Source organism: Pituophis catenifer, unplaced genomic scaffold, assembly GCF_029215685.1.
Source record: "Pituophis catenifer annectens isolate HBS135680 unplaced genomic scaffold, rPitCat1.0.hap2 SCAF_2, whole genome shotgun sequence".
Taxonomy (NCBI): Eukaryota; Metazoa; Chordata; class Lepidosauria; order Squamata; family Colubridae; genus Pituophis; species Pituophis catenifer.
In genome coordinates, this window is record NW_027256882.1 from 154,246,958 (window position 1) to 154,319,046 (window position 72,089).

The 72,089-nt window shown below is 42.2% G+C and overlaps 2 pseudogenes; both read left to right on the plus strand.

Annotated features, from left to right (window-relative positions):
* Positions 1–13,596: 13,596 nt before the first annotated feature.
* Positions 13,597–15,263, plus strand: LOC139310639 (thiol S-methyltransferase TMT1A-like; annotated as a pseudogene).
* An 8,310-nt stretch (positions 15,264–23,573) lies between these two features.
* Positions 23,574–25,283, plus strand: LOC139310640 (thiol S-methyltransferase TMT1A-like; annotated as a pseudogene).
* Positions 25,284–72,089: the final 46,806 nt, after the last annotated feature.

Here is a 72,089-nt window from a genome sequence, read left to right on the forward strand (position 1 = left end):
CTGATATTGAAGTGATTGTCCACTAGGACTCCAAGATCCCTTTCACTACTATTGAGCAAGGTACCTGTTGAGGAATTCGCAGAGCAACCCTTGAGTAGCAAGGGTGTGCACATGAAAAGCGATTGAGAGTAGTTAGGAAATAACACAGCCAACACACAGATACACTGAGTTGTGTTTACTTTCATGAAATAGTAATAAGGCACAGTCCAATAAACAGTCCAGGTCATTGACATATAAAGCAGTAGATAGTAATACAATAGTTCAGGGATAGTCCAATAACAAAGTCTTCTTACCAGTCATTGTTGTCATACACAATAAACAGTTCTTCTATATTTGCAAACAGTAGCAAACACAGCAAAGAGCACACAGCAAAAACAGCAAAGATTTTATTTTATTTTATTTTATTTCAAATTTATATACCGCACCTTCTCCCAAGGGACTCAGGGCGGTGTATAGCCAGATAAAAACATACAATACAAACATTAAGAACAGTTAAAAGAATATATATTAATTTGGCCCCAGTTTAAAATGACAAACCAATTAAAAATTTAAAATTTAAAAATATGTTAAGCCAGCCCGGCTTGATGAAAAAAGAAAGTTTTAAGGGCACGGCGGAAGATATCAGCAAAAGAAGCAAAAAGAAACAAACCATGTTTCTAGCTCCCTTTTAAGGACATTGGCTACAGAGCTAACCAATCAGGACACAGTATGATGCAATTCAGCAATACAGCAGTCTTAAAGCTATATTCATGGTTTATATATTGCCAACCCAACAAGTTAGGTAAAATCATTTCCTAACATTCTCTCCTTTGGGTAGGACGATATATAATACCTTACATTCTTAAACCATAGTTCTTACAACATGCTTTGTGCTTAATTGCACCCTGAGCCTTTGTGAAATGATCTGCAATATTATGTTCAGTCATGCAGTACTCTAACTGAATCAATTTACTTTTTACACACTGTCTAACATTTAAATATCGCAAATCAGTATGCTTAGACCGTGTTCTTATAGCTAAATTAGTAGCCATATTGATTGCAGTGTGATTATCTTCGTACACTATAAATGGATCATTCACATTTAATCCTATATCAATTAACAATTACTTATAATATATCAATTCAGTACACATCAAGGATAAACATGAAAATTCAGCTTCCATAGTTGACAAACTAATATGCTTTTGCCTAATAGATTTCCAACCTATCAAAACATTACCCAACATTATCACTATACCTGATGTTGATTTATGAGTAAGTAGATCAGTTGCAAAACTTGCATCAGCATATGCCATTAAAACTAAGTCACTACTAGGCTCCAAAAATAACGAATAATGAATCGTTTGCTTCAGATACCTAAGTATTCACTTAGCAGCTTGCCAGTGCTGTTCAGTAGGTTCAGCATTACATCTAGCCATTTGGTTCACACTATCAGATATATCTGGCCTAGACCAATTACTTAAATATGATAGACTGCCTATTAAGGATTGATATATTTCCTTATGGAATACAGGACTTTGACTATTACAATGTTTAAAATCCTGACTCATTAGTGTTTTTGCAGACTTACAGAGTTCCATATTGTAACATTTAAGCAATTGACTAATTTTCTTGGCTTGCAAAAGTTTGTAACCTTTACTAGTGTTAAGTTGGGTGAATGAGGACACAGCAAGCCAGGCAGTGAGTGACAACAGCTCTTTAATGTAGAGTGAGAATCCAGCAACTAACCTGGGGAAACAGTTCTCCTTATATACCCTGCAGCTGTGGCAGTCAGCCAATCAGCTGAGGGCTACTAAGTTCAAACTTTCCCGCCAAAACTATATACATAACACTCCTCCCCTCCCAGAAGTCACTTGGGGTGGACATTAGCATACGTAGTCCCGCAGGTGACCAGGGCGTGTGCACACTCTAGTTGACCTGCGCAGTTCAGTCGAAGGTGTGGCATCGAGCGGGTCGGAGGAATTCCCTGTTTCTTCCTGCTCCGCCAATGGAACCTCCGGGAATTCATTGTGGGCGGCGACTTCTTCGGCTGGACGATTTTCCACGATGGGGCGGCACTGGATCTCGGGGCCGACAGCTAAGTCTTCCGCTTGAATCGGGCTTGAGTTAGCCCTGGAGTTCTGTTGTTAGTTAGGGAGCGGTTCGTCAAAGATGTCTTCTGTGTCGGTGGCTGGGATTCCGGGTGTGGGGTCTTCTATTCTGTCCGGTAATGGACAACGGCTGAGGGTGTCGGCGTTGCCCATTCTCACCCCTGGTCGATGTACCAGGCGATAGGAGTATGCTGCCAGGAAGATGGCCCAGCATGTCATCCTGGGAGACAGGGCTACTGGGGTGGGTCGGTCCCCTGCTATGAGACCCAGAAGGGGGCGATGGTCCATGATGAGGTCGAAGTCTCTGCCGAACAAGTACTCGTGGAACTTCTTGACTCCTGAGACGGCTGCAAGGACCTCCTTGTCAAGTTGACTGTAGTTCCGTTCAGCGCTTGAAAGAGTCCAGGAGTAGTAGGCGATGGGTGCCTCTAGACCATTTGGTAGTTTATGACTCAGGACGGCCCCCACGCTGAATGGGGACGTGTCACAGACTAGAACAAGGGGATACGTAGAGTTGTACTGGATTAGAAAACTCTTGGCCGACAGGAGTTTCTTTACGGCAGCAAACGCGATAGCCTCAGCCTTCCCCCAAACCCATGTGGACTTTTTGGCCAACAGTCTATGCAGGGGCTCCGCTGCTGTTGCCTTGTCCTTTAGGAAAATCACGTAGAAATTCAACAGTCCCAGGAACGCTTTTAGTTCTGCCTTGTCTTTGGGTGTGGGGGCTTCTTGGATCACCCTAATCTTGCTCTCGGTGGGGTGTATGCCAGTTCCGTCTACCCGATACCCCAAGAATTCCACAGAAGGGACTGTGATCCTGCACTTGTTGCATTTGACCCTGAGTCCTGCACTTCTGAACTTTTCTAATTTGTCTAAGTCTCCCCCCTAGCTATTGTTCATCCTCTGCGGTGACGAGCATGTCTGTCTAGCTTCCTGCTGCGTGTCTGGAGACGTCGGGAAAGAAAGACGCTGCAAAGTCTTAGTTGCTGTAAAGCGGTTTATTCCAAACAGTTGCCAGCACCGTCAGCGACGAAGAAAACAATCAATGCAAAGGCATACAAAGTCGGCGTTGGGAGCGGTCGCCTCCCAACGCTTTTTAAATATACGCGCCCAATAATTACTCACACGCCCTTCCAGATAACGCAGCCCAGCCCTGCGTGAGTCAGCGAATCCAGCAAAGCAGATGAAGGGCGGCCAAACGAGGATTCCTCGAACGGATACCCCTTCCACTTGATTAAATACTTCAGTGCTCCCCTACTAAGCTTTGAGTCTAATACGTCTTCAACCTCATAGTGGTCCCCTTCCACCGGGCCTGGTCTTATTATTTGTTCCCAAACGACATCTAGTGGTTTTAACAGACTACTATGAAATATGGGGTGGACCTTCCCCAGCAGTGGTGGTAGTTTTAATTCCACTGTAATGGGATTAATCATTTTTACAACAGGAAAGGGCCCTAGGTATTTGGGCCCCAGTTTAGGACTGGGTGTTCATAGTTTTAGATATTTAGTAGACAAATAAACTAAATCCCCAACTACAAATGGTTTGTGGTCTGCTCTTCTCTTGTTGGCTTGGTATTTATAGTTTTCGGTTGGTTTGTCCAACGCCTCTTTTATTTGGGGCCATAGACCTTTAATACGAGCAGCCCAACTATCCGGTAACACACTATCCTGGTCCTGGAGAACTAATTTGGGGATCGCAGGAAGGTCTTTACCCGAAACAACCTGGAATGGTGTGACCCCCGTACTTCCGTGAACAGTATTATTATATGCCATTTCCGCAAAAGGGAGTAACTCAGACCAATCTGATTGTTGATACGATACGTAACAGCGTAAATACCTTTCTACCATGGCATTTGTTCTCTCTGCTGCTCTATTGGTACTAGGATGGAACCCAGAACTTAGACCCTGTGACGAGCCTAACATTTTCACGAAATTGCGCCAGAACGTTGAGGTAAACTGTACACCCCTGTTGGAAATAATGCGTCGGGGTGTGCCATGCAGCCGGTATATGTGCCATATAAATAGTTTCGCCAATTTCCGAGCTGACGGTAAGCCATGGCATGGGATAAAATGAGCCTGCTTGGAAAAGAGATCAACTACAGTCCATATCACTGTATTGCCATTGCTCTCCAGGAGGTCTACAATAAAATCCATACCGATCTCCTCCCAGGGACTATTTGGTTCTGCTACAGACTGTAAAAGGCCGAGAGGCTTTCCTGGTCGAGGTTTAGTCATTGCACACACTTTATACCCTTTTACATAATGTTCGACTTCTTTCCTTATACGTGGCCACCAAAATTGGCGTCTTACTAGGTATAATGTTTTAAGAAACCCAAAATGTCCTGCCGTTTTCGCATCGTGACACCTATGTAGTACTGACTGCCTTAATGATTCAGGGATATACAACTTGGTTCCTACCCAAGCAAAACCGTTTCGATGGGTCACTTTAGCTCCATGTTCTTTCAACCAGGCATCTGTAGTCACTTCTCGATGTAGATCATCTTCCCACGAAGGTGAGGACCTGGTATGTGCCATTCGAGCCCACTGTTGATGGTCAGGGATCATTGCTTGTACAACCTCTTCCCTTTTACTGTCAAACTGTGGGAGCCGCAATAGAGCATCTGCTAGGAAGTTTTTCCCTCCTGGCACATATTTTAATTCAAAATTGAACCTTTGGAAATACTGCGCCCAACGTACTTGTTTAGGCGACAGGTGTCTGGGGCTTTGGAGTGCTTCTAGATTCTTATGATCCGTCCATACTTTGAATCTGGTACCACTGCCCTCCAACAAATGCCTCCAGATAAGCAGCGCCCATCGCACAGCAAATGCCTCCTTCTCCCAAATAGCCCACCGTCGTTCTGTGGTTGTCAGTTTGCGGGACGTATAGGCGCATGGGTGCAACACCCCGTCACTAGCTCTTTGTAACAACACAGCACCCACAGCAACGTCGCTAGTGTCTGCTTGTGCAATAAATGGTAAGGCCGAATCAGGATGTCGTAATATTGGTGACTGGGAAAACAGGGTTTTTAAACTGTCAAAAGCTTTTTGACAGGCCGGGGTCCACACTAATATCTGTCCTGGTCTTGCTTTCAGACCTAGTTCTTTTGTACGGAGTAAGTCGGTCAAAGGGAGAGCTATTTGAGCAAATGCAGGGATGAATTGTCTATAAAAATTTGCAAAGCCAAGGAAGCTTTGCAATTGTTTTCGTGTTGTAGGCGCTTGCCATTCTATTACTGTATTTACTTTCTTAGGATCCATTTCCAACCCGTTCTCTGAGATACGATAGCCCAAGTAGTCCAGCCTCGTGCGGTGGAACTCGCATTTGGATAGTTTGATGAAAAGTTTTGCCTGTAACAATTTCCTCAATACTTGTCTCACCAATTCCGTATGTTCTTCCATTGTCCTGGTATAAATTAGAATATCATCCAGATAGACCAGGACACCTCGATATAAGTGCTCATGCAATACTTCGTTTATGACTTGCATGAAAACAGCAGGAGCACCTTGCAGACCAAATGGCATCACCTTAAATTTATAGCTACCTAAAGGGCAGTTGAACATGGTCTTCCACTCATCGCCTGGCTTTGTACATACTCTGTAATACGCCTCCCATAGGTCTAACTTTGTAAACACTCGCCCGGTTGATAGGGTAGCCAGTAGATCTTTCATTAACAGAAGAGGGTACAGGTGTTCGACACATACAGCATTCAATCCCCGAAAGTCCACACACAAGCGTAAACCGCCGTTCTTTTTTTCGCGAAATAAAATAGGAGCGGCCATGTGTGACTGACTGGGTTGGATGAAGCCCCTGGCTAAGTTTTTATCAATATACCGTCTGAGTTCCTCCAACTCTGGCTTTGTCATAGCATACATTCGTGGCTTTGGCAACTTAACACCTGGCTTTAGTTCTATAGCGCAATCAGTCGCTCTGTGAGGGGGTAGTACCTCACACTCATCTTCGTTAAACACCTCTGCTAGGTCCTTATATACGGCAGGATATCCTAGTTGTGGTGAGTCGGCTGGAGTATCCCTCTGCAACCCCACGCGCCTGAACCTGGCCTCTGGTTCCAGCTCTGGGCCAACACTTAATCTCAGGTGTCGGTAACCGCCTTCCCACCATATGTTGGGCCTCCATTTATCTAACCACGCTAGACCTAAGATAATAGGTTCCATTATTGTGTCCACGATGACAAAACGAATATTTTCCCAATGTTCCCCAATTTCTAAGCGCACTAACTCGGTAACCCGTGTTGCAGCCTTGCCACCCAGTAGAGAGCCATCCATCTGCTCAAAGCTAATGGGGGCTTGTAGTTTCGCTGACTGCAAACCCAACTCTCTGGCTACACTCTTCCAGATGAGACACCGGGTACACCCTGAATCTATCAGGGCATCTCGTTGAATTGCCCTTGTAGTCTGAAGGTGTCTCAGAGTAACTGGAATGACAAACGGATGTACAGGGTCACTTACCATAGGATCAACCGGCGCATCCTCATCGCTGCTATCCAGAACCAGCGGGACACTGTCTTGGTGGAGGGGGCCTTCTGACTCTCCATTCGTTCCTCAGGTACCCCGTGACGCCGTGGCTGTAACCACTCTGGACCTCTCCGACGATGAACATGCCCGTTCACGGCCTCTCCCAGTTGACTGTGGACCTCGGGTAGTGGTGAGCGGAACAGGGGGTATGGGACAGTTGGCTACATGATGGCCCAACTGGTTACCCCTGAAACAGCGAATCGACCCCCTCCCCACAGGGACCAGAGAACGAGGCGGGGAGGTGTTCACCCTTTGGGGCTCACTGGTCGTTCCACGGCCCAATGAGGGGAAAAAGGAAGGCTACTCACTCCCCGGGTACGGAATTTTTGTAGGCTGACATCTAAGTCCACCGCTGCACTGAACCACTCCGACAGCTTAGGCGGCAGTCCTCGATAAACACATGCTTGCCGTAATTCTCTATCTAATCCTAGACGGAATTGGTGCACTAGGAGACGTTCAGGCCATGTACGGAGTCGACCAGCCACAGAGCGGAATTCTTTCACATACTGTCTTGCCGGTCGGCCCCCCCTGTTTTATGGCTACCAATTCACTTTCAAGCAATTGTGTTCTGGACTGGTCTTCAAACCGGCAGCGTAACGCCTCTAGAAAGAGTCCCACGTTTGCCAGCTCTTTAGTGTGGTCGCTATACAGATCAGCGACCCAATCTGCTGCCTCACCTGTTACGACAGTGGTGATAGCAACCACCATGGCCCACTGGGACGGATAGAGACGGCCGTAAAGATCCATGTAACTTAGTATTTGACTCAAAAATAAAGAGACCCTGTCTGCACTACCATCAAATGTGGCCTGTATGGGGGGAGGGCCCCAGAATTGTTGTTATTTATTATTTATTATTTATTATTTATTATTTATTAATTTAATTTGTATACCGCCCTTCTCCCAGAAGGGACTCAGGGCGGTGAACAGCCAAAATTAAAAAACATACAAATGCAAAAGTTAAGATAATTAAAAGAATTAAATCATTGGCTACCCAAATTTAAAACCCCAAATCCATAAAATTTAAAATCCCAATTAAAAAACCATTTAGGCTAGGCCGGCTTGATGAAATAAAAACGTCTTCAGGGCTTTACGAAAGGTCCGGAGGTCCGGGATCAATCGTATTCCAGGAGGCAGCTCATTCCACAGGGCGGGTGCCCCCACAGAGAAGGCTCGCCCCCTGGGGGCCGCCAGCCGACATTGCCTGACCGACGGCACCCCGAGGAGGCCCTGTCTGTGAGAGCGTATTGGCCGGTGGGAGGTTATCGGTAGCAGCAGGCGGTCTCGCAAATACCCTGGCCCTAAGCCATGGAGCGCTTTAAAGATGAGAACCAACACCTTAAAGCACACCCAGAAGACCACCGGGAGCCAATGCAGCTCGCGCAGGAGAGGTGTTACGTGGGAGTCGTTGTTGAGGGGCGCCTACCCCAGGCATCCACAGTGGGGCTGGGGCCCCCGGCTGGGCATCCTGGAAGACCCCTCTTTGCTGAGGGGTAGGGCCACAGGGGCCCCCTTGGCCCACCTGTTGAGAGCCAGATCGTCGCAAGGCATCGTGGTCCTGGTCCACCCCTCGCAAGGACCCCCCCACTGAGGGTGCAGGACCAGAGGCTGGGGGGGGTCTCTCCTGCCGGGTCTGTACACCCCCTTTTCAATGCGGAGCTTCGGGCTTGCCAACTGGAAACGAGTTCCGGAACTGCTCCGGGTCTCCCCATGACTCTGCCATGAATCTTGAGTTGGCACCCATGGTTGCCAGGAGGGAGCATCTCTGAAGCTCCCCTCTCCAAACTTTTCACGTAACACATCCAGGGTGGAGGCTCCCAGTCCCGTGGAATGACTCCAATCACACTCCTCGTCATCCAGCCATCTTCGCTCCCTCCACCCCTGAAAAAACGTTTCTCCCGATTGGGGCGAGAGTGGCTTCGGGGCGGTGAGAGCGGAGCTCTGCCACCATTCACCCATATCGGGTTTCGTTCCACTAGAGCCAAAAGCCTTGTCTTCTACAGAAGCGGCATCTCCCTGCACCAGTTTCTCCTTAGGGCGGACCACCAGCAGCTCCCCCTCCTCAGCTACCTGAACACCCAGAGCAGCCTCCACCACGGTGTCATCCACCATTTCTTCCTCTATTGCCGGTGACCCGGCCGTCGTGCCTTCCGCCATCCCAGGTGCATCACCAATGGGACAGACCAGCGAAAAAGGATGCAAACGCTGACTTTCTGTCTAGCTTCCTGCTGCGTGTCTGGAGACATCGGGAAAGAAAGATGCTGCAAAGTCTTAGTTGCTGTAAGCGGTTTATTCCAAACGGTCGCCAGCACCGTCAGCGACGAAGAAAACAATCAATGCAAAGGCATACAAAGTCGGCGTTGGGAGCGGTCGCCTCCCAACGCTTTTTAAATATACGCGCCCAATAATTACAGCAGCTCACATGCCCTTCCGGATAGCACAACCCAGCCCCTGTGTGAGTCAGCGAATCCAGCAAAGCAGATGAAGGGCGGCCAAACGAAACCCTGGCTCCGACCGCAGCGTGACCGGCTGCCTACCAATTACACTAAACACCTATCACCACCTGTGCAAATGACAACCCTGCCCAATGCCCCTTCCGCTGATCCAGGTTTGTATAGCGCCAGGAGCCAACTTCATTGTCAGGGCATTTATTAATCCCATGTTTGGCTCTGGGACTAATTACCCTGGTTTAATTAGAGGAGATGAATCATGGCTCCTCCTTGTTTGCAATATTCCGAAAAAGAAACGTGAAGAAAAGTTTCTAATAAAACTCATTTATTTGTTGTAAAGAAAATAAAACACCTCACTAACTAAGAAAAGTTAATTGTTACATTTTGGCAAGCGAGATCTCCTGCCGGTCCAGCCGGACCTCTGGCAAGAGAACAAAGGGAAGAAGAATGTGTGAAGCAAGTGAAAGGAATGTGGGTGGATGGACATGCGTAGTAGCTTTTGATAACAATTCTTGGCAAGGTACGGAAAGTCAGATAGTCCAGAAAAGATGAGCTCAACTGGTAAATGAAATAACGCAGTGACATTCATGTTCACAGCGCCAGGATCTGTGGTTGCCACCATCGCACTGAGTGTCAAGGGGATCTCGACAATGTCATCAAAATATGGAACCACCCCGGGGATCCCCTGTAACAGTCGCTCCATGGTGCTCTGGAACAGTCTGGGAGCTATGCTGACTCCGAATTGGAGTCTGGTACACTTGAAGGCACCTCTGTGTGTAACTATAGTCTGTGCCTCTGCGGTAGCGCTATCTACAGGCAACTGCTGATACGCCTGCGCAAGATCGAGTTTTGCGAAGATCTTGCCGGGCCCTAGGGAATGCAGCAGATGGTGTATGATCGGAACCGGGTAAGTGCTCTGTTGGAGAGCCTTATTGATCGTACATTTGTAAACTATTGGGGTCTCCCACCAGGCATGATCGACTGGCACTAGCACCCCTTACTTAATTAATTTGTCCAGTTCGACATCAATCTTCGGCTTTAGGGTGAATGGTACCCTTCTGGGCTTCAACCGGATGGGGGCAATATTGGGGTTGAGGTTGAATGAGATAGAGGTCCCCACATACTTGCCAAGCCGCTCGTCAAACACATCCTGGAACTCCTGCATCAAGTCGTCTTTCAGGGTGCTTTGCACGTTGCGGACTCCATGCCCAGGGCCCTGAACCAGTCCATGCCCAGGAGGCTTGGGAGCTTTCCGCTGACCACAGTGAGGGGAAGCTTCTCCCGGAATTCCCTGTACTCACCTGGAACTCGCCAATTTCTTCCACGGGGATGAGGTTCCCCTGGTAATCGTTCAGTCCGAGCCGCTGGTGCTATAGGTGCCGTTTCTGGACTCTGGGGATGGCCTTCTTTAGCTTGTCCCAGGACATGATGGTTATTGGGGATCCGGTGTCGATCTCCATTACACACACATGCCCCTCGATTTTGACCATCATGTAGGTCTTCTCTCCGGGGGATGTGCAGGTCCGGCTGATTCGAGGTCCTCAGATTTCATGCCCTTCCTGTGGCCACCCTTCTGATTGATCTTCTGCTGCTGCGCCATTTCTGATTGGCTAGCGTTGCTCCGTGGCTTGTAATTGGGATTCTGCTTGGATCTGCAGACTCTAGCGATGTGACCCTTCCGATCACATTGCCGGCAAATGGTGTCTCGGAACTTGCAGGTCTGGCGCGGATGGGGTCCCCCACAGCTTGCACAGGCATCTCGGTGACCTTGCCAGTCCTGCTGGTACTGTTCGGTTCGGCAGACTTCCTCATCCGACTCCTCCTCGCTCTCAGTATATACGGTTTCCTGATGAACTGGGGCTGACCTCTGTGCCGTTCTGACCTGTGTTGTCCCCTGTAGCCTCTTGGCTGCCTTGGTGGAGGATTCTTGAGCCCTTGCCTCGTCTAGTGCTATGTTCAATGTTAGATTCATCTTTGCGAGCAACCTCCTCTGCAAGCGAATATCTCTCACTCCGCAGATTAATTGCTCTAGGAGCATCTCATAGATCTCGGTACTCGCACTGGTTTGCAGCCTTGCGCAGGGCAGCGACGTACTCGCTGATCAATTCTCCCTCCTGCTACATTCATTGCTGGAACTCGTATCGCTAGTAGGTATTTCGATGGCGTCGGGGCGTAGTGGTCCTTCAGCAGCATCTGGAGCATTTGCCATGAGATGGTGTGGACCGAATTCGGTTCCAACAGGGCTTCGGCCATATCGAACACCTTTGGTCCACAATGGCTCAGGAACAGGGCTTTCTTTCGCACGTCTGGCAGCCTCTGTAGATCGCTGGCCACTAGGAAGCATTCAAAGTGGGACATGTAGGATCCCCACTTCTCTTCTGTTGGGTTGAAAGGCACTGGCGGTACGTAGGCAGACATCGTCAGTAGATTCTCCAGGTACTCTGCTCGCTCACCTGGCTGGATTCGGGGTTGCAGCTCTCTTGTCAGCTCGTGGCCTCAGCTCTTCCCGTGGCTTCTGGCCTCAAAATCCCATCCTCGTCGCCAATGTTAAGTTGGGTGAATGAGGACACAGCAAACTAGGCAGTGAGTGACAACAGCTCTTTAATGTAGAGTGAGAATCCAGCAACTAACCTGGGGAAACAGCTCTCCTTATATACCCTGCAGCTGTGGCAGTCAGCCAATCAGCTGAGGGCTATTAAGTTCAAACTTTCCCGCCAAAACTATATACATAACAACTAGTTTTAACTATATCAAGACCAAGATAATGTTTAATTTCTCCCAAATTTCTAATTCTGAACTTCCTTTGTAACATAGAAACAATTTTGGTTGCTTTGTGTTCAGATTTTGTTATAAGTGCTATATTGTCAGTGAATAGCAATAATAAAGAAATTAAACCATCTTTCTCTTCCTTGAATAAACATGGATCAGCTATATTAGCTACAAAACCCATATCAACCAACTCATTAACAATACATTTGTTCCACTCGTAACCTGACTGCTTTAAACCATAAAGACTTTTCTTCAGACTCCAACAATCAGTCTTCCCATCAGTGGCTTCCCATAGTGGCTTCTTCATATAGATTGTATGTTGTAATGGCACATGTAGGTATGTAGTTTCAACATCTATATGATTTATCCTATAACTTTTCTTAGCTACCCACACTAATGCTGCTCACAATGTAGTGCAAACACCTCATCATAGTCCTCATCTGACTGAGCAAATCCTTGAGCAACTAATCTTGCCTTATGGGTAACAGTTCCATCTACACCAGTTTTTAGTTTATAAACCCACTTACAACCAATTGCATGCTCACATGGTGGTACCTTAACGTTCTCACACACATCTAACTCCTTTAATGATGTCAGCTCTTTCTCCATCGCTTTCTTCCATGCTATCTGATCCTTTTCAGGATACAATTGAATTTCATTAAAGTTAGACAGCTCTATGTTCACCTGACAAACCACACTTGGTTGAAACCTATCAGGTGGACGTTTCTCTCTAGTTGAACTTCTAGGTAACACAGGACTTGATATAGGTATAGGTATTTCCTCTTTTACCTCCCTTATAACCTCTTCCTCTTTTACAGTAATAGAAGGTTCCTCAACTATCTCATTATCAGGTGCTCCACTATCTTTGAAAGATATAGTTCAGTGGTTCTGAGATCTCGTCTGCAAGTTCCTTCAGAACCTTGTATTCCATCTGGTCCTGGTGATTTGAACTCTTCTAGAGTAGACAGATGCTCACTTACCATTTTCTTCCCTATTTTAACCTGTGATCCTAAACTGTTTTTTATTTGTGATGCTGTTTTTGATAGGTTGGACTGTTTTTTCCCTTTGTGTAAAGGCAGATGCAAAAAATGAGTTAAGTAGTTCTGCTGTTTCTCTCTTGCTTGTCACCTTTTGTCTTTTAAATTTATTTAATTATTAATTTTCTCTAAGCTCTATAAAGAACAAGCTGCATTTTAAATGAGATTCAAATATTGTAAATTACAACACCAACTGGGTCTTTTTTTTTTCAACAAATGACTGAAAGTCCCAAAGGTGCTTTTTCAGGAGGCAACTGGACAATCTTGTTCTTTCTTTGAAAATGTTTCGCTTCTCATCCAAGAAGCTTCTTCAGCTCTGACGGGATAGTGGGGAATGGAAGGATTTATATTCCTTGCAGATAGCTGGTCATCTGCATCCGAGGGTCGTTGAAGCTCTTGGACACTTATCTATGTCCTCGGGGTCACCTGAGTGGTGGTGCTGGTTCCTGTTGCCTACAATTTTTCCTCTGGAAATCCATTCCTACTCCCACACCATTCAAAGGGTGTTCATCTCAAATTGTATAACTAAATAATTTTTTTTAAGAGATTGAAAGATTTGCTGTTGCTTTAAGGAAGAACTGGAACAGATCCCAACTGGGAACTGGGTGCGGACAGTTTGCTTACAAAACATCATTAAAAGAACAGAGTGTAGCAGGGAGTATTTAAAGCAAATAATTGAGGGAGCCAAGCAAGAAGGGTTTCTCTTCCAAGTCTGGCAACGATGCTGGTTCTCATCTTACAACAATGCATGAAAATCCTCTTCGTGCCCATCCATGTGCTTGCCTATTTTGGTTTATGGGATCCTATTTGTAAAAGACTTCTCCCAGTTTTGATGAACCAGTACAGCAAAATCTACAATAAAAAAATGCACAAGGAAAAGGAAACGCTGTTCAAGAACATGCAGGAATTTGCCGACTCCTCGGGAAAGCTCCACCTGCTAGAGATTGGCGTGGGCTCTGGCACCAACTTTCAGTTTTATTCCCCCAACTCTCGCGTGACCTGTGTGGACTACAATCCCCACTTTCGAAATTTCCTCCTGCAGAGCATGGCTCAGACAAGCACCTCCAGTTCGAGAATATTTTGGTCACCTCCGCCGAGAAAATGTCTTCGGTGTCGGACAACTCTGTGGACGTGGTGGTTGGCACGCTGGTGTTTTGCTCTGTGAACAGCCCCCAGGTTGTCTTGAAGGAGATTCTGCGAATGCTCAGACCAGTAAGTCAAAGGGCAAAGAGGGAAAGTTAAAAGTCTGGTCTGTCCAGACCACCGAATAATGGGCACAAGGCAGGTGTGCATGCTTTGAAAATAATGAGCACTATGCAGGGGTGCATGGGAGCAAGGATCCCATGAAAACAGTACCTCTCTGCTGCTCTTTGTGCTGCTGATTTTCAGGCTGAACCTAAACTGGATTCCTCCTTAAAGCAACTGCATCTTTCCTGCCTGCCTTGGGTTTCTGAATCATTTTCAGACTCTGTACAACAACTTCAAGGAGTATATCCATAACTTTAATGTTAGTAAATGGCAGCAACCTTCTGGCCTGAGATAGGGGCCTGGTTGGTACTTCAGTGAGACATCTCCAGAAAACATTAGGTTGAAGTTAGATTGAAAAGTTAAAACAACATCTCTGTGAAATGACAAATCGCTTTTGAATGGTTTCCAAAAATGCTTTCCCCGGTGTGGAAGTTGGCATCAACTCACAAGGGATCAAGTTTGATTTGGAGGAAACCTGAGTAGGAACCAGAATAAATCAAGCTGACCCTGTAGCAGGAGGACAAGGATGGTTGGTTACATGAGGAAAACATGAGGGGGTGGAAGCATTATGCAAAGGCTGTGCCCATATGGTTATGTCTGTTGTTGCACAACACTACTTTGGGAGGTTTTTTGGCTAATCTCTGATCCTGCAGAAGCCTCTGTACAGCATGATATCTTAAGTAAATAGACTAAAGACTGCCCTTCACCTTTAAATAGAAGTTTTAAATGCTGCCCCAAATCTGCCATTTCCCTGCAGAAGTTAAAAACTGTTCTTCTAGTCACTAAGAGTTCATATCCCCAAAATGTTGTATAACAACAGTCTTGATTATAGTGTGAATTTTTATGTAATTTCAAAGCGTTCTGCTTTCTATGATCTTTTTTATATTATTTTATTTTTTCCAGGGGGGTGCATTCTATTTCATTGAACATGTAGCAGCTGGCAGATCAACCTGGACCTACTTCTGGCAACAAGTCTGTGAGCCTACTTGGAGACATGTGGGAGATGGGTGCTCCTTGTTAAAAGAGACCTGGAAAGATTTGGAGAATGCAGGGTTTTCTAAACTGAACTTGGAACACATCATAGCCCTGTTGCCCCCAAGTGTAACTGGTTCCCAAATTTATGGATACGCTGTGAAGTAATTGAAGAGAAAGCATCTCTTAATTAGAATTAGAGGAATTAACAGTGACAATGCATATGCTGTAATAAGAAAAGTGTTTATTCTATACAATTCGGAGTGGAGAAAGTCTCCTGAAAGTTCAGGCTGCACTAAACCTAAATGGCTAACTTGGATCAGGTTTGGAGGGAGGACAAATAAATGTTAAAATAAAAATAAAAAGAATATTAATATAAAATAATTTATATAAATATATAAAAGAAAAAACAATCCTACTATCAAAAGACTAGGTGGGAGTGAAAAAAGCATCCCGCCATTTTGCTGTGGCATCACTCAGTCCTCCATGTCAGCTTCCCAGGAGGGAAAGCTAGAGGAGGCCTGTTTTTGAGTATTACTTGCAATCTCTATGGAGTTCTCTAAGAACAAACTGGTAATGGACAAAGCCCTACCTTAAGCATAAGCAGAGCAGGGAATCTTGCTTAAATAATACTTCAGGCAGAAGCTTTTGTTGGCCTTTAGGAGAGGCCTACCCAGAAAGATTTTTCTCAGCTTCTTAACCCCTGTAGTTGTAGAGAGGGTAAAAGTCTGCATATGTTGGCATGGGATTGACTGAAAGCTAAGGTTTAGAATTTAGAAACTGATAATGTATCAAAGCTTGCTAACTGCTGAATTGTGTATTTCCTTATTTTACTTATCGTGCTTTTCATTTTCAATAAAAAAAAGGGGGCTTGGGGTTTTGGTGGTTGTTTTGGTTTTTTGTTTAAGAACCTAGTCTCATGGCTTTTTCTGAATATGGCAAATGCAAATATCAGGTCTCCTGGTTGTGAGGTATATTGTGGGTTGTGTAACTGACCCATGGAATAATCACTTTTAAGTGGGGACTGAGAAGAGGCGTGTTGTTGAACCTTAAGCTGATACTACCACGTTTATAGAAACATTTTGGGGAAACAATTTGGCACATCTCTTTAGTGACACCCCATCCTATTTCTATCATTTACAAAAGGTCCCAAGTTTGTAGCCAACTAATGGAAAGTGGTGCAGCACAAAGAATCTTCCTTGTTGATAGCCTCTGGGAGATTCCAGATTTCCAAAATCATAGCTTTAGATGTCCTCAACCTAGTGCTTTTTTCATTTTTAAAATTTATTATAGTAAAAGACTTATATAGAACAAAACAAAGTGTTTAGAACTAAAAGAGGAAGGATGGACATAAAATACAAGGTTTTAAAAAATGTAGCGAATATTACAGGAAAAAGGGGACTTGCAATCCAGATCTGAAGTTCCAATGGTTGGCCATGCACCGCAGTCACATGACCACAATTCAGGCGCTTGACAACACAGCTGCATTTCCTCCTTGTTCTTGGATGTCCCATCTTCTAGGATTAAGCCTTTCTGGCAGATCAAAGAATAAGCTTTGGGAACTCTTAGCCATGCTAGTTATGTGAGTTGTTATCAGACTATTGGTCCTACCATTAGAAAGGTGAAGTATTATTTTAATACAGGAGCACTATCCAGGGAATCCTTGATTTATGAGTTGTCACTTAGGAACCATTCAAAGTTACCATGGATCCACCTGAGGGCTACTTATGACCTACTATAGATTAAAAATTATGACAGTCTCATCCCATCTGTGGTCAAAAGACTGAACTTTGGCTGCTCGTCTCAGCAACCAGACCAAATCTGTGGCTGTGGGTGGTGTCCTGAGGTCATGTGATCTCATTTTACAACAGTTTTAACAAAAGCCAGCATTTACTTCAGGTTTTCAGATGAAGTATTAGTTCGTTTAATGACCACAGCGATTGCTTAATAACCAAAAAGAAATATAGGTACAACCAAAAAAAGTTGTAAAACCATTTATAACTGTAAGGACTTATGGTCTGTATCCATAGGCTCCATTATGGTCGTAAGTTGCATGCTATATAAATGAATGAATAAACCTATAGGATAGTTGCTTCCTGAAATTTTTGTGTTGCTGGCTAATTTGCAAGATGGATACCAAAGTAGAATGATGTTAAAGCAGATGCCATGGCTAGAACAAACAGCATCAGGTTTATTTAAATTGTCCCCATTAACTCACAGCACCAAGGGTCCTTCCTCATGGTATTCTATTTCTAAATGCAACATTTCAAATGGTGAATGGAATCAGGGATGTCAAATTCAAGGTCAGCAGACCGGATCTAGCCCAAGGGGTGCTTAGATCTGACCCGCAAGGCCGCCCTGGAAACAACAAAAGAAGGCCAGGTGTTATGTTTTCAATAAGTCTCCCAAGGGAGCCAGCAAATGGTCCACTTGCTCTCTTTGAACTCTTGTAATAATTGGCTAGAAAAGAAAAATTCGTCTGAGCTACTTCTCCCATGTGGAGATCATCTCTGTCAACAAACAAATGTATGCTGTCTTGCTGTGGGGCCTATTTTGTCATCAATACTTCAATTGTGTTATACCTTATGCCACCAGGCTTCAAATGTTGAGTTTGGACAACCTAGAACTACGCCACCTACAGTCCAACCTAACCGTAGTACACAAAATTATCCACTACAACATACTACCTGTCAATGACTACTTCAGCTTCAACCGCAATAATACATGACCACACAATAGATACAAACTCAATGTAAACCGCTCCAAACTCAATTGCAGAAAATGCGACTTCAGCAAGACTGGTCAATGCCTGGAATGCACTACCTGACTCTGTTTGATTCTGTCCCTTCTGTGGAGAAGTAACCTATTTAGTTCTTCTTGAAACTCCATGTCCTTCATTCTATTGATTACTACTTTCTTTGCTTGGTCAAAGCCTAGGGACATTAAGAATACCGGTCACAGCCCATAAGAGCCCAGCTTGTGGTCTATTGTCTGTTTCCAGGGGGAAGGAAAGTTATCAGTCAACACTGGCAGGGACAGTCCCTCTGGAAAGAAATGTATTTTTAGCCAATGAATGATCATCATTTTCCACCTGAATTTGAGGCATGCCTGTTTCAATTCTTAATTGGGCATTTGAAGTTCCTTTAGATGCAGCTAAGATGGCTCGCAGGAATTATCATTATCTGAGCATGGTATCATGGAGCAAATATCTAAATGAAGAAAACACCCTTGCTTGTAATATAATATAATTTTTCACACTTATCATTGCATTATATTCTCGTCTTATTATTCCTACCCATGAACAAAATTATTCCCAAATATTTAACCGTTGCATTAAATCAATCCATTCTATATCTTCAGGGATCATGATATCACTATCTCCTAGGATTACTGTGTTCAAGTCAGGTGATCTGATTCAATGCCCCAATATATAGGGTTTCTATGGGGAGAAATCCTTTGCACATTTCCACAATCACAGTATCCCACTATTCCCCACAGGCGTGTATCAGTTCACAATCACAAGAATAACAACAGCAACTTTAAGTAATACAGTTACAATCACAGAACCAACACATTTTGTAAGGTGAGAAGTTCCACAGCTTCTTTTGAGATCTTCAGATGGAATAACATAGACCACCAATCAGGCCGGAAACACCAAAAAGTTCCAGTATAATTTTGGTGACTACTCCTGCAGTGGCCCTCATGGTTGGATAAACTTCAACTCATCCAGTCAAGAGAGCCACTCTCACCAATAAATATTTAAGTCTCCCCACTCGAGGTAGTTCAGTAAAATCAACTTGAATGCATTGAAATGGCCTCACGCTAGATGTCACTCTCCCTTTTCTTTATGTTGTAGAACTTCTTTACTAACTCTTTACTAACTCTTTTTAACTCTTTATTAACTCTTTTACATACTATACATTTGTCACATATTTGTTTAAGTACTCTATACAATCCACAGCATCCATAAGCATCTATAAACAAATCACATCATACCTTAGTCCCCAATGACTACCCTGATATAGACTTCCCAAAATCAACATTTGCCACTATCCATTTACCTCCTCCACTTTCTACTGCTCCCACTTTCTCTAACTCCTTCTTCTCATAACATTAAACATTCAGTTCATTCTGCCACTGCCATCCTGGCTTCCAAGTCAGCTAAATTATTGCCCAGAGCTTCAAAGGAATTCAAAGCTTGATTTAAGACGTAACTTTCTAGCTTCTACCAAAACTCCTTTGCCCCTTTCTCTTCCCATCTATAAACAAATTAACCCCTTCTCAGCACCAACATCCAATCATCCTTCTAAATCTCCTCTTAAAATTGAGCTGGATGCAAGCTAATATCACTGGTTAATACTAAATCATTTTGTTCCATAAGCACATTCCCATATTTCAAAATCCTTGACTCTCAGCCATCAATTGGCTTTTTTGTTTGTTTGTTTGTTTGTTTTTGTTCAAGATCGCCATCACATGAGGTGGGGCACCAGGGCTCCTCCAAAAGTCAATTTTCTGCTTCCCCTCATTAACACTGCCACAGCCACCACTGCTTGAGCACCATCTGGAAATCCTTGACAGACAGAGTCTAACAGTTAGGGCCTGAGTATCTACGAGACCGCCTTCTGCCGCCAATAGCTTCCCACCAGCCAGTACGCTCGGACAGAGAGGGCCTCCTGAAGGTGCCGTCGGCCAGACAATGTCGGCTGGCGACCCCCAGGGGGAGAGCCTTCTCTGTGGCGGCACCCGCCCTTTAGAACGACCTAGCCCCAGAGATAAGTGTGATCCCGGATCTCCAGACTTTCCATCAGGCCCTTAAAACTCACTTATTTCATCTAGCCGGGCTGGCTTGATCCCATCTTCCGGTTTTAATTTGTAATTGATTTTATTGGGGTTTTTAAATTGTGGGCCGAAACTATTTAATATTTTTTAAATTGTTTTAAATTTTGTATGCTATGTTTTTACCTTGGCTGTTCACCGCCTTGAGTCCTGCTGGAGAAGGGCGGTATAGAAATTAAATTAAATAAAATGAAATGAATAAATAAATAAAAATGCCACTGGCTGCCTCTTCTGGGTTAAAACCCTCAAAGCATAATTATCTATTCACAGCCGACAATATCCAGTCAATCCTAGAAATTTCCTCAACTCCTCCTTCATTTCAAAATAATTTCTTTTATATATATTTAACTAAGCATTTTAAACCTCAAAGACTTCCGGGGGGTGTGGGGATCAAAATTGTAACAGAACGAGGAAAAAAAAACAATGAAAGCCAAGACTGCAAGAGCAGCTATGAAATATCACCCCTTTATCTTTAGTGACAAGAGCCTCGGGGGTGCAGTGGTTAGAATGCAGTACTGCAGGCTACTTCTGCTGACTGCAATTTGGCAGTTCAAATCCCACCAGGCTCAAGGTTGACTCAGCCTCCCATCCTTCTGAGGTGGGTAAAATGAGGACCTAAACTGTTCGGGGCAATATGTTGACTCTGTAAACTGCTGGGAGAGGGCTGTAAAGCACAGTGAAGCGGTATATAGGTCTAAATGCTAAACCCTACACCCAGAGGTGGGTGGCACATGAGTTAAAAACCAGTTCACTCGGGACCAAAAATGTGAGCGTGCGCCTTCTGCACATGCTCACGGCTTTAAAAATGCAGATAAATAGGATGGTATCGCATCGGGGGGGTGCAGGGGTGGTCGCAACTACCAGTTTGCCTGAACCAGTCCAAACTGGTAGTAGCCCACTACCACTTCGGACAAATGGTTATACAATATCTTCTTAAAAACTTCCAGTGTTGGAGCATTTACAACTTCTGGAGGCAAGTTGTTCCACTGATTAATTGTTCTAACTGTCAGGGAATTTCTCCTTAGTTCTAAGATGCTTCTTGATTAGTTTCCACCCATTGCTTCTTGTTCTACCCTCAGGTACTTTGGAGAATAGTTTGACTCCCTTTTCTTTTTGGCAGCCCCTGAGATATTGGAACACTGCTGTCATGTCACCCAAAGTGCTTCTTTTCATTAAACTAGACATACCCAGTTCCTGCAACCGTTCTTCATATGTTTTAGCCTCCAGTCCCCTAATCATATTTGTTGCCCTTCCCTTCACTCTTTCTAGAGCCTCAACATCTTTTTTACATCGTGGCGACCAAAACTGAATGCAGTATTCCAAGTGTGGCCTTACCAAGGCATTATAAAGTGGTATTAACACTTCACGAGATCTTGATTCTATCCCTCTGTTTATGCAGCCTTGAACTGTGTTGGCTTTTTTGGCAGCTGCAGCCCACTGCTGGCTGATATTGAAGTGATTGTCCACTAGGACTCCAAGATCCCTTTCACTACTATTGAGCAAGGTACCTGTTGAGGAATTCGCAGAGCAACCCTTGAGTAGCAAGGGTCTGCACATGAAAAGCGATTGAGAGTAGTTAGGAAATAACACAGCCAACACACAGATACACTGAGTTGTGTTTACTTTCATGAAATAGTAATAAGGCACAGTCCAATAAACAGTCCAGGTCATTGACATATAAAGCAGTAGATAGTAATACAATAGTTCAGGGATAGTCCAATAACAAAGTCTTCTTACCAGTCATTGTTGTCATACACAATAAACAGTTCTTCTATATTTGCAAACAGTAGCAAAAACAGCAAAGATATCAGCAAAAGAAGCAAAGAGAAACAAATCATGTTTCTAGCTCCCTTTTAAGGACATTGGCTACAGAGCTAACCAATCAGGACACAGTATGATGGAATACAGCAATACAGCAGTCTTAAAGCTATATTCATGGTTTATATATTGCCAACCCAACAAGTTAGGTAAAATCATTTCCTAACAGTACCACATATACTGTACCTGTACATTTTGTTTTTCTTGCCTAAATGTAGAACTTTACTTTTGTCACCATTGAATTTCATTTGGTTAGATAGCGCCCAATGTTCAGGTCTATCAAGATCCTTCTGTATCTTAAGCCTGTCTTCTGGAGTGTTGGCTATTCCTGCTAGCTTGGTGTCATCTGCAAATTTGATGAGTTCCCCATCTATCCCCTCGTCCAAATCATTGATGAAGATGCTGAAGAGTACTGGGCCCAAAACAGAGCCTTGGGGTACCCCACTGCATACTTCCCTCCATGTAGATGCAGTTCCATTGAGGACTCCACGTTAAAGGCGGTTGGTCAGCCGGTTACGACGCCATCTGGTGGGATAATGTCTAATCCACATTTTTGTATTTTATGAAGTAGTAGGTTATAGTCTACTTTATCAAATGCCTTACTGAAGTCCAAGTAAATTATACCGATGGCATTCCTCTGGTCCACTAATTTTGTCACTTTGTCAAAGAATGCAATAAGATTAGTCTGGCATGATCTGTTTTTGACAAACCCATGTTGGCTTTTAGTTATTACTTTGTTAGCTTCTAGGTGTTCGCTGATTCGTTGCTTGATTATCTTTTCCATAATCTTCCCTGGTGCTGAGGTCAGGCTGATAAGTCTGTAGTTTCCTGGATCTATTTCTTTTTTCCTTTTTTGAAGATGGCAACTACATCAGCTTTTTTCCAGTCCTCTGGCAGTTCCCTGGTGCTGCAGTATCTTTGAAAGATATAGTTCGGTGGTTGTGAGATCTCGTCTGCCAGTTCCTTCAGAACCTTGGGGTGTAATCCATCTGGACCTGGTGATTTGAACTTTTCTAGGGTAGACAGATGCTCACTTACCATTTTCTTCCCTATTTTAACCTGTGCTCCTAAACTGTTTGGTTTTTTTTTTTTTTTTTTTTTTTTTTTTGTGGTGCTGTTTTTGATAGATTGGACTGTTTTTTCCCTTTGTGTAAAGACAGATGCAAAAAATGAGTTAAGTAGATCTGCTGTCTCCCTCTTGCTTGTCACCTTCTGTCTTTTAAATTTATTTAATTATTAATTTTCTCTAAGCTCTATAAAGAACAAGCTGCATTTTAAATCAAATTCAAATGTTGTAAATTACAACACCAACTGGGTCTTTTTTTTTTTTTCAACAAGTGACTGAAAGTCCCAAAGGTGCTTTTTCAGGAGGCAACAGAACTTTCTTGTTCTTTCTTTGAAAATGTTTCGCTTCTCATCCAAGAAGCTTCTTCAGCTTTGATAGGATAGTGGGGAATGGAAGGATTTGTATTCCTTGCAGATAGCTGGTCATCTGCATCCAAGGGTCATTGAAGCTCTTGGACACTTATCTGTATCCTCGGGGTCACCTGAGTAGTGGTGCTGGTTCCTGTTGCCTACAATTTTTCCTCTGGAAATCCATTCCTACTCCCACACCATTCAAACAGTGTTCATCTCAAATTGTATAACTAAATGATTTTTTTTAAGAGACTGAAAGCTTCGCTGTGGCTTTAAAGAAGAACTGGAATAGATTCCAATTGGGAACAGGATGTTACACATCATTAAAGGAACAGAGTGTAACAGGGAGTATTTAAAGCAAATCATTGAGGGAGTCAAGCAAGAAGGGTTTCTCTTCCTAGTCTAGCAATGATGCTGATTCTCATCTTACAACAATGCATGAAAATCTCTTCGTGCCCATCCATGTGCTTGCCTATTTTGGTTTATGGGATCCTATTTGTAAAAGACTTTTCCCAGTTTTGATGAACCAGTACAGCAAAATCTACAATAAAAAAATGCACAAGGAAAAGGAAACGCTGTTCAAGAACATGCAGGAATTTGCTGACTCCTCGGGCAAGCTCCACCTGCTAGAGATTGGCGTGGGCTCTGGCACCAACTTTCAGTTTTATCCCCCCAACTCTCACGTGACCTGCGTGGACTACAATCCCAACTTTTGAAATGTCCTCCTCCAGAGCATGGCTCAGAACATGCACCTCCAGTTCGAGAATTTTGTGGTCGCCTCCGCCGAGAACATGTTTTCGGTGTCGGACAACTCTGTGGACGTGGTGGTTGGCACACTGGTGTTTTGCTCTGTGAACAGTCCCCAGGCTGCCTTGAAGGAGATTCTGCGAGTGCTCAGACCAGTAAGTCAAAGGGCAAAGAGGGAAAGTTAAAAGTCTGGTCTGTCCAGACCACTGAATAATGGGCACAAGGCAGGTATGCATGCTTTGAAAATAATGGGCACTATGCAGGGGTGCATGGGAGCAAGGGCTTTAGATCCCACAAAAAAAGTATCTCTCTGCTGCTCTTTGTGCTGCTGATTTTCGGGCTGAACCTAAACTGGATTCCTCCTTAAAGCAACTGCACCTTTCCTGCCTGCCTTGGGTTTCTGAATCATTTTCAGACTCTGTACAACAACTTCAAGGAATATATTCATAACTTTAATGTTAGTAAATGGCAGCAAGCTTCTGGCCTGAGATAGGGGCCTGGTTGGTACTTCAGTGAGACATCTCCAGAAAACATTAGGTTGAAGTTAGATTGAAAAGTTAAAACAACATCTCTGTGAAATGACAAACCGCTTTTGAATGGTTTCCAAAAGTGCTTTTCCCGTGTGGAAGTCTGCATCAAATCACCAGGGATCAAGTTTGATTTGGAGGGAAACTGAGAAGGAACCAGAGTAGATCAAGCTGACACTGTAGCTGGGGGGCAAGGGCAGTTGGTTACATGAGGAAAACATGAGGGGGTGGAAGCATTATGCTGAAACAGCAAAGGCTGGGCCAATATGGTTATGTCTTTGTTGCACAACACTACTTTGGGAGGTTGTTTGGCTAGTCCGTGATCCTGCAGAAGCCTCTGTACAGCACGATATCTTAAGTAAATAGACTAAAGACTGCCCTTCACCTTTAAATAGAAGTTTTAAATGCTGCCCCAAATTTGCCATTTCCCTGCAGAAGTTAAAAACTGTTTTTCTAGTCACTAAGAGTTCATATCCCCAGAAAGTTGTATAACAACAGTCTTGATTACAGTGTGAATTTTTATGTAATTTCAAAGCGTTCTGCTTTCTATGATCTTTTTTATATTATTTTATTTTTTCCGGGGGGGTGCATTCTATTTCATTGAACATGTAGCAGCTGGCAGATCAACCTGGACCTACTTCTGGCAACAAGTCTGTGAGCCTACTTGGAGACATGTGGGAGATGGGTGCTCCTTGTTAAAAGAGACCTGGAAAGATTTGGAGAACGCAGGGTTTTCTAAACTGAACTTGGAACACATCATAGCCCCGTTGCCCCCAAGTGTAACTGGTTCCCAAATTTATGGATACGCTGTGAAGTAATTTAAGAGAAAGCATCTCTTAATTAGAATTAGAGGAATTAACAGTGACAATGCATATGCTGTAATAAGAAAAATGTTTATTCTATACAATTCAGCGCGGAGAAAGGCTCCTAAAAGTTCAGGCTGCACTAAACCTAAATGGTACCTTGGATCAGGTTTGGAGGGTGTAGAGACCACACACACACAAAGGTTGAGGATGTATGTGGTAACTTTATTGTCTTACATAGTGACATTATATAGTTTGTTACTTTCAAGTTACAGCATACTTGGCAGAATATCATTGGCTCACAGAATCTTCCAGGTAACTTAAATCATAGGTTAATCATTACTGCTGCCTTAAGAACTTCTAATATTTGGCTATAATTAAAATCTAACACACATCCCACTTCCTCTCCTCCTGTTCTTCTTGTTTACAGAATTAGGGTCTTATCTTCTAATGTAATTTCCTGGCACTTATGTGCAAGTAACCTTCCTTATCTGAGGTTTGCCATCCAAGACAGGAAAATCCCTGCACATATGCAGATTGTGGATTCCTACATGTCCCCTCTTTTTATTTAATTTTGAGGGAACAAAGATTTTTGAATATAACGCATTTGAGGAGGAGACAGAGAAAGAGGAGCAGGACGAAACATAGCAATTAATGAGGGAAGACACTGAATGAAACAACAGCAAGCAACTAATATGACAATAAGCATAAAAAAACAACTGCTTAAGCCAGGACCAATCAGGAAGTCAACCAGTCAAAAGGAGAGGAAATAGCATAAATCTTATTCTGAAAATATGATTGGAGTTTAGCAAGTTCGTCTTCAATGGTTTTGTTCAAAGAGTGAAAATGAACAGCACATCCACGACGGCCAACAAGTTTACAAAAAACTCCTTGTCGTGCTAACAAATAGTCAATAGCAAAACGTTGCTGGAGCACATCCTGATTCAGGTCCTCAATTTCATGTTGGAGATCACGAACAATAGCAGCAGTGGCATTAATTGATTTCTCCAGGCGACATGTTAAACCCAGGATAGAATGTCTATTTTCTTGAGCTATTATTCCAGGGTAAGCCCCTAAGGTGATCACCCCAGTAATAGCTCCAGCCACAGCACGGCCAAAGGTATTGAGAGAGGATAGTTGTGTATCAATGATAACTTCATCATTACATGTAGGACCTAATGGAGAACGTCGTTGTCGTGAAGAAGATGAAGAAATGCCAATTTGTACAGGTAGAGAAAAGTAGCCAACAGCAGCACACTGATAGTTCTTAGGGTGTACGTTGGTTGCATATTTGTCAAAAAAGAACCACATATTAGGGTCCTTTAGTTGCCAGCCAGCACACAAATGGATCCAGTATCAGTCATATCAGAAGCGTTAAAAATAGGAAAATTATCAGGATACATTTTAGGCACAATATTAGGCCCATACAAAGAAGAATTAAAGGTTCCCCAAAGCCAATAATAGTCAGTACAATAACTATAATTCCCTAATTTCGATAAAATACGTTGAGCCTTAGCATAATCATTCCAATTGTTAAGCCAAATATGGCGAGCATAACAGCAAAAACATAAGCCTCTAGTATATTGATTAGTACGAAGATAACGCCAACGAACAGAATTAAGTTTAGGATTAAGTTGTATGGGTTGAGTATTATTCAAAGCAGTAACAACTAAGAGAAGACAAGAGAATACAAAAAAGAATTGTGACAGAATTAGCTGTAATAATAGCAAAAACAGCAGCAACTAGATATTTAGGAGTCTGAAGAAGGTCAGCTTGACTCAATTGTTGTTGAGCTTGGTATGTTGTGGCCTTCACTTGCTCCCATGTGATTGGCAAAGGTTGTTACTCAGGATTAGGAGCAAGACAATACTTTACTAGCGGCCTTGTCAGTGATTCTATTGTACGAAAATGAACATTAACAGGAACATCTGAAAAAGAATCTACAAGAGTTAAATAATTCCAAGTAAATAAGGCAACAGATAATAAATGTTCTCCATTTCCCATTTTTCTTTTTAATAAAAAAACAGGAGTATGACTGCGTATATGCTCCACATATAAGGATATTGTTGATTCTCCAAATGATGCTTAAGAGACAAAAACAAAGCTAGCAAATTTATATCTAATAACAATGCATAATAAGAAAATGGCAAAGATTGCATAACTAAATAGACATATTGTGTATCAACCATAAGATTAATTCATTGCGTAGGGAAAAGTTGTAAAGCTAATATAACAGCTGCAAGTTCAGCCCGCTGGGCGGAAGTTTGAATTGATGTGAATTTTGAATGCCATTGGGAGTCAGCGTGCCAGACCTCCACCCCTCTTTTTGGTGAACCATCTGTAAAAATTGTCAGAGCATCAATAAAAGGTGTACGGACAAAAATATTAGAAAAAGATGGGTTTAGAGTAGTAGTAACCACAATTCTAGGATCTTTTGGTAATGAATATAAAACTTCTCCAAGATAATTGGAGAAGGCAATCTGATAACTTTTAGATATCATCATAAGATGATCATGCTCAATCTTTGCACGTGTGAACACAATGCCTATCTGTCAATGCCGATCTGTCCAATCAGTTGCAAAGCACGCTTTCGGCCTTTTATAATCAATTCTTCTAAAGCAGACTGGTAAGGATAAATGTTTCTAGGTGGAGTAGCAGATAAATTTAACCACTCATGAGTAGCTATTTTTAATGTAGTCTTAATGGTATATAAACACCCAGTAGGCAATGGAGAAGTAGGAAGAATAGCTAAGCATAGTCCTGCTTCTATTGACTCAATTCGGTCAACATATTGTTGCTTAACTTTGTCCAAGATGAGCTGTAAGCACCTTTTTTGATCATTCATCAAATGAACTGTATCATCAGGGGATTGCGCTCCTTTTAAGGGTTGGAATAGAGGTAACATATCACCAGTTGTTATGCAGAAGAAAGGCCTAGCCCAGTTAATAATGCCTAGCAACTTTTGCCATTGAACTAAAGTATAAGACTTTTGTACCTTTAAGTCAGGCAATACTGGAATGGAAGAAGCTTTCAGTAATCTATGACTAAGTAAGGTTCAGTTTTCTGAATTTTATCATCTGCAATAAACAACCCCTTCTGTGCTACAATAGTTTTTAATTCCTGCAAAAGGGTTGTAGAATCAAACTGAGGAGCAGCTATTAAGATATCATCCATGTAATGATAAACCAAATAAGATGGAAATTTCTCACGAAATGGCTGAAGTGCAGTGTCCACAAAATGCTGGCACAAAGTAGGAGAATTAAGCATGCCCTGTGGTAAAACACACCAATGATATTGTTTAGTTGGCATGCTATTATTAAAAACACCACACGGGGGCAGCAGAGAGCCATTTAAGGGGAAAAGCCATCATCCAAAATCAATTTTGTATTTAAAAAAGAAAGGAGGTCCCGACCCCAAATATTAGTATGAATAACAAAGGGCGAAAGAAAGTAATAGAGAGGATTAAGCAATAGAGGATTGATCAGAAAGAATTTGAAGAAGGTTCACCCAAGCCTGAATTAAAAGAGTTCCAGTGTAATCAGAATCAATAATACCAGGGACTCAAAGCACCCCTTTTTATGAGAAGATAGCTGGAGGAAGCACATGGGCAGGAATTGAAGCAAATTTTTCTTTATCCTGTGGTTGAAGTGGAATAGTAAAGAAACAATCTTTTAAATAAACCGCCAACAATTGATAAAAATTAGGAATTAAATTACGATTAGGAAGACCACATTGCAAAGGACCCACTAAAACAGAGGGAAGAGGTCCCTTAAATTGAGAAAGAATCAATTTAACTTCCAAAGGAAATTTAAATTCCACAGATTCCTGAGTTATTAAATCGAGCCCAGCACTACCTGCTGTGGCTGGGGCTGCAGAAGAGAGGCTGTGGGAGGAGGCATTACTACTGGAAAGGCACTCTTTTGGCTCTGGGTGGGTGCCACACTCATTGGCAAGTTTCCCGACCGAAAACGGCACTGATTAGCCCAATGATATCCTTTTTTACAAATTGGGCATTTTTTAGAAGGGCGATTTTGAGAGGCTGCAGGAGTTGAGCGACAGTCCTTTTGAAAATGTCCAGGTTTACCACATTTAAAGCAATTGCCTGTAGGACATTGCCCTTTTTGTATAGCAGCAGCTAAAAGATGCATTTTATAAGTTTGAGAACCAATATCCTGGCAAACTCTCAGCATGTCAGCCAAAGTATAATGATTGGTAGCTTTTAAGGGCTGCAAGGCTCACTTACAATCAGCATTGGCATTTTCAATAGCTAATTGCCGAAGAAGCTCCTCTGCAGCTTCTTGATGGTCAAATTGTTGACGAATAGCTTTAGACAATCTCTCTACAAAATCAGCATAGGGCTCACTAGCCCCCTGTCTAATGTTGGAAAAATTTGCTCGTGGTTCCCCAGCCTGAGGTACCTTTAAAAAGGCACGAAATGCACATTCAGAAACAATAGTTAAGGTGGCTGGGGGAAGTCCAGTTTGGGCAGGAATTGTAGCAAATTGACCTGAGCCAAAGAGTTGTTCCACCGTGTATGCTCCTTCACCCCCCAGAGCAGCAGCCTGAGCATGTCTCATAAATTCACTTTCCCAAACAACATATTGCATTGAAGTTAAAATCATTCTGAAAACTTGCTTCCAATCTTCAGGAACCATAACATATCCGTTTTTTATTCCTTCTACCAAGCCTCTAGTAAAATTACCACCAATGTCATACTCTGTACAGCCTTTTTTAGTTCTCTTAAAATTTGATAAGGTAATCCTTCACATTCTGCTATCTGCTGTCCTGCCAATTGGCCCTGGCCCTGATGATATTGTACAGGACATACAGACAATAATTCAGCAAGTTCTGCCCCAGGCATGGAGGAATCCCGCTTACAGTTTTCCACCATTTTTTTGAAAAGAGGACTGAACAGCAGAGTTAGAAAGTTTAGCAATCTGACCTGTGTCATTAGGAACCGAAGGAGACAGATAGTCCGGGGAGGAAGGAGGACAGATAACAGCATTAGAGTAACATGGAGGTGGAGAAGATAAAAGAGACAGTTCAGTAGTTCCAAATTTTTCCACTGCATATCTACATAAATGCCATACATGCAAAATCTCTACCTTAGCTCTTGGCTCAGCATGTAAAACCTTCCCAATTCTTTCCCAATCAGATAATCTTAAAGACCCCTTTTCAGGATACCATAAACACTGCTTTGCAATCTCCTGGACCAGCCTTAAGAGACTGAAATTTTGGGTTTGGACAAGCTAGAACTACGACGCCTACAGTCCAATCTAACCGTAGTACACAAAATTATCCACTACAACATACTACCTGTCAATGACTACTTCAGCTTCAACCGCAATAATACATGACCACACAATAGATACAAACTCAATGTAAACCGCTCCAAACTCGATTGCAGAAAATGCGACTTCAGCAAGACTGGTCAATGCCTGGAATGCACTACCTGACTCTGTTTGATTCTGTCCCTACTGTGGAGAAGTAACCTATTTAGTTCTTCTTGAAACTCCATGTCCTTCATTCTATTGATTATGACTTTCTTTGCTTGGTCAAAGCCTAGGGACATTAAGAATACTGGTCACAGCCCATATGAGCCCAGCATATGGTCTATTGTCTGTTTCCAGGGGGAAGGAAAGCTATCAGTCAACACTAGCAGGGACAGTCCCTCTGGAAAGAAATGCATTTTTAGCCAATGAATGATCATCATTTTCCAGGCTCTTACCTGAATTTGAGGCATGCCTGTCTCAATTCTTAACTGGGCTTTTTAAGTTCCTTTGGGTGCAGCTAAGATGGCTCACAAGCATTTGGATTGTATGGTTTCTAATGAGTCTTTCATTAGACTCATTACCAGGATTCCTGATTGTGGCCCATGTAGAATTTGTGCCAATGTTTTGGCCTCAAAAAGTTTTAAGGCAGCAGGTACTACAGTGTTTTCCCCAAAATAAGACCCTGTCTTATATTTTTTTGAACCCTGAAATAAGCGCTTTTTATACCCTAAGTTAACAACACTAGAAACCCAATCCTTTTCCAGTCAGAGAAGAGACTGCCAAATCAGGAGTATCAACTGCCCCAGTCCAAGTCTGTACCGGGACATGAATGACTTTCCCCACTTTGGCAGTTATCTCCTCTATAGCTTGTCCATGATCATCTATTTGCAAACCACAATTTTTGAGATTAAATTTTCCACAGACACCTCCTTCTTTTGCTAACAAATAGTGTAAAGCAAGTCTATTCTGATATATTGCTGTTATAAACTGAGTATGCTGTTTAGCTTTTAAATTTAAAGCAATAGCAGTTTCATTTGTTATTATTTCAAGCACTGCCTATAACCTTATAACAGTGGTGGGATTCAAACATTTTTACTACCAGTTCTGTGCGCATGGCTTGGTGGGTGTGGTTTGGTGGGCATGGCAGGGGTAGGATATTGCAAAATCCCCATTCCCTCCCCAGTCCAGGGAAAGGATACTGCAAAAATCCCCATTCCCTCCCCACCCCACTAACCTGCTTTCCATCTCCGTTCTCCTGTGAAGGGAACAAAAGAAGACCACGCTGATCATCTGGGAAGCAGCAAATAAATCCATTGGATCTTCCCAACCTTACAAGATAGGCCTCCCTGTAGCCCCCTGGGAGCAAAAACAGGCCGCGGGGGCCACGCGCCGCACCCCCCTGCGCCCTGATTTGGGCCTAGGAGGCCTCCCTGAAGCGTCCTGGGAGTGAAAATGGGCTGTGGGGTGTGGTGCGACCCCCCCTCCTGTTTTGGGCCTAGGAGGCCTCCCTGCACTTACCTGGGAGCCAAAATGGAGCACGTGGGGACTCCTGGAAGGGGTATGGAGGGGAGGGGCCAGCCAGCAACTTAACTACCGGTTCACCTAACCGACTTGAACAGGCTGAATCCCTCCACTGTCATATAATTCTATTTAGAAGATAAATGGGAGTTCTATAACCATACATTCCATCGTCTGCCCAGGTGGCTGGTCAGTATACCAGAATTATTCTGTCTGGAGGCCACTCTTCTTCCATTCTCAACTTTCTCTTAGATCCATGGCCTACTTCCTCATAATCAGGTACACCCAGTCTGTCACCTTGTTATACGGGCAGTAGAAAAAAAAACTAGGTTTCACAATTCCTAATTCTCATGCTTCATACCATCGGCTAGGCATTTGCACATAGGCAAATTTTCCACACATCCAATATAAGCCATCTGGAGCATTCCAGTTAAGTTACCACATCTGTCCCTAACCCACTCAGTCTAGGGATATTTTCAAATGGGTTACTAGGAAATGCCGGGCTAATTCCAGACCATCAACTGATAGTGGCATTATTTCCTTCCAATCAGTTAGTTCAAAGGCGTGTGCCAACACTATTATACTGGCTAGATTCTTTTCTAGCAAAACATATACGCCCTATTATAGATGTTTTCAGTGCCCGATTACTGGGTCAATCCTGAGTATTCGTCCTCCCAGGACACTGCTCCCCTCCTTCACAAGCCCATTTCCATAGTTGCAATGCACTAATATACTTGTGGTAATTAGAATACTGCTTCTCATTATTTGAGCATGGTATTATGGAGCAAATATCTACCTGAAAGGTTACATTAAATGAAGAAAATGCCCTTGCTTGTAATATAATATAATTTTTCACACTTATCATTGCATTATATTCTCGTCTTATTATTCCTACCCGTGAACAAAATTATTCCCAAATATTTAACCATTGCATTAAATCAATCCATTCTATATCTTCAGGGATCATGATATCACTATCTCCTAGGACTACTGTGTTCAAGTCAGGTTGATCTGATTCAATGCCCCAATATATAGAGTTTCTATGGGGAGAAATCCTTTGCACATTTCCACAATCACAGTGTCCCACTATTCCTCACAGACGTGTATCAGTCCACAATCACAACAAGAATAACAACAGCAACTTTAAGTGATACAGTTACAATCACAGAACCAACACATTTTGTAGGGTGAGAAGTTCCACAGCTTCTTTTGAGATCTTCAGATGGAATAACATAGACCACCACTCAGGCCGGAAAGACCAAAAAGTTGCTATTCCTGCAACGAGAAAAATCACAAACAAAACCCATTCATACCACAATGACAACATCAGTTTTCGGTAATTTTTATTCTCAGTGAGTCTTCTCTAGGAATCACGTTCCACTCTTGAAGTTCTTCCACTGGTCCTTTTACACATGTGTAGTGGGTCCACCCTTTGTCTTTAGTTTGAACTGCTGTTTCAGTGGTCAGCAAAACTTGGTAGGACCTGGTAGGACAAAGTGGGGGTCAACCTATTCTCCAAAGCAGGGGTCCCCAACCTTTCGGATTTCAGGGACCACTAAATTCATAATTTTAAATTCTGCGGACCACTAATATGATTTGCCTAATGATCTGCTGGATGGGCGTGGCTAGCTGGTCATGTGACTGGGTGGGTGTGGCCAACTCAATGTCACTCGTGTCAAGGGGCACCTCATCAGCCTCTACTTGCCCCTCCCACCCACTACTCTCTTGCTCGCCCGGATCCTTAGTGTCCCAACAGGAAGCAGTTGCTGGAGCTAAGCAGCTCAGTTCAAATTGGATCTGACTGAGAAGGCGGATCAGCAGAAGCACCTCACTGAGGACTATGAGCATAGGCTTTCCAAGCAGAGGAAGACCTGCAGGAGTGCAAGGCCAGGTACCGGTGCCTGGAGGCTCAGTGGGATGAGATGGTCAATCAGTTCCAGGCCATGATGCAGTCCCACTGGAACAAGGCTCTCCAGCTCTTCACCACCAGCGGTGCTTCCCTCCAGCCTTCACCCAAAGCCCTGCACCAGGAGGCTGAAGCAGACCCCAAATCAGAATTTCTTCCCCCCTCCGACCCTCACAAAAAGACCCCAAAGAGGGAGACTCTCTGCAGCAACACAAATGTTCATTGCATGTATCTGGCCCAGGGCCCGTAGTTTGAGAACCCCTGATTTAGTGCAATATTAAAAATGCAAATAATTTTTCTGCGGACCACCAAAATTTTCTCGTGGACCACCAGTGGTCCACAGACCACCAGTTGGTGACTGCTGCTCCAAAGCATCTGAAGGCAGAAAAAGAAGGAAAGGAGAAAACCAGCTTAGAACTAAAGAGAAATTTCCAGACAGAACAATTAATCAGTGGAACGACTTGCCTCCAGAAATTGTGGGTGCTCCAACATTGGAGACTTTTAAGAAGAGATTGGACAACCATTTTGTTAGATCGTGGGAGGCAATGAAGAGGCAGGAAGACAGACAATAACTTTAGCTCTTTATCTGGAATAGTCTTACCCAATCATCGGGGTCTACACCACATAGTCACATAAGTAGGCAGGGCGTTGATGGTTCCTACCTGACCTGCACAGTTCATTCGAGTTAGCAGCAGTGGCCTGGGTAGTCAGGCCTGCTGCCGCTGCCACTCCCTGGTATGGAACTTCCTGGAAACTTTCTGTGGGTATGACGGACCCAGCCTGGCTTACTTATTTATTTATTTATTTTATTTTTTTAATTTTTATACTGCCCTTCTCCCGAAGGACTCAGGGTGGTGAACAGTCAGAATAACATACATATAATGTGAAATAAAAATAATTTTAAATAATTAAACCGATTTGGCTCATCAATTAAGATCCTCAGCATAGAATTTAGATAAACTGAAAATTTATGCCAGTCCGGCTTGGTGAAATAGAAAGGTCTTCTATTTCAAGTACGGAGGTCTTCTATTTCAAGTACAGAGATCTGGGATCATTGGTATCCCTGGAGGTATCCTGTTCCATAGGGCAGGTGCCCCACAGAGAAGGCTCTCCTCCTGGGAACCACGAGCCGACATTGCTTTACTGATGGCACCCTGAGGAGGCCCACCCTGTGGGAGCGTACTGGTTGGTGGGAGGTTATCGGTTGCAGAAGGTGGTCTCGTAGGTACCCAGATCCTAAGCCATGGAGCACTTTAAAGGTAAGAACCAACACCTTGAAGCGCACTCAGAAGACCACTGGGAACCAGTGCAGCTCACGTAGGAGAGGTGTTACATGTGAGCGCCATGTCGCTCCCATAATCACCTGCGCGGCTGCATTCTGGACCAGTTGGAGCCTCCGGGTGCACCTCAAGGGTAGCATTACAGTAGTCCAGTCAGGAAGTGATGAGGGCATGAGTGCCTGTGCGTAAGGAGTCCTGATCTAGAAAGGGGCGCAACTGGCGAATCAGGCGAACCTGATAGAAAGCTCCCCTGGCCACAGCCGTCATGTGCTCTTCTAAAGACAGCCACGTGTCCAGGAGGACACCCAAGTTGCGAGCCTTCTCTGTGTGGGCCAATGACTCGCCCCCAATAGTCAATGATGGTATCAGCTGGCTATATCGGGACGCCGGCAGACACAGCCACTCGGTCTTGGAAGGATTGAGTCAGAGCCTATTTCTCCCCATCCAGATCCGCATGGCTTCGAGGCACCGGGACATCACTGCAAGGGCATCATTGGGGTGGTCTGGTGTGGAGATGTATAGCTGAGTATCATCAGCGTAAAGATGGCACTGTACCCCAAAACCACGGATGAGCTCAAACAGCGGCTTCACATAAATGTTGAACAGAAGAGGCGAAAGGATCGACCCTTGTGGCACCCCGCAAATAAGGTGTCTTGAAGTCGACCTCATCCCTCCTGCCAACACAGACTGCAACCAGTCAGAGAGATAGGAGGAGAACCACCGTAGAACAGTGCCTCCCACTCCCAGCCCCTCCAGTCGGTGCAGCAAGATATCATGGTCGATGGTGTCAAAAGCCGCTGAGAGATCTAATAGAGGACCAGGATAGAGGAGCAACCCCTATCCCAGGCTCTCCAGAGATCATCAACCAATGCGACCAATGCCGTAACCAGGCCTGAAGCCGGACTGGAACGGATCTATGTAGACAGTTTCATCCAGACACTGCGGGAGTTGCTGTGCTACCACACTTTCAACAACCTTTGCCAAAAAGCAAAGGTTGGAGACTGGACAGTAATTTGCTAACACAGCCGGGTCCAGAAAGTGCTTCTTGAGGAGGGGCCTCACAACCGCCTCTTTCAGGGCGGAAGGCAAGAAACCCTCTCTGGAGCCAGCCTCGTGTGACCTCTTGGGAAGCCAGTACTAACCAGGAGGGGCACAGGTCCAATAAACATGTGGTCGCGTTCAACTTCCCCAGTAATCTGTCCACGTCTTCAGGGGTCACAGGGTCAAACCCATCCCAAATAACATCTTCAAGACCTGCCTCCATCACCCCGTCTGAACCCATCCAGTTAGAGTCCAAACCTTCCCGAATTTGAGCAATTTTATCGTGCAGATATTGTGCAAAATCCTCAGCTCAACCTTGTAAGGGTCTTCCCGAGCTCTCAGGTGGAAGAGGGAGTGGGTCACCCTAAACAAGGCAGCTGGGCGATTTTCTGCCGATGCAATAAGATAGGAAAAATAGTTATATTTTGCCCTGCTATCGCCACTAAGTAGGTCTTAATATGAGATCTCACCAGTGTTCGGTCAGATTCGAAACGACTGGCTCTCCAACTACTCTCCAGGTGTCTTTTCCGGCGCTTCATTTCCCTCAGCTCCTCGGAAAACCAAGGAGCCAGGCGATTTCGACGCCAGGTCAGAAGCTGCAAAGACACAACCTGATCCAAAGCACCAGTGGCCATCCTATCCAGGCTGCCACCAGGTCTTCAGTCGAATTGTGAGCTAGAGTCTCAGGAAATGGCCCAAGCTCCATCTGGAATCTGTCAGGATCCATCAGGCGCCTGGGGCAGAACCACTTAATCGGTTCCACCTCCCTACAGTGTGGTGTAGCGGACAGAAAGTAAAGCCTAAGGAGAGAATGGTCTGACCATGACATGGGTTCGATGACTATATCCCCTATATCTAGGCCATTCAACCACTGGTTAGATGCGAAGACCAAGTCCAGAGTGTGTCCCCCTGTGTGAGTAGGGCCATGAGCTAACTGGGTCAGGTCCATGGCTGTCATTGAAGCCATGAACTCCCGAGCTGCCTCAGACGTTTCACCGATGGACGGCAGGTTGAAATCTCCCATGACCAGAAGCCTAGGAGTCTGAACCGCCACCCTGGCTATTATGCTGAGGAGCTCAGGCAGGGCTGCTGCTACGTGGCAGGGAACCAGGTACGTAATCAGCAGGCCCATCTGTAACCCATGACCCCACTTCACTAGGAGGGACTCACATCCGGTTGTCTGAGGAACAGTGGCCTCCTTAGGATCAAGACCTTCCTTTATAATAACCGCCACCCCTCCACCCCTACCCTGTGCCCTTGGCTAATGGAATGCGCGGAAACCTGGTGGGCACATCTCTATGAGGTGGACCCCCCCTTCATGGCCCAACCAGGTCTCTGTAATACCCGCCAGGTCCGCTTTCCCCCCCTGAATTAGTTCACAAATGAGGGGGGCTTTATTGACTGCGGACCTGACATTGCATAACATCAGCCTAAGGCTCGGGCCCTGAGACTCTGAGCAACCCAGGGAACGAGAAGAGCCTAGGGGGTCAGAGCATGCCACCGCTTGAAGACAGCGGGTTCGTACCCCCTAACATGATGTGGCCCCCTGTTCCCACCATATCTGCCCCTCCCAACCATGACCTTGATGGAACAGCCCTCTTCCATATAAGTATTAAGCCCCTCCATTCCCAGCTCCGCACCTCCAATGATGTAACTTTGTGCTGGATCTGGCCTCCCTTTTGAAAAGTCGTCCTCTAAGCCCTCCCTCTGTGGGTTGCCCCCCAAATCCACATGACCCACCCTGCTCCCACCTACCCCTCTTTTAGAAACCTTTAAAATTTTGGATAAGAAATTAGATAAAAAGACCCTCAACCCCCACTTTGCAACATGCCACCTCTCGGGATTCCAAAATCCGTCATCAAGGTAGGCCCTCGATAGTGTGGAGGGCCAGGTCTGTGAGAGGGGGGAGTCTCGCAGAGCAAGAAGCTCTGCTGCTGAGTACATCCGGAGGGCCAAGGGGTGATGTTAGGATGGCCAAGAAGATGACATAAGTTCTGAAGGTCCAGGAGAGAAGGAAGATGTAAATCTAGGTGTTGGTAGAGTAAGCTTATAGTCCTCTCGCAGCAGTAGGAGGAGTCTTATACCATTTATGAGCACCAGGGAAATAGTGACCAAGGCCACCCTCTCACAGTGGCTGGCTAGAGTATAACTGGCCATGGAATCTGATGTGCTGATCCTTCTGGTGGTGAATAGAGCAATGTACCGACTTCTGCAATAACCATATCTTAGATGTTAACTCTCCGTCCGACTGAAAGAGTTGATAGAGTATAGAGCCAGTCTATAGAATCCTGATGGTGGTGATGTTATGAGAAGGTGAGATGGATTAGCAATGGAATACAAGGAAGATGTTATTTGCTGTGGGATAATAAGTTAGGTGGTTAGTGATCGATGTGTGTTCTGAGACCAGACCAGGGGGGAGGTGTGACATGAGGCGGCCGGGGTTATCATTCACAATCAACCAATCGCTCTGTTCTGTCCCCATCCCCACACACACACAAACAGCCAGCCGGGGGTTAAAGAATTACTTGGCACACACAAGGTTCGTTATCAGGAACTTGGCAGCAATACGATAACCGTCTGCCAAGTGCTTTACTTCAAGAAGAGGGAGTTTTCCTCCACCAGATAATCACCAACAAATACACACAGTTTTCAAAAACAGTCCAGCTCAAACAGAAACCTTCAGCAGATTCAGGCATTGTACAAAGTGACTAGCCAGAAGTTAGCTTTGTCCGTCACAGAGTCTAAATGGCCACCACACTCTCTTATATAGCCTGTGGGGTGTGGTCCAATGACTCAGCTTAATCCCTGGCATGCCTCCTCATCTGCTGCAAACGTTTATCTCGCCTTCGTTGGCGTGGATCCAGGAACGACATATCACCATCATCGCTGTCATCGGAGACACCTGGCTCCTGACCAATCTCCTCTCCCTCGGCAGACACCTGACGCATAGCCAGAGAGGAGGGGCCTGGAGAGGGAGGCCTGGCTGGCTCCTCTCCTTCATGTTCAGAGCCTTCTTCCTCCGATAAAATGGGCTCAGGGGTCAGAGCCACAACACGCTCTTCCAGGTCCTCCAGGCCATGGTTTTGTTTTGTTTTTTTTGTTATAAAATCTCAACTGGTCTTTATATGGATCACAGGTCATTATGAGAACCACCCCTTCAAGGCAGTCCAGGGGGGATTCTGTGATGGTGAACTATAAAAGGTATCCCTGCAGCATCTGTTAAGGGCTGCCAAGGCTGCTGCTGGCTTTCAAAATGTTGCCCAATGGTCAGCGCAGCACTCCTCTGTGGCCGTTACCACTGCTGCTGTCCTTGGTGCTGAGATCTTGCCATGGAGGCTCCAAAAGTATCCGGAGACTCCCAGGGCTCTGACAAGGACCTCCCCTCTGCCGACGTAGCCGTCGCCACCATCACAGCGCTGTCTGCAACCCAGCCATCGCTCTCATCAAAAAGATCGCAAGCTGTAATAATCTGGCCGCCGTTGGTGTCTCTGATCACGCCGCCGTTGGTTCCGACATCCTCGCGGCATGGAAAAAATGCCAGCCCCGTCCCAGCCATGGTATTCCCCAGAGTCTTGTCGCTGGCCACTTGGCCCTACAGGTGGGTGTGCGGTTTCCCTCAGGCTTGAGAGTAGGTCCTGTGTCTGGGTAAAGTAGGCCACAATCTATGTTTGTTTTGTATCCTGCTTGGGGCAGGGCACTGTCTATTCCTATGGTCTTTTCACGTACGGTTTGGGGCTGATTATTTTCGAACTGTCTTAGGCTCGAGTTCCCTATTTGTCCCCGGAGTTGGTCTATGTGCCTTCACCAAACTTTTCCATCCTCTAGTTCTACCTGGTATGATTTGGGACACGTAATGTTAATTATTGTTGCCTTTAACCAGGCAGGGATCCCTGCATAATTGTGAGCATATACTAGATCCCCTACCTGGAAGCTCCTGACCTTACTGGTAGAATTGATGGGGGTGTCTGTGCTATAATTGGGGTGCAGTCTGTCTAATGGCTTTCTTCCCATGAGTAGCTCAGCTGCACTCCTATTCATGGTCGCGCTAGGGGTTATATGTTGCATTAATAGGAATTTGTCTATGTTGGTTTGCCAATCCCCAGGGCCCATTCTTGCTAGTGTTTCTTTGGTCGCTCTAACCATTCGTTCAACCTGCCCATTACTGGCCGGCGAATATGGTGCGACCAATGCATGCCATATGCCCTGTTCAGCTAAAAACACCTCGAATTGTCTGGCGGTGAATTGTGCCCCATTATCTGATACCAAGACATCGGGTAACCCGTGAGTGGAAAATACCTTCCTTAACACCCTAATTACTGCCTCGACTGTTATGCTGGGCATCAAATTGACTTCTCATCATTTCGAGTATGCATCTACAACGATCAAGAATGTTTGGCCTTGGACTGGTCCCGCTAGATCTATGTGCCCCTTGGTTTGTCCACTCTCTTACGGGTGCCCGGGGTGGCACTTGTCTAGATTCCTGACGGGGTGCACATTGCCACCCACTCTGTAACATCCCCATCATGTTGGGCCATCACACGTAATTCCTAGCCAGAGCCTTCATGCGTACTATCCCGGGGTGACCCACATGCAGTGCTTCTAACACCTGTTCCCTTAGCTTTTGTGAAATTACCATCCTGTCTCCCCACAATAGGCACCCCTTCTGTACCAAAAATTCCCATTTCTTATTTACAAATGGTTTATATTCCTCCCCCCATGGTTCCTCTGGCCAACCTCTCAACACCCAATTCAAAACCTTGACAGGATTCTGTCTTTAGTCAACTGACCCGCTATGTCTGTTGCTGTCAGTGGGATATCTGTGGAATCCTCGATGAGTAGAATGGGTGCTACTGGTCTTCAATGATGTCCGGAAGGGGACACTGGCTGAGGGTGTCTGCATGTCCAATGTCCTTGCCCGATCGATGTATTAACTGGTAATTGTAAGCCGCTAAGAAAATTGTCCACCTTGTCATCCTTGGTGATAATGTGTTTGGTGTTGGCCAGTCTCCTGTAATAAGTCCCAGTAGCGGTTAATGATCAGTGACCACAACAAAGTCCCTTCCATACAAATATTCATGGAAACGCTTAACCCCCACTACCACGGCCAGTGCTTCCTTATCTAATTGACCATAGTTCCTTTCTGCTGATGACAGTGTCTTTGAGTAGAACACAATAGGTGCTTCTGTTCCGTTTGGCATTTTATGGCTGAGCACTGCCTCTACTCCAAATGGTGATGCGTCACATGTTAGTATTAGGGGCAGTGTTTCATTATGCTGAATGAGAAAACTCTGTGCTGATAAGTTCTTTACTGCTGTGAAAGTGGTGGCTTCCTTCCATCCCCACTTCCAACTGGCTTTCTTATCTAACAGCAATGGTTCAGCCACTGTCGCCTTCTGTGGCAAGAAAATACTGTAAAAATTTAAAAGTCCAAGAAATGCTTGCAACTCCGTCTGATTTTATGGTGTGGGAGCTTCCTTAATAGCTTTTATCTTACTTTGAGTGGGGTGTATCCCTGACCCATCAATGAGATATCCTAAGAATTCAACCTTAGGCACGGCTATTTTACATTTTTCCTTATTTACCTTCAACCCAGTTTCTTTAAACCACCTTAAAGTTTCCCTTACCTTCTCTAATAATTCTTCTTTGCTGTCCCCTGATATGTGGACATATCGAAGTATAGAACTACTCCAGGAATGCCTTGTAACAAGTGTTCCATTATACTTTGGAATAGCCCGGGGGCTACGCATACCCCAAATTGTAATCGGTAGCATTTGAATGCCCTGCGGTGAGTTACAATTGTTTGCGCTTGTGCCGTAGCATCATCTACCAGCAGCTGCTGATATGCTTGTGCCAAATCAAGCTTTGCAAAAATTTTCCCTGGTCCCAGCGAGTGTAACAGTTGTTGAACCACTGGGACTGAGTATGCATGTTGTTGTAGGGCTTTATTAAGGGTACATTTATAGTCAGTGCAGATGCAGACAGACCTATCTGGTTTCATGGGGGTGACTATTGGGGTCTCCCATTTAGCATGGTCTACGGGCTCTAAGATCTTTTGCGCAATTAGCTTGTCCAACTGGGCATCTATCTTGGGCCAGAGAGCAAGGGGAACCCTGCTAGGCTTCATTCTAATAGGAGCTACATTGGGGTCAAGGTTAAAAGATATAGGTTTCCCCATGTACTTACCCAAAGTCCCATCAAACACCTCTGCAAACTCCTTCATTAAGTCCTCGATGTCATCATTGTGGATGGCATGGATGTCCATCACGCCCAGGCCCAGGGCCTCGAATCACTCCAACTCCAGCAGGCTTGGTAGGTCATTGTCCATGATGGTCATCTGCAACTGGCCAGAGAATTCTTTGAAACTGATTTGGAAAGAGCTGCTTCCCAGCACGGGAATCTGGTTCCCTTGGTAGTCTTTTAAGATCATCCTTTGGGGTTTTAGCTGTGTCTTTCTCACCCCGGGGACTGCTTCCCTGATTGTTCGCCAGGATACAATGGTCACGTACGATCCCATGTCCACTTCCATCTTGCATGGGTGTCCTTCGATGCGTACCTTGATGTGGATTTTTTTTTCCTTTGTTGCTGCTGGAATGGCTGATAGTTGTCTGATGGGCTTCCTTGGTGTCTCCGGTTCTCTCTTTTCGGCAGCTGCTCCTTTGGAACTGTGCTCTCCTGGGTCTGTCTGGGTTCTCAGTCTGCCACATGGTCTCTCAAGGTCTGTACATGGCTGGCTGGCTGGTTCAACATGCTCTGGCAATGTGCCCTTTCCTTTCGCATCTCTGGCAAATGGCATCCCGGAACCTGCAAGTAGATCTGGGATGATTCTCTCCACAGCCTGCGCATATCTGTGGTCTCTCCCTCGTCTTGGTCCTTGCAGGTCTCTTCTCAGACTGCATCTGATTTATGTCCTCGTCATCATCGGTAGAATCATCAATTTCCCAGCGCTCCTGGTTCACACTGGTGGTTTTCGGCTGCCCGTTGGTGCTTCCCGTCTTCTGGATTGCCGCTGCCATTCAATCTGTGGCTTCAGCTGCCCGCACTTCTTCTAAAGCAATTTTGAATGTGAGGTTCGGCCTAGATAGTAATCACCTTTGCAATTGCAGGTCTCTGAGTCCGAAAACCAATCTATCCATCATGGCCTCCTCTATGTTGCTGAATTCACAGTGTGCCACAGTCTTCCTTAGGGCTGCAACATATTGATTGATGGTCTCACCTTCCTCTTGGTTCCGATGGTAAAACTCATGCTTGTAAATCATTGGAGAGGGTATGGGAGCGTAGTGAGCCCGGAGTGCTTCTTGCAATCTCGGCCACAGCACGGTCTGCAGGTCAGCGGATTCCAAAACAGCTTCGGCCATGTCGAGGACTTCAGGTCCACAGTAGCTCAGGAAAAGTGCCCTTTTTCGATTGTCCAAGAGTCCTAGCAGGTCGTTGGTTTCCAGGAAACAATAGAATCGAAGCATGTATTTCTTCCATGTTTCCTTAGCCAGATTGAATGGAGCTGGTGGAGTGTAAGACGTCATCCTGGAATCGATGCAGTGGTTCAGCTGCTGGATAATGGTGGATGCCACGTGTTTCTCCTTCTGTTCAGCCTGAGTCCTTCGTCCTCTTCGATCCCACCTTCATCGCCAGTGTTAGATCGTGGGAGGCAATGAAGAGGCAGGAGGACAGACAGCTTCAGCTCTTTATTTAAGTGAGTGGCTTCTGCAAAGGCTTAGTCGGCAGCACTCCCTTTTAAAGGGAACCGATTCAGTCACTGACAACGCTTTACATTTCCCTCCATTTGAATCCACCAATCAGTGGCAGGCCCCGTTTGAATCCACCAATCAGTGGTGGGCATGCAAATGTCCAGTTAAACCCGGACCTGAGGGAAGCCTACATCCCTGGCTTCACTTGCTATTTATATATGTAACACATTTGTCTAAAATGTATAAGGTTTCTTGCTTGAGCAGGAAGATGGATTAGAAGACCTTCAAAGTCCCTTCCAATTCTGTTATTCTGCTTCAAATATCTGATTAATTCTGTCTGATTCTGATTCTTAAGATTCTCTGGGTTCTTCTGATTCTTTGCATTCTTTTGAATACATCTCTCCTCTTTCATTCACAAACTGTTCTTTTATGTCAATAAAATATCTATCATCAAAGAATGAAAAGTGCAAGTTACATTCTTATATACTTACAGAGGAATTACAAGCTTCCCCCTCGTGTAGTCAAGCCTTTGAAATTCCTTCCCACCCACCCACCGGTTTTTCCCATCTCTTCAAAACTTATAAATTCAATTAGAGAAGCAATTTTCTCTTTAAAATTCAAGGTCTGAGTCAAAGAGACTCTTTTAAATGCATCCAACCCTGGTGGTCATTGCAAAAAGATATTATAGGCTGCTAACCTTTCATAAGCCTCAGTTTAATTTGTGCCTGTCCTTTAACTGAAGTTAACACAGCATACATTATAATCCACACAAGTTCTAATTATTGTTATTTAACCCCTATACAGGGAGTCCTCGACTTACAACAGTTCATTTAGTGACCATTCGAAGTTACAGCAGCACTGAAAAAAGTGACTTATGACCATTTTTCACACTTACGACCATTGCAGCATCCCCATGGTCATGTGATCAAAATTTGGATGCTTGGCAACTTGTTCATGGTTACAGTATCCCAGAGGCATGTGATCACCTTTTGCAACCTTCTGACAAGCAAATACAATGGGAAAACCAGATTCACTTAACAACCGTGTTGCTAACTTGACAACTGCAGTGATTGACTTAACAAATGTGGCAAGAAAAGTCATAAAAAGGGGCAAAATTAATTTAACAAATTTCTCATTTAACAACATAAATTTTGGGTTCAATTGCGGTCATAAATTGAGGTCTACCTGTAAAGGATATGTACTATACACAAGCTAAAGTTTACATACAACTACAATTTTCTCTTAAAAGATGTTTGGGAAGCTTGTGAAGTCTTCTTTAAGTTCCTCTTCTGTTTTTCCTATCTCTCTGAGGACTGTAGATCCAATGACACCATTAAATAAACAGGACCTGCCACATTCTACATGATCTAGTCAACAGGCAGAAACAATTGGAGAAAGGCTGTCCTGCAAAAAAATTGGCCCTATTCTCAGCCCCTCTGGAGGTGCTTCACCAGGCGTGAAGGAACACACACACACACACACACACACACACACACACACACACACACACACACATGCACATGCACCCACGATAGAAGCTGTGGTTCAAAACCTGATTTAATGAAAGCGACTACAGCGACGAACAGTAGGCACTGAGCTGCTTGGCAAAATTAAAGTTGGAGACGCTCAAGCTTCCCGCCAGGTCAGTTTTATAGGGCCTCATTAACTCATTAACCTCATTACCTGTTCCCAGGCAATCTCTCTCAGCTGTTACACTCGAATCTGCCGCTTGTTTTTCCCTTTGTTTGCAGTTGGTCACAGCCCCTTGATGTCAGTCTCCTTTTCGCTCTCAATCCCTCAGACATATGTCCGCCCCCCCCTCTTCTTGTGTCCCGTCCATCACCCACTATCAGTGTGTATGTTGTCCTAACGCAATACCTCCCTCCACCGTGATCCGTTGCTGGAGTTTGTCAGATGTTCTGGATCCTCCGACGGTATCCCCCCCCTTCATGGTCTTCCATGCTGTTAAGGTGTGTGTGGTGTCGAGGGTTATTTGACACTTGACACCTATTCCGTATTGCATCCAGTTTTTCTAATGCACAAAATTATATAATACTGCATATACCAAGTGAAGTGTCTGATGATATAACAAGCAGAATTATTTTTTGGATTTGATCATTTCTTTACTAACCTTGAGAGCATTCCATGTTCTAGCTTTAATGTGAGGGGAATTATGAATTTCAAGAATCTGAACAACTGTTTATCAAACCACTATCTCTTGAATTATCAGATCAGGATATGTAATGGCATTTATTTTTATATATCAGCATATATTTATTTAGGTCATTTATTTAGTCAATTTATAATCCAGTGTAATCACTAAACTCTAAGCAATAAGTAATACATTAAAAACAAAATAAAAAATAAGACTATAACAGAACCAATATTAAACAGCCTCATTAGGGAAGGAAAACACCATCAATACCAAATCAGTAATAACATTGTTGCAAAGTAAATAAATATTCTGTTCAAGGACTTGCTAAAAAGTCTTATTTTTAAGACTTTCCTAAATGGCAGCAGATTCAGGGCTATGTAGATATTAAAAACTACCATGGAAAAACCATGTTTATGAATCCCACAACCATCAATGAGAGCTGGAGCATGCCAACCCTACTAATTATAAAAGGACAGGGAGACATAGCTATAGATATAGGATACTGCAGTCCCACAACTGTGGTATGGCGGTTAGGGCAGTGATGGTTAACCTTTTCGCCGTCATGTGCCAAAAGCAGGGGGAGTGCAGGGGGGGTCACACGTGTGTGTGCCCACACCTATAATTCAATGCCCCCCATGCCCCGCCCCCCCTGTGCATGTGTGCGCGACACCTCCCTCTCCATGCTTTCCCTGCTTTTGACACACAACAGCAAAAAGGGCCCCATGGGCCCGGTAGCCCTGTTTTTTGCCCTCCCCAGGCTCCAGAGGCTTTTTTGGAGCCTGGGGAGGGCGAAAACAGCCTTCCCCACCCCCTGGAAGCCCTCCGGAGGCCAGAAACAGCCAATTTCCCAACTTTTGGTGGGCCCGGAAGGCCCAAAAATCAGCTGGCCAGTGCACACATGCAAGCTGCAGCTGACCTAGGGCAATGCTCATGTGCCCACAGATATGACTCCGCATGCCATCTGTGGCACATGTGCCATAGGTTCGCCATCCCGGGTTTAGGGCATCAGGCTAGAAACTGAGAGGCCACAAATTCTATTTCTGTCTTAGGAAACAAAGCCGGCTGGGTACTTTAGTCCAGATACTTTGTCTCAGCTCTAGAAAGGAGGCAATGGCAAACTGCTTCTGAAAAACTGTGCAAAGAAAACTCAAGAACCAGACTCTGAGAATCACACGATTGCATGGAAGAAAAAACAACATTTCCTAAGGGTCTAACAAGGTGTATTAAAGTTCCTACTCGATTTCATTAACCATCATAAACTATTATTACTTTAACCAACTTAAAGTATTATGAGCCATGCTGGCACAGTGGTTAGAATGCAGTATAGTTATAAACATGAAAAAATAATATGATTGTTGTTTAGTTTTTAGATTTAAATTGTAATGTCTAAAATGTATTAGTTTTAGATTTTTTTAAAAAAAATAATCTCTCATTTCAAGATATGTATGCTTTGTTGTTACCCACAGTATATTTGGTAATATTGGGTTAGTAGTAATTACTAGAAGGGTTAAGATTGCGGCGCATGTATATGCAGCGGCTCGATGCTCCAGAGACCGGTATATTTTAATTCATTTATTGTTTGTGTATTTTTTAGGGAGTGCTCTGCATGTTCAGGCACAAGTAGTTTACAGCTGACAAGAGTTATTAATCATTGGCAGAGAAGGCAGAGAAGGCTGCATTTTTGAACCAGGAGTCTCAAATTACAACATTCCAGCTGAGCTGGTTAGAATGATGCTGTGGTTTACTTTCCCTGCTAGAGAGCAAAGGAAATGAAGGAGACAAAGGAAACGCAGGCAGAAACGAGGCTGTAGAGCCGGACTCCGTGTAAGGTTAGGAACAAATCCTTACAAGCCTGCACTGCCAAGTCTTTTTGTTTCAAATGTTAGATTTCTCCCTAATAAGATTGAGGAGCTTACTATCTCTCTGCAGAAAAACATTCGGGACTGCTGTGTTATGGTCTTTACAGAGATGTGGCTTGACCCTACCATTCCAGGAGAGGCTATTGAATTACAAGGACGCTCAGTTTATCGAACGGATAGAACGATGGTCTCTGGGAAGAACAGAGGAGGGGGACTTTGTGTTTACATAAATAACAACTGGAGCACAAATGTTAAAATAATGGACACTCACTGTTCTCCTGATTTGGAATACTTGGCAGTGAAATGCTGCCCCTTTTATCTGCCTCGTGAGTTTAACATTGTAATAACAACTGCAGTATATATACCTTCTGATGCTAACACGACCACAGCCATGAGTCACCTGTTAACTGCTATTAGCAAACAGCAACAGATCTACCTGGATGGAGTGCTGGTGCTTGCAGGTGATTTCAATCAAGCCAACTTAAAGACTGTCCTCCCTAAGTTTTATCAGTACGTAGACTGACCCACTAGAGGGAAAAATATCTTGGATCAGGTATATAGTAACATCATGCACGGATACAAGACTATGCCTTTACCCCACCTGAGACAGTCAGATCATATATCTGTGTTCTTGATCCCATCATATAGACCTCTTGTCAACAGAATTAGACCATTGATTAGAGAAATACAAGTGTGGCCAGTGAGTGCATCGGAGCAACTTCAAGATTGCTTTGGGAGCACTGATTGGGCACTGTTTGAGGAGGACAATATTGACACCTACACTTCAACAGTACTGTTTTATATTAAAAGTTGCATTGATGTTGTCACTATCACCAGACAAGTACAGGTGTTCTCTAACAACAAGCTCTGGATAAATAGAGAAGTGTGTCTTTTATTAAGAGCAAGAAATGCTGCTTTCCATTCTGGTGATGCGCTACAGTATAGAGAGGCAAGAGCTAAATTGAAAAAGGGTATCAAGGATGCTAAAGCTACATACAGACAGAGGATTGAACATCTTTTTGAGAACTCAGACTCTGGTCAGGTATGGCAAGGTCTGCGACAAATCACAGGACAAAGCAATAAAAATAATTTGTCTAGCAGTAGCGACTCTTTGGCTGAGCAGCTAAATCAATTCTTCAGCCATTTTGAGGTAGACATAGGAACGACCATCATTCCAACATTTACCACTGATAGTGCACCATTAACATCTATCATTGATAGATAACCACTTCTACTGCAGATCTCTGATGTGAGATGCACTTTCCAGAATGTTAATATCCGGAAGGCAGCTGGGCCTGATGGAATTCTGGGACGAGTTGTCAGGGACTGTGTTGCAGAGCTACAGTGGGGCAAAAAAGTATTTAGTCAGCCACTAATTGTGCAGGTTCTCTCACTTAAAAAAATGAGAGAGGCCTGTAATTGTCATCATAGGTAGACCTCAACTATGAGAGACAAAATGAGAAAACAAATCCAGACAATCACATTGTCTGATTTGGAAAGAATTTATTTGCAAATTATGATGGAAAATAAGTATTTGGTCACCTACAAACAAGCAAGATTTCTGGCTCTCACAGACCTGTAACTTCTTTTTTAAGAGGCTCCTCTGTCCTCCACTCATTACCTGTATTAATGGCACCTGTTTGAACTTGTTATCAGTATAAAAGACACCTGTCCACAACCTCAAACAGTCACACTCCAAACTCCACTATGGTGAAGACCAAAGAGCTGTCGAAGGACACCAGAAACAAAATTGTAGACCTGCACCAGGCTGGGAAGACTGAATCTGCAATAGGCAAGCAGCTTGGTCTGAAGAAATCAACTGTGGGAGCAATAATTAGAAACTGGAAGACATACAAGACCACTGATAATCTCCCTCGATCTGGGGCTCCACACAAGATCTCACCCCATGGGGTCAAAATAATCACAAGAACAGTGAGCAAAAATCTCAGAACCACATGGGAGGACCTAGTGAATGACCTGCAGAGAGCTGGGACCAATGTAACAAAGGCTACCATCAGTAACACACTACGCCGCCAGGGACTCAGATCCTGCAGTGCCAGACGTGTCCCCCTGCTTAAGCCAGTACATGTCCAGGTCCGTCTGAAGTTTGCTAGAGAGCATTTGGATGATCCAGAAGAGGATTGGGAGAATGTCATATGGTCAGATGAAACCAAAGTAGAACTGTTTGGTAGAAACACAACTCGTCGTGTTTGGAGGAGAGAGAATGCTGAGTTGCATCCAAAGAACACCATACTTACTGTGAAGCATGGGGGTGGCAACATCATGCTTTGGGTCTCTTTCTCTGCAAAGGGACCAGGACAACTGATCTGTGTACAGGAAAGAATGAATGGGGCCATGTATCATGAGATTTTGAGTGCAAACCTCCTTCCATCAGCAAGGGCATTGAAGATGAAACGTGGCTGGGTCTTTCAGCATGACAATGATCCCAAACACACCGCCCGGGCAACGAAGGAGTGGCTTCGTAAGAAGCATTTCAAGGTCCTGGAGTGGCCTAGCCAGTCTCCAGATCTCAACCCCATAGAAAACCTTTGGAGGGAGTTGAAAGTCCATGTTGCCCAGCAACAGCCCCAAAACATCACTGCTCTAGAGGAGATCTGCATGGAGGAATGGGCCAACATACCAGCAACAGTGTGCGCCAACCTTGTGAAGACTTACAGAAAACGTTTGACCTCTGTCATTGCCAACAAAGGATATATAACAAAGTATTGAGTATTGATATTGACCAAATACTTATTTTCCACCATAATTTGCAAATAAATTCTTTCCAAATCAGACAATGTGATTGTCTGGATTTGTTTTCTCATTTTATCTCTCATAGTTGAGGTCTACCTATGATGACAATTACAGGCCTCTCTCATATTTTTAAGTGGGAGAACTTGCACAATTGGTGGCTGACTAAATACTTTTTTGCCCCACTGTAGCTGGAGTGTTCACGGATATTTTCAATCTATCCCTGTCACAGTGCTCTATCCCTACCTGCCTGAAGACATCTATTATAGTGCCAGTCCCTAAGCAGACAGTAGTGGTATCCCTTAATGATTATAGACTAGTAGCTTTAACATCTGTTGTCATGAAATGTTTTGAGAGGCTGGTGTTGAACTATATTAAGGTTAGTCTTCCATCTACTTTGGACCCATACCAATTTGCATATAGGGGTAATAGATCAACTGACGATACTATGTCTCTTGTTGGAACAACAGGGGACATATGCGAGGTTGTTATTTGTGGATTATAGCTCTGCCTTTAACACCATTTTACCCAGCAGGTTGTTTTTTAAAATGTCCAATTTGGGTATAAATCAGAGGATTTGTTTGTGGATAAGGGATTTTCTGACAGGTAGGCCACAGTCAGTAAGGATGGGATCTCACCATTCCTCTACTCTGATACTAAGCATAGGAGCCCCCGAGGGTTGTGTGCTAAGCCCTTTCCTTTATTCCTTGTACACACATGACTGCACCCTATTGTATAACACCAATGAAATTATTAAATTTGCGGATGACACAACAGTGGTGGGGCTCCTTAATAAGAATAATGAGTCTGCTTTCAGGAAGGAAGTAGAAGGGCTGACATTGTGGTGTAATTATACACGTACAATGATAATGAAGTTATTTATTTAAAACTGATTTTTTAATATTTATTTTAGTGATGGATCGCTGCCTGCAAACAAACATAATTTGTGATTTGATGTGGATTGTAAATAAAAATTATGTGAAATGAGCAGAATCTGCACTAAAGATCCATATTTTGCTAAATGGTGAAGTCAAAAGTGATTGATTTAACTTTTATTTGACGATAGTTTTATGTTGAGTCTTTGTAAAAGTTATATAGAATCAAGGTAATCTCTGTTTGTTTTCACTGATGTTTGACTCTTCCCTATTTAAAGGTGGGTGGAAAAGATCAGATTGTTTAAATTCCTAGTACACTCCGTTCTGTTTTCTTTTGCACAACAAATTGTAAATTACATTTAGAAACTTGTTTTCACCTGGCTAGACTCAGATTAAAATAAACATAACCTTAGAATCCATCTTTGCCAAACCCACCAATGATGCTTTCTGTCCATTTATAATAGCAAACAGGGGAAGGGACGGCTACTGAGTTTTCTGAATGTATAGAAAATCGAATTATGATAGAACAAGCTTAAGCCATTTCCAATTGCTTGTGCCAATAGCTAGTTAACTGCTAACGAGTACAAGTGGGTTTCTCTCTAACAGAACTTGAAGAAAATAATCCTTAGTTGCAAAGACAGGGAACTGCCCCACCTGCTTTCCTCCTGAAAGGGAAACAATAATAAGGATATAATAAATAATACTAGAATATGATATACTGGTATACTAGATTTTGTAACCATTAGGTTCCAGGTAATAGTTCCACCCAGTATTTTGTTTTTGGCCATAAATAAAATCTGCTTTTTTGCAAGCCTCGTCTTGAGTCTCTCTCTTTGGCATCCTGGTGACTCAAGTATATTTTGGGACCTTACATTTCCAATGTTTTGAACTGCAATATCCCATCGATCCCCTTCCGCATGTTCCAAGACGCCGAGCGTAATAAACTCTCGCATCTGCCACTTTTCTTTATTTGCATCATTACTGATGGTTGCTTTAGAATCGAGTCTGAGGATTTTTGGCATCATTAAAGTCAGTAATTTTATTGACTCTCCAGACCGTTTTAAATATACTATGGGTAACAACAAAGCATACATATCTTGAAATGAGATATTGGGTTTTTTTAAAAAAAATCTAAAACTGATACATTTTAGACATTACAATTTAAATCTAAAATCGAAACAGTGTGTGTCCAAGGGAGGTAAGGTGAGCAAACCCCGACGATTGAAAGAAAGAGAGAGAGAGAGAGAGAGAGAGAGAGAGAAGAGGAAATGAAAGAACGTGCTGAAACCGCGAAGCGCTCGCGCCAGGTGAAACTCGGCCCTCGAGCCGCGCTGCACCCGAGACGGACAACCGCAAAAGAAGCCATCCAGAAGGCCGGCCGCCATTTGCTTCCTGGATCGAAGATGATCCGGAGCTTTTGTTCGTCCATTCTTTCTTTGTGGCCGCTGTTTCTGCTGCTGGAGCTCCTGCCCCCCGCCTCCCTCACAGACGGTGAGAGCGAGGCTGCCTTGCTTGAGCAGGGGGTTGGACTAGAAGACCTCCAAGGTCCCTTCCAGCTCTATTCTGAATTTCATTTCATTTCATTTCATTTAACTTAACCTGCTCGTTGCTCCGTAAGGCAATGGCCTTTGACTGAGCTTGCTCTCAAAAGACCAGATGGCAGAAAACACCGCTGTTATTAGGAAAGCTGTTCCCTGCAGCCCTAATTCATGCTGATCCTGGGTGGTGGTGGTGGTGGTGCAAGGAGCCTGGATAGCTCAACAGACTAAGCACTGTAATTTAACACCAGCTGTCTGCAATTAAAGTAAGATCGAATCTCGCCAGGCTCAAGGTTGACTCAGCCTTCCATCCTTTCTAAGGTAGGTAAATTGAGGACCCAGTTTGTGGGGGCAATAAGCTGACTTTGTATAAAAATATACAAAAAGTATGAAGGCTATTGCTTAACGCATTGTCAGCTGCCCTGAATCTCCGGAGAAGGGCGGCATATAAATCAATTTTTTTTAAAAAAAAAGGGCGTTCAGGGTGGCTTTAGCTGCACCCTCACCCCTGCCCCGGTTTATGGAAACCTCCGTAAGGAAAGAGCTCCGCTCATCCTGCTGAGATTTCTGCAATCTCCTGCCAACAAGCATCAGATTCCTCTCTCCTTTTCCTTTCTTTTGGCTGCTAATGTGAGCCCAGAGCCCGGAATTTCCAGCTATTTCTCTCTTGGCAAGTTGAAACAAATTCAGAACTTGACCTAGAAGAACAGATTCACCATACATAGACACAACGTTACCTTACTTCATTGTTAAGCCATTGTGTCACCTTGCCCAGAAGAGAAGGGAAGGGTTGCTGAGGAGCTAATTGTCTAACCTGAACTTGGCTCCTATCCAGGGAAGGTGGAGATAATAGCCTGGAAAGTGTTTCCAACTTGGGTTGACATGAGCCCAATTCTGCACTTTCACTGCTGTGCTTTCATTCGACTCAATGACAGCACTTCTCTTGGAGGATATAGGGAGCTGCCTATCCTCTGCCTAATTGCACCCTGTATTGCCAAATCCAAGGTACTGTATCTGCATCCAAGAAGTAGAATGTGGTGGTGTGAATGAGTGCACTGTGGTTTGTGAACCAGGTCTCCACTGTTTGGCAATGTCTACGTCTTCAACAAGCAGAAACGCTGGCTCGTTGGCTCCTAACCGCACAAACAACCAATCGTTAGGGCATAAAAGAAGTGCTGAGCAAGGATTGGTGAATCACTGCCCTAAGATAATGAATTGGTGAATTTCTATTTATTTATTTAAAGTGAGTGAAAATGACAAGTATTCTGCCCATTTATCTTTCTAAGTCAAATCAGAGGCAGGTAAAACTGAGATTCTGCTTTGTTTAACCAGTCAGCTACAGTAGTAGACATGCCAAATGGGAAGTTTTTAAGTAGAGGTGTACAGGTGTTGAGCAGTGACTGCAGGAAACTCCACGGGAGCATACTGCAGACCATCTCTCCTCCAACTTTCAATTGAGAACTTGGAACTGGGGTGGGAGGGTGTTTGGGAGCTTCAAAGGTCAAAATATTTTTTTAACTTGCGTATTGTTGAATATACAATAGCCCCATCATATATTATACTCTCAGAATTACTTGAACAATAAAGCATTCACAATACAATTTTTAAAAGATTGTTCAATGTGAAGATACAATACTGTATGTCTCCGGAGAGTCTCAATCATCCAGGTCATGGTTGTCCCAAAGGTGCTTTTTCCAAAAACAATTGGGCTTCCTTGAGGTTTTTGTTGTTGTTGTTGTTTTGTAAAATATTTCACTTCTCATACACTGAAGAAGCTTCTTGGCTAAGAAGCAAACTATTTTCAAAGGGAAAAAAGTCAAGCAAGAAAGTCCAGTTGCCTTTTAGAAAAAGCACCTTCAGGACAAATGTAGAGATACCAAAGAAGCTCTACAATGGAAAATCACTTGAAGTAGGACTAGTGCTCCTTCTTTCCAGTACAAAGTAGATAAGTCTTGTTAGCATACCTTGTAATGTCATGTGGACAAGGTATTTTAAAAAAAAGCTTGCAAAGGCATACTTGTGTCATGGTTAGGTGCAAATGGGGAAAGAGCTGTCATTATGCCTGTATTAGCTCTATGAATGCCTTGAAAGTGGGTAATAAATCATGGATTTTCAATTAAGACATGCATATGTTGTTAATCATATCTGTTTAACAAGATCTTAACATTTCACTGAGATCAAGCATTTATTACATATTTTCAAGCACTAGGAACAATCTAGCAAAAAAAAGAAGTATGCACATTGTATTAATTCCTGATGCTTTTAAAACTGAGGGAGGAGAGGCGTCCTAGTCTGGATAACAAAAAATCAGAAGGGACCTTATTTCAGGCTTTGGAATTGTTATTGTTTATATTGCTATCCTGTGAACAAGAAAAGTGGTAATTTCCCCCCCCCATCAATTTCTAATACAGGTGATCCTTGATTTACAGCAGTTCATTTAGTGACTGTTTAAAGTTACAACAGCACTGAAAAAGTGACTTTGACCATTGTAGCATCCCCATGGTCACGTGATCAAAATTCAGACACTTGACAACTGACTCATAGTTATGACTTGCTGTGTCCCAGGGTCAAGTGATCATTTTTGCAACCTTTTGACAAGCAAAGTCAATGGGGAAACCAGATTCACTTAACAACTGTATTACTAATTTAAGAACTGCAGTGATTCACTTAACAACTGACAGCAAGATAGGTCATACAGTGAGGTGAAATTCATCCAACAAATGTTTTGCTTAAGAACAGAAATTTTGGGCTCAATTGTGGTTTTAAATCGAGGACTACCTGTAATTTCTAGTTCTCAGGAGCTAGTTTTAATATATTGTTGAACATTGCTTTTTTTAATCTTTCATTTCTCACCATTAAACTATTTTTTTTGAAAAATGAATTATTTTAAAACAAAAACAAAACATAAAACCATCATCATTTCAAACAATTATAGACTGTGTCAATCGGTTAACATTCTTTTGTGCATAATCCCATTTCCAGAGTACCACTTTATAACAAAAACTTATTTCTCATCAAAAAGAACTTCACATATTTTATCTTTACATCAACCTCATATTTCATATTTCATCTCCATGTTTTATTATCTATCCATTGATAAAACAAATCCCATATCAAATAATATTGTTTGTCTTCCTGTTCTCTAATTTCAAATGTCAATTTACTCATTTCTGCACATTCCATAATTTTCTTAATTACCTCATCATCAGTAGGTAACTTCTCTTCTTTTCAATTTTTAGCAAATACAATTCTAGCCGCTGTTAAAACATTCACAATTAAATATTGCAATTCTCTATTGTATGTTTCTGGTAAAATCCCTAATAAAAAATATCTCTGATTTAAAGTCAATGTGTTTCTTTATCATTTTTTCCAACCACGTGTGTATCTTAGTCCAATATCTCTTGGCTTCTACACATGTCCCCACATATGGTAGTATGATCCTGGAGTTTGATGACACTTCCAACATTTCTCCGATTTATTCTTGAACATTCTGGCTATCCTCGTCAGGGGTAGATGCCACCTGTAAAACATCTTAATTTTGTGACCAAAATTTTTGCCATTTCTTTAAATCAATACCAAACCATTTCCCCCATGTTATCATTGGTTCTTTAACTTGTTCTTCTTCCAATTGTACCTCTAGCAAATATCCATATAATTTTTTAATTACATAGTCATCAGAACCCATTAAAATCTTATATAAATTAGTCATAAAAATGTAAAAACCTTCTTGCTTAAGATTTTCTTCATATCTAGAACATATTTGCCAGTAAGAAAACCAATCCATCTTAAAACCTTGTTCTTCCAATTCTTGCTTCGATTTAACTTCACCCTTTTCATCCATTAATTCATTATATCTAACAATTTGTTCCCTTCTAAATACTACTGAATATGAAAATGCTTCTTTTTTTTATTGAAAAGTTTTACAAAAAGAAAAAGTTTTTTCCCCCAATTTGCCCCCCACCCTTTCCCTCCCCTCAACCCACCCTCCCCCCCAGACTTCCCAGAGCAAAATACAGGGTATTTCAATTAACAGTCATAAACTAAATTGAACTATCTATTCTTAGACTACTAGATCCCCCCCTGAAGCCTTAACTCCACTATAGATAACATAATACTTCTAGTACTTAGCATTCATTCATAAGCTATTTGATATTTTCTTGTCTGATACTTATTTTGAATATAATCAATCCACCTTCTCCATTCCAATACGTATCTTTCTTGTGTATAGTCCTTCAAATACGCTGAAATTTTCGCCATTTCTGCCAAATTCGTTACTTTCAGTATCCACTCTTCAATAGTAGGCAAAGAGTCCTTCTTCCAGTATTGCGCTACCAACAGTCTGGCTGCTGATATGAAATTCAAAATCAATTTAGTCTCTAATACTGTGTAATCTGTCGTTATGCCCAATAAAAACAATTGAGGAGTAAATTTCAACCTTTTTTTCAAAATGTTCTGCATCACCCACCAAATTTTTATCCAAAATGCCTTGATTTTCTTACAAGTCCACCATATATGATAATAAGTTGCATCATCACATTCACATCTCCAACATTTAGCTTGCAAATTTGAATACATACATGATAATTTCTTAGGATCTAAATGCCATCTATAAAACATTTTATAAAAATTTTCTCTCAAATTTTGTGCTTGCATAAATTTAACATTTCTAACCCAAATCTTTTCCCATGTTTCCATCATCACTGGTTCCTGAAAGTTTTGTGCCCATTTTATCATACAATTCTTAACCAATTCCGTTTCTGAATCTATTTCCAATAAAGCATTATACAACCTTTTAATATGCATCTGACTTTGATCTCTAATCTGTTTCACCAGATTTTCCTTATTTTGCATAACACCAATTTTTTGGTCTTCCCTCCATCTAGCTTGAAGCTGACCATACTGAAACCAAGTATAAATTATCCCTTCTTCTTTTAATACATCTAAAGATTTCAATTGCAGTTTACCCCTTTCCAAAAAAAAGGAGCTCTTTATAAGTAATCACCTCTGTTTCTTGCTCTATACTTATATTTTCTATTGCATGTCTGGGATTTGTCCATATGGGTATTTTATAATTTAGCTTATATTGATACTTTTTCCAAACCCCCAACAACGCATTTCTAAGTATATGACCCTTAAACACTTTATCCACTTTTTTTTCATATAACAGATAAGCATGCCATCCATATAGCAAATCATAACCTTCTATATTTAACATTCTTTCTTCAGTTAAGTTAAACCAATCGCTAATTTGAGATAAAACAGCTGCTTCACAGTACAATCTTAAATTAGGCATTTTAAGGCCTCCTCTCTCACATACATCCTGTATAATTTTCAATTTCACTCTTGGTTTCTTCCCACCCCAGATAAAGGTATTAATCCCTTTCTGCCATTCCATCAAATTTGCATCTTTCTTAAGCACTGGTATCATTTGAAACAAAAATAAAAACCTAGGTAATACATTCATTTTTATTACTGCAATCCTTCCCAGTAATGATAGTTGTAGCTTTTTCCAGTTATCCATTTCTTTCTGCACTTTTTGCCAAAGAACTTCATAATTGTTTTTAAACAATTTCGTATTTGAGGCTGCAATATATACTCCTAAATACTTAACCTTTTTAACTATTTCAAACCCCGTTGTTCTCCCTAAATCTTCTCTTTGAGATATGGACATATTTTTAATTATCATCTTTGTCTTGTGTTGATTTACTTTAAATCCAGATACTTTACCATATTGACCTATTATGTCCAACATATATAGAGCCGCTTCTATAGGTTGAGATAAAGTAACAACCAGGTCATCTGCAAACGCTCTTAGTCTATAATCCTGCTGTTTTATTACAATTCCTTTTATTTTATCAGAGTCACGTAGCTTGTTCAACAAAACTTCTAAAGTTAAAATAAACAACAATGGCGACAAGGGACAACCCTGCCTTGTGCCTTTCTCAATTTTAAAAACATCTGTTAGGCCTCCATTAACTCTTATTTGTGCTGTTTGTTCCTGATATATTGGTCTAATTGAGTGTGTAAAATACTCTCCAAAATGCATTTTTTCTATTATCTTAAACAAAAATTGCCAATTCAATCAATCAAATGCTTTCTCTGCATCCAAAAATATGAACACTGCAGGGACCTGGTTGTTTTTGTCAGATGTAAATGCCTTATTCTCTAATGTGTAAATAGTATATGAATGGGATATCAGGGGTTAACTTATTCTTCACTTCTTAATGTATTCATAATTCACCACTCCCACTTATAGCTCCACCCATTGTATATATAAGGAGCTACCTACACCCTTTTTCCTTGCTTCTATCTGTGAATATTCAGTGAATATAGAATGCCTATTGTAAATAAAAGGAAGTATATTTAAACCTTTAACTCTTAATAATATTATTGAGTCTGATCCTGAAAATATTGCAACAAGCTGGTAGCAGAGGATGGTTAATTGACTCAATAAAAACTTAAAAATGTCTAAGAAAGATAGGCCCAACACCAGGGCCTACAGCAAAGAAATGGAAACAGAACAAGAAATAATCAACGAATCCACAAACGCAATTTTGAGAGAATCCGAAGAATACACCACTGAAGACGAAGAAATAATAGATGAAAATGATGACCAGGAGGAAATCGAAATAGAGAATAACGAACTCAGGTCAGAGATATTAAAACTATTAAAGAGCCAGAAGAATGATGAAAGCCTCATTGCGAACCTCCAAGAAATGCTGAAGAACAGCGGAGCAGCGAGAAAGAAAAACATCACTAATGAGAAGTCTAAAGACCCAAAAATAGTGAGTGATATGACTGCAGAGAAAGTCATTACGAAGAAGAAAAACAGTGATCCCGCGCGAAATTTTGAATGGCAGCCATCTTGGTTTCAACAGGCCTCCAAGGTGAGCGAAGCAGAGCCAATCAAAATGCTCAATTCAAAATTTCTGGCGCGAAAAACGTTATCAGACAACGAAAATGAAAAAGAAGACTCAAACTCCTCAGAAGAATCAGAATCAGAAAGTGAAGATGATTCAACAAAATCCCGAATAAAATCAGCAATGAAAACGCTTTTTGCTGCATTTGGGTCAAAGCTAAAAATTACCAAAGAGCCACCGAAGAAGCGAGCGAGCAAGCCGATACCTCAAGACCTGCCCGCTCCCATCCTGACTTCGAGAGCGCCGACGCCCGAACCCAGAGAGCCTTGTCGATACCGCCCTACACCACAGACCGAAGCAAGTGTCAATGCCCCCAAAAGAAAAAGGAGAGCAGCCGCCGTCATCAGAACTCCCAAAATCGAACCAGAGACCGACTCGTCTAAAGAGGAACAGAACGAGCGAGCTGCAATGGAGAGAACCTTCCACGACGACTCCAAAGAAGAAATGGACAACGCGCATGCGCAAAACTACGCAGACGGTCCGGGAAGACATGAACTGGCGAGAGGACCATGCAGACTCGTTGCGAGCATCCCCATGCCGTTTTGCAATTTTCTACACTTGCGAGACCACGGACTACCTCAGGTTGTAAGTAATGGACAAAATAATGTCGGAAATTTACCCAGTGACTTCCCAAAGCTAAGGGTTGATGGCGTTAATTTACAAGAATGGTATCAACAGCTCCAGGTTGTCTTTATGAAGGAAAATTTACTCTTTTTTATCACTAGTCCCCCAAAGAGACCTTGGACTTTAAAAATAGATTGTTTACACCATAGAGCATTTTTCTTAACAATATCTAGTGTGTCTCCTGCAATGTATCATAGCATCAAGCCAAATCTGACTGTTTCAGAAATTATTCAATGCATGTTTAATTTGTTTCACAGCGACAGTGTAGCTACCACCACAAGGATGTCTAAAGATTTCTTTTCATCTAGGGTAAAACCAGGGGTTTCCATAAGTGAGCATTTAATATCTTTAAACAAAATAAGAGCTGAGCTGCATTTGAGGGGGGAGGTGATTTCAGACCAAACAATGAAAAGTGTTATTATCAACTCACTTGATCCATCATGGGACAGTTTTATGTCACATTTAGACACTATCAATCTAGGATATTTATCCATAGAAAGTCTATCCAATAAATTGATAGCAGAAGACAATTCAAGAAGGAATCGTTCTAGCAATCACACAGAACACAAATCATATAGGAAAGTAGCTTTCCAAGAAAAATATAATGAAACATTTAAATGTCACAATTGTGGATCCAGGGAACACAATAGAAGAGATTGTCCCAAAATTCCAAAGGAAAGACATAGGTCAGAATATAGAAACAAATACAATTATAGACAGTCTTCCATAGATAGACATAGATATAGAAGTCCACCAAATTACAAAGAGAATAGAGGGGGCAGAGATAATTCAAAGGATAGAAAATCTGGTTCACTGAATGGATTAAATAAACAAGACAACACAAAAATACAACAAAATGAGAACAATAATTGGCTTATTGATTCTGGAGCAACTAATCACACCACTAATAACAAAAATATATTGTCTTCATTTGCAGAAGACAAATTTGTAATAAAGGTAGCTAACCAAGAAAAGGTTCAAGTATTAGGTAGAGGGAATGTAACCCTGCCTGGTCTAGGAAAAATAGAGGGGGTATTGTTAATACCTGAAATACCTCATAACATACTAAGTGCCATAAAACTAAGTAGAGATTCTGACATTAATATAGTTTTTTCAAAGGGAAAAGCAACTTTGGAGAAGAATAAAATAAATATAGGCACTGTGATGATTAAAGGAGGCCTACCTTATCTGATAACAAAGGAAAAATGGTTACATAACATTGATTCAAATATGGAAGATTGTATTGAAGTAGATGATGAAAATATTAGTAACAGTGACAATGATGAATGTAAAATATCTCATGATCACGTAGATGCACACAATGAAAAAAAAACCAAAAATAGGTAAGCCAATTCATGATGAGTGTGCTCACATCTTACATAGGAAGTTAGGACATGCCAGTTTTCCTGTAGTACAAAAAATGACTGAACACGCAGAAGGCGTCAAAATAAAAAATTGTGAAAACTATTTGGAATGCTCAGTATGTAAATCTACAAAACTAAAAACTAGTCCCAGGCCAAGAAAATCTACTAGATCAACTAACAAAATTTTTGATTTAGTACACATGGACTTAGTTGGCCCATTAACTCCATCAATTACTTATAGAAAACGTTACTTCCTGACAATAGTAGACGATTATAGCCGCTATGGGTTTGTTTATACATTAAAACACAAAGATGAAACCTTTCAAAAATTTAAGGAATTTTACAAACGCATAGAAACACAACACAATATCAGAATAAAACAAATTATGACAGATAGGGGATGTGAATTCATGTCTAAAGAATTCTCCCAATGGTTAAAAGATAGAGGAATGCTACATTACACGTCTAGTCCATTTTCCGCGTTCCAGAACGGGATTGCAGAGAGGAAGAATTCCACATTACAAACCATGATTAGATGCACATTGGAAGATGCTGGCTTAAGCAAACAATTCTGGTCAGAAGCCTTACATTATTCAAATTACACACAAAATAGAACCTGGTCCAGTATTGTAAATAAGATACCATATGAAGTAATGTATAATAGGAAGCCAAAATTAGCACACATGCACATATTTGGAGTCACTGCAGACGTACACATACCTAAGCAGTTGAGAAGAAAGGGGGAAAACGTATCCAGAAGACTCAGATTTATGGGATATGAGACTGGCACTAAAGGGTACAGATTCATTGATAACAATAACAAATTTATAGTTTCCAGAACAGCTGTGTTCCATGAACAGGCCAACTGGTATAAATTACATCTTAATGAAATATTTCCAAATAAATACAAAGATACAGAATCTCATGAGAAAGGGACCATAGAAAAACAAAATATCAACAAATATAAAAACAAAACCAAAACTTGGACAAATAGCCAACACAAAATAAAGACACACGCACTAACAAAAAAGGAAGCAAGATATTTGCATGATAACAATAGTAAACCTGAAAGAACCATTAGGAACAACAGAAATCAAATGCCAAATAAATACAAGGATTACATAATGCATATGGATGGTGAGCCAATAACACCTAATACATATGAGGAAGTGTTAAAACTCCCTCGTGAAGAAAAAGAAAAATGGGAATTAGCTATGAAGAAAGAGATGGAAAGTTTACAAGGATTAAATGTATTTACACCTGCAACTGCACCTAAAGATAAAACAATTATTGGTACCAGGTGGATATATAAAATTAAGAACTTAGAAGGAGGCAATACTCTGTACAAAGCTAGATTAGTTGCACAAGGTTATGCACAGAAATATCCGGAGGACTATACTGACACGTATTCCCCCACAGTAAGAACAGAGAGTGTCAAAACAGCTCTAGTGGTAGCATCAGCACTCAATCTTGATGTATTTCAATATGACATACAGACTGCGTATCTACACGCAAAACTAGATAAGGAAATATACGTAAGAGCACCTCACAGTCAATACACAAACAAAAATGAAATTTGGCTGTTGAACAAGAGTTTATACGGGTTAAAACAATCTGGTAAACGATGGTATGATTGTTTAGTAAAAGTACTTAAAACCATGGACTTCAACGCTACCACTGCTGATAACTGTTTCTTTGTCAAAAAGGGTGATGATTACATTGAATTTGTATTGATTTATGTAGATGACATTTTATATATAGGAAAACATAAAGAGAGAAGAGAAATTTTTGTAAATAAGCTAAATGAACATTTCTCGTTGAAATCTCTAGGCAAAGTGAACAAATATCTTGGTGTCCAAATTAATAAGACTAGAAGGGGATTCAAACTTACTCAGAGAGATAAGATCATAGAACTTTTAAACAAATGCAATTTAAACAATGCCAAACCTTGTGATACTCCTATGCAAACTGATTTTCTTAGAAATACTGATGAATCTTCCCCTGAATTCAAGGATAACACATTTTATAGATCAATCATAGGTTCACTTCTTTATATATCTAATTGGACTAGACCAGATATCGCCTTACCACTCAATTTATTATCCAGACATGTCAGCAAACCAACAATGTATCACTGGGAAGCTGTTAAAAGAATTTTAAGATATCTGAAAAGTACACTAGATTTTTGCTTAATATTAGAACCCAATGATAATAAAGAACCAAAACTTGCATGTTACGCAGATGCGGACTGGGCTGGAGACACCTCATGCAGAAAAAGTACATCTGGTTATATTTTTCTCTTAAATGACTGTCCAGTTTACTGGTACACTGGTAAACAAGAACTAGTGGCCACTTCAACGACAGAAGCGGAATATGTTTGTTTATCCAAAGCTGCAAATAACCTTGTATGGTTTAATGACTTAATTTCAGATGTTTGGAAAAAGCCTGCTCTGCCTTTTGTTATGCATGAAGACAATAAAGCAGCCATTGAAATATCTAGATCTGATGTCATTGGACAAAGGTCCAGACATATAGATATAAAATTTAAACATGTGAGACAATTATCTCAGGATGGATTTATTAAAGCAGTGCATTGTGATACTTCAGAACAATTAGCTGACATATTGACAAAGCCTTTACCTTCTAAACAGCACAAATATTTGACTTCTAAATTGTATGTCTTGTATTGTCCTGAATCTGAGTGTAATTGGTGTTGTATAACGAATCGGCATTTAGAGGGGGATTTGTCAGATGTAAATGCCTTATTCTCTAATGTGTAAATAGTATATGAATGGGATATCAGGGGTTAACTTATTCTTCACTTCTTAATGTATTCATAATTCACCACTCCCACTTATAGCTCCACCCATTGTATATATAAGGAGCTACCTACACCCTTTTTCCTTGCTTCTATCTGTGAATATTCAGTGAATATAGAATGCCTATTGTAAATAAAAGGAAGTATATTTAAACCTTTAACTCTTAATAATATTATTGAGTCTGATCCTGAAAATATTGCAACAGTTTTTTTCCAAATATTCCAATAAGTTTATAATTTGTCTAACATTATATTTCATTTGCCTCCCTTATGTAAAACCTGATTGATCATTATGAATTGCTGCATAACTGGCATTAGTCTATTTGCTAATATCTTAGCAAAAACTTCATAATCAGTGTTCAAAAGTGAAATTGGCCTAAAATTTTCAGGTTTGGTACAATTCTGATCTTCCTTCGGGATCAGTGAAACAAAAGCTGTTCTCCAAGAGGGTGGAACTCCTCCCCCTAATTGAATTTTATAAAATAGATCTCTAAGCAGTTCTACCATTTCAGACTGTAAATTCTTATAATAAACAGCTGTTAATCCATCTGTTCCCGGAGCCTTCCCTATTTTTAACTGCTTAATTACAGCAATAATTTCCTCAGAAGTTATTGGCTGATTCAATCTTTCCCTCTGTTCTAATGTTAATTCAGGAAAATTCTCTTCCTTTAAGTATCTATCTATATCTGTACCTTGTATTGAGTCACTAGCATATAACTTCGTATAAAATTCTAAAAAAGCCTTTTTGATCATATCCTGTTGGTAAACTTCCTTACCTCTAAATTCTATCTTACCTATGACTCGTGATTTCTGTTTTTTCCTCAGCATATAGGCCAACCAACTACCTGGTTTATTGGCATTACAAAATGTATTATGTTTAGCATATTGTAAACTAGTTGCCGCCTGATCAGCCATTAACATATTAAATTGCCCTCGTAGTATATTTATTGTTTCTTTCACTTTCTTATCTCCTGGATTGAGTATAAGTAATTGTTCTTTCTTTTTTATTTCTTCCTCTATCTCTTTCCATTTCTTTTGTTGTTTTAATCTATGTTTATTATTCATATGTATTAACGTACCCCTCATACAAGCCTTACTAGCATCCCAAACCATTTCCATCATGAATATGAAAATGCTTCTATTGTAGAAACCCAGACTGGAATTTTCAAATAATGTTGCTTTTTAATCTTCTCCCAATTCAATAACAAAGCTTCACGTATCTGATGTCTTCTAAAATACCTCTGTATTTTTGTTCCTTTGTACCATAAAAAAGCATGCCACCACATGAACAAATCATGCCCTTCTAAATTCAATAATCTAGTATTTCTCAAATTTATCTATTGTTTCGATGAAGAAAGACGCATAGGCAGGAAGATAGTTCATGGGAAGGCCCCTCGGTGGGAAGGCACCTTGTTCAAGGCACACTGACCCCATTCAAAAGGCTCCCTTTTATTGTCATTTTACAACTCCCATGGCAAAACATTAATCAACGTTTACTTGTACTGATTGGCTAAAGAATGCTCGTGAATTCCATATGGACCCCTCGTGTTTCCCTCATGTTCTTCCTGTGGCAAACAATGTCTACATGCTGGGTCCCCATGCCTTGCATATCTGAGATAGGGTCTCTGCCAGACATCCTGTCTTTACATTTTTGATAAGATTAGGACTTTGTGTTAACGTTGTTTACCCAGCGCGGTTTGCCGACCACTGAGATCACACCATCCCCACATTCTAATCTGCTACATGCACACATACTTAGAACTTAACATTTACTTAATCTACATTTTAAATATAAGCACCACTGTTATGTACCGCTTATGAGTTATAAAATATATAAAAACGATCACGCTATTAAATTTTTTTATTTATTTAAAGACTCTATAATCGCTTAATGAATTCAAAGTCCTGTCTTACACATGTTCCTAACATTTCCATACTGTTTATAGCATTTCAAAAATAAACGTTATTTTACAAATGTGTGAAATTGCAGAAAAACATATAGAACAGCCATTCTCCTTCAATTAATTACACCTTAGAAGTAAAAACAGAGACACATAGATAACATAATAAAGTGACTAAATTAGTGGATCAGAGAAATGTTATGGATATAGTTTACTTGTATTTCAATAAGGCATTTGGCAAAATAAACCACAATCTTCGTCTTGGTAAGATAGAACAATGTGGGACAGACAGTACCACTACCAAATGGATTTGCAGTTGGCTGACCAAACGCACTCAGTGTATGGTCCTAAATGGAATTACATCTACATGGAGGGAGGCATGCAGTAGGGTACTTCAAAATTCTGTCTTGAGTCCAATGCTCTTCAGCGTCTTCATAAACGATCTAGATGAGGGATAGAAGGGGAATTCATAAAATTTGCAGATGACACCAAGCTGGAGGGGAAGGGGGAAGAACTGGCAACACCCTGGAAGATAGACTCATGATTCAGAAGGATCTTGACAGACTCAAGCATTGGGTCCTAGCCAATGAGATGCAATTCCGTGGTGAGAAAAGCAAGGTTCTGCACCTAGGCAGGTAAAACTAAATGCACAGCTATAGGATAGGTGGTACCTGGCTCAACAACAATAACCACAAGAAATATCTTGGGGTCCTAGTGAATCATCAGTGAGCTGCAGCTGCCAAAAAAGCAAATGCAATCCCGGGCTGCATCAACAGAAGGGCAGCATCAAGATCACAAGAACTGATAGCACCTCTTTATATTGCACTAGGAATACTGCATCCAGTTTTGGTTACCACGATACAAAAAAGATGTTGAGACACTAGAACGAGTGCAGAGAAGAGCAACAAAGATGAGAGGCTAAACTGTATGATGAATACTTATGGGAACTAGGTAAATCTAGCCTAATGAAGAGAAGTGATGACATGATAGCTGTCTTCCTATACTTGAAAGGTAGTCACAGGGAGGAGGGAGTCAACTTACTCTCCAAAGCATCTGAGGACAGGGGAAGAAGAAAGGTGGACATTCGTTAAAGAGGGATCCAATCTAGAAGGAGAAATTTCCTGACATGAAGAACAATTATTCAATGAAACAACTTGCCTCCTAGAGTTGTGGATGCTCTGTCGCTGGAGGTCTTCAAGAACAGATTGGACAGCTACCAGTATTCGTCTGCTCAAAATCATAAGCACAATTGTAGTTTTACTTAGAGACCACTCTGCTTAATGACCAATTGTGATAACTAAACAATGACTGCCTCATCATTCTTTCTCTTCATTCAGTAAAGTACCATTCACTTAGCCTTGAGGCAACAGAAAAATGATACCATCAAAAAAAAAATTATGTCCTCACTGCCAACCCATATCTTGGCACAATGGCTTCTATGCTGGTTTGTCACCTGATGGCATCTCAATTTCAGCTGTACGGGACATTTTAATCCAAATCATTCATTAAACTTTCTAAACTATCCACCCTCTTACGGAATATCACCAAAACGAAAAATCCACCAATCAGAACATTTGGAAGTTTAGCCAACTGTCAAAATGTGCAGCCTCCTCAAATATGCTGACCAGTTGATCCACAGAGTGTGAAAGCTAACCTATTAGGCAGGAGAGGTCTCCTGCTTTTACTAGGCAGTCTGCCTTCAGCTCTCCAAGTGGGTTTATTTTGACAGTGGGGTTGTAATCTTTTCAAAAAACACTAAAGTCATACTCAAAACTATAGGAAAGCTGAGCCATGTAGTGTGTGTGTGTGTGTGTGTGTGTGTGTGTGTGTGTGTGTGTGTGTGGTGGGTGTTGCCTGATAAACTGAGAGAGGTTGTCCTGGAGTTGCTATATTCTGAACATGATTGGGTTAATTTTAATTGGGTTAATTGTTCTCAAACAGTTAGGGTCACTCCCTAGTTTACATGAGCAGAGAGCCGATACATGTGTGAGTAAATATAATTATCCAAAACTTGTTAGCGGTCTCTAAAAAAATTGGCACAAGTTGACAGCTATAATTCTGTAACCAATTTTTTTCTTGTGGACATTGCAGCAACACAGAATTTTGCCACTGCACACATGATAGCCGGATTTGAGTCCTGGAGGAGAAAGCCTACATAAAAATTGTCTGCCCTCCCTGGCAATCTCTCTAACAAGGGGAAAACATACACTGACCTATAAATTTTGTATAACTCACAGTACAATAAAACATGTGAGATATCTTCAACTTCCCCTTTACCACATATGCACACCAGTTCTGCTATTGGTGTTCTCTTATACCTGCCCTGGAGGAGTTCTGAGGGGAGAATATTAAATCTGGCTCTGAAAAAAGCTATTCTTTGTTTTGGGAAGATCAGATCATTTAGATATCTTGCCGATTCCCACACACCCTGTTTGATTCTGTCCCTACTGTGGAGAAGTAACCTATTTAGTTCTTCTTGAAACTCCATATCCTTCATTCTATTGATTACTACTTTCTTTGCTTGGTCAAAGCCTAGGGACATAAGAATACCGGTCAGAGCCCATATGAGCCCAGCTTGTGGTCTATTGTCTGTTTCCAGGGGGAAGGAAAGTTATCAGTCAACACTAGCGGGGACAGCCCCTCTGGAAAGAAATGCATTTTTAGCCAATGAATGATCATCATCTTCCAGGCTCTTACCTGAATTTGAGGCATGCCTGTCTCAATTCTTAACTGGGCATTTGAGGTTCCTTTGGGTGCAGCTAAGATGGCTCGCAGGAATTTGGTTTGTATGGTTTCTAATGAGTCTTTCTTTGCCAGGATTCCTGATTGTGGCCCATATAGAATTTGTGCCAATGTTTTGGCTTCAAAAAGTTTTAAGGCAGCAGGTACTACCATGTTTTCCCCAAAATAAGACCCTGTCTTATATTTTTTTGAACCCTGAAATAAGTGCTTGGCCTTATTGCCATGCGCTCAAAAGCCCAATTGGGCTTATTATCAGGGGTTGTCTTATTTTGGGGGAAACATGGTACTTGACCTCCGCTTGTGTAAAAGAAATGTTTGATTGCATTTGAGGACCTATAGTTTGCTTGCAGTGTATGATCCAGATGTTCCTTCCATGTCCCTTGCAAGTGGAAAACCACCCCAAGGTATTTAAATGTTCTAACTTGTTCTAAGCTATGTCCTTCTATTTTCCAGGAATATTGGCTAGGTCTTTTAGCAAAAACAAAAAAATTTGATTTATCAAAGTTAAGGATCAACTTAATTCTGCCTACAAAAACCAAGTGTTGCTGTAATTGCTGTCTTTAGTCCTATGGGAGTTTGCAAAATAATAGCAGCATCGTCGGCATATAGGAGAATCAGAATTTTGCATTGTGTTAGGAGGATGTAGATCAGGGTTCTGTAAGATATCGATCAGGGGGTTAATATAGAAGCTAAAAAGTGAGGGGGACAGGATGCAACCCTGCCGTACCCCTTTTTATATCCTTACTGGGCTGGTTAAAGTCCCTTGAGGATTATACCTCACTTTCAGGATAGAATTAGCATACAATTTTTGTATGAGGAACAGAAGGCATTTTTTGATAGTAGTGCGTTTTAATTTCTCCCAGAGGGTGTTCTGAGTAGATGTTTTGTCCACCCGCTTGACAAAGAATCAATACATGTTGGACTTTGCAGGAGATGCACTAATTGTCAAGCCTGAATTTGATTGGAGTGTGGGATTGTTTGTATCCTTGGACATCTTAGTATGAATTCAGCTTGATACAACTTGTAACTGGAAGGGGATGGAGCTTTCAGTCAAAAGATCATTCCTAGCTGATGAGTCAACCACATTCCACCGTCTGGCTGACTGGAGGAGAAGGAGGAGAGACATCATTGAGCAACCAGCTCCCATCTTGGTTGGACAATGTAACCAATGTTTTAGAAACTTGAGAAATGAAACTTATATTGGAGTGAAAAGTTCAGGAACATTAGTACTGGCTTTTCACCTGTTAGTGCCAATATGATGTGTCTAAATAAATTTTTACTTTGAGAGAACGGAATGCCTCGTAGTTCACTTTATGATGGATCCATTACTTGGAACCTGACACTAATAGCAAACTAAGCATTTACTGTTTAAAGTTCACCAGCATTATTGTGATCCCCATGAGATAAATAGCACATGTGGAATCCTTTTAAAAGGGCAGTTAATACTAACAGTCCACTCAACCACTCTCCAGAATGCAAAGTATTGTTTTTAAAGTTTCTATTTGCCAGTGAAAAAGAGAGATTTTCAATTTAACTCTGGTGTTAAACTAGATTGGATCATTTTGATGGAGAGAAATTCAAGACAACATTCATACGGATTACAATGTCTACTAGAATTGTGTCACATGAAATATGAATCCATATTAAAAATTCTCATATGTTGCATTTATATAGGGAAGTATACATGTGTGTTTCTATTTTTGTGGGAGTGTGTGGGGAAGAGAAAATGAGAGTGCTAGAGGGCATGAGAGAGTGATTTTGTAAAAGAATGGGAAAATGTCTTTTTCAGATATTAGACTTTGATAATTCTCTAACAGGATTCTAGTGGTTTCTGTTTTCAGCTTTGCATGAATGAGTGACCAAATGGCAGATTGATCTCGGGCAAATTATCTAAACTCTCTGTTTTACCCATTTGTATAATGGATAATTACCTTCCTCTCAGGGTTGTTTTGAGACTCAACTTAATTCACATCTGTTCAAATGCTTTTCTGAGATTCACATGGACATTGTGCCATCCCATCATCCCAGTGATGGTTGATTTCACTATGCACTGGATCAAAGTAATGAAACAAGGGAGGAGAAGGAGACCGCCAAAGGTTAACAACACTAGAAACCCAATCCTTTTCCAGTCAGAGAAGAGACTGCCAAACCAGGAGAATCAAGTGCCCCAGTCCAAGTCTGGACCGGGACGTGAATGACTTTCCCCACTTTGGCAGTTATCTCCTCTATAGCTTGTCCTTGATCATCTATTTGCAAACCACAATTTGTGAGATTAAATTTTCCACAGACACCTCCTTCTTTTGCTAAAGAATAGTGTAAAGCAAGTCTATTCTGATATATTGCTGTTATAAACTGAGTATCCTGTTTAGCTATTAAATGTAAAGCAATAGCAGTTTCATTTGTTATTATTTCAAGCACTGCCTATAACCTTATAACAGTGGTGGGATTCAAACATTTTTACTACCAGTTCTGTGGGCATGGCTTGGTGGGCGTGGCTTGGTGGGCATGACAGGGGAAGGATACTGCAAAATCCCCATTCCTTCCCCACCCCACTAACCTGTTTTCCATCTCCGTTCTCCTGTGAAGGGAACAAAAGA